We start from the raw sequence: 72,089 nt of genomic DNA, 5'->3' as shown, positions 1-72,089 counted from the left end.
ACCCCCTCTAGAGGGATTTTGGTTACTTAGTATTCTTTCCAGTTCAAATCCAAAAATCAAATTAGTTTGTATCAGTTCTTCCTTGTTTTCAACAAAGTATAGTCAAATTGTAACAAATATAGCCAGCAGAAGCAACAGAAACAAAGTTCTCTTTTTCCGTCTTGACAGCTAATTTGACAGCTGTCAAACTCTTCAATACCTTCAACAGGCTCTCTCGCGGATCACTCCCGGGTCCGGGGGGGTGGCACTTCAGCTCCCAAAATTAGCTCTTATCCTCCAGTAAGGTTTCTTCTAGTGCCAAATCGTGAAATTAATGTCTTTTGCCCAATAATAAAAGAAAAAATTCTCTCGAACTTAGTTAGCAGGTCCTTGCTTTAGGTTGTTTACAGGACGAGGAGGCGGACTTCCTGTTTGCGCCTTTCCTGTCCATTAAACTTTAATTAGTTTAATGTTAAGTGAACGTCCAGTGCGCTTCCAACGCCATAAATCATATCTCAGCAGAGAATTTCGTGCGGCGGTTTAAGAAGGCAGGAGAGTCAGTACCTTTCAATGGAGAATCCTGGAGCAAGCACTTTGGAACTCAGGAAAAAACTTTATTTACAAAAGAAAACCCTGGCGATAAAGCACACATGCTCTTATCTCTGGCATAAAGAAAACTTTACTCTAAACCTAACTCATATCAGCCCACCGGCCACAAACTGAGTGAACTGACTATTTATACAAACTAACTCACATTCTTGGATGCTTAATGACTTCCAGCTGCTCAGTGATTAGAGCGACTTGTTACCTCTTAACCCTTTAGTACCAACACCCCCTCTCGCTCGTAACACTGAGCTGTACCAACCTTAATTCAAATTTAAACCTGAACAGAAATATTTATGAGATTGTGGACTCAAAGCTTTTGTAAAACCGTCTGCGAGATTTTCTTTGCTTGGACAATACTTTAATTCAATTAAACCTTGTTTTACACTTTGGCATACATTTTGATAACGGATATCCAAGTGTTTTGTGAGTGCCTTGAATTGACCTGATTTAGCTAGTTTAATACAAGGTTGATTGTCTTCCCACACTCTGATAGGTAGGGAACATTCTCCAAACAATTCTTGTACCAGTTGCTTATAAAATTCCAGTTCTCTACATACATCTGATAATGCATTGAACTCAGATTCAGTTGAACTTAAAGCTATAAGTGATTGCTTTCTTGATCGCCAACCAATTAGTGCATTTCCAAATTTTATCGCCATTCCTGACACTGATTTTCTATCTGGTCCAGCATCTGCCCAACTGCTGTCGGCCCAACATTCAAGTTGTGTGCTGCCCTCTGCTGATAGTTTTAAGCGAAACCTTTTGGTAGTTTGGAGATACCTTAAAACTCTTTTTACTCCTTGCCAAGCATGCATTGATGGTTTTTCAGCTTGTCTACACAGCATGTTGACAGCATAAGTTATATCGGGCCGAGTCCACTGTGTAATGTGGAGTAGACTGCCTATTGCTGACTGGTAAACCCCGGGATTACTGAACTCTGCCTGTTGCTCGGCTTGAGCATCCTTTGTGTAACTTAATTCCATTGGGGTTTTAACACCAGCACAGTTGTCCATTTTAAACCTTTCCAGCAACTGCTGGATCTTAGCTTCTTGGCTGAGCCAATAGTTCCCATTTTCATCTTGCTGAATTTTAACTCCTAGATAAACAGATACAGTGCCTAATGATTTTATCTGAAACTTTTCTCCAAGCTTTGTGGCAAATTGTTGTGCAAGTTTATCGTCCTTTCCACTGAATAATAAATCATCAACAAATATCAAAACTGCTTCTTGTTCACATCCAGAGCCTTTTAGATAAAGACACGCATCTGCTGCGCTCTTTCTGAACCCCATGCTCTCTAGAGCATCGTTTAAACAGGAATTCCAATTACGGGCGGACTGTTTCAACCCATAAATGGATTTGTGTAGGCGCCAGACCTGGTTTGGCTTGTCTCCTTCAAAACCTGGTGGTGGTGTCATATAGACTTCCTCCTGTAAGTCTGCATTTAAATAAGCCACATTGACATCAAAATGAAACAGCTTATTTCCCTTCTTAGCTGAAGAGGTTAGAAGCATTCTTAATGACTCCGATCTTGAAGTAGGGGCATAGATTTGAGAATAGTGAACACCTTTGCGCTGCGAAAAACCTTTTGCAACTAGTCGGGCTTTATATTGCAACTCCTCAGTAGTTGTGGGCTTTAAACGATATACCCATCGACAACCTACAGCTTGTTGCCCTTTCGGAAGCTCTGTACTTGTAAACACACCGAGAGACTTCATTGAAGCCATCTCCTTTTCCATTGCTTCCTGCCACTTTACGGCTTCTGAGCTTGGAAGCTGTTGTACCTCTATATAGCTATCTGGCTCACACTGTGCCATATTTACGTATACACTTGTCACCTTAAACCGCTCTGGTGGTTTGCCCTTTGTGGCACGTTTTGATCTGCGCAATTGTTCCTCTTGTGCCCCCTCTGACCGTTGGCTGTCAGAATCTGTTTCAGACTTTATATCTGGGTGCGCCCCTAGGGATAAAGACCTCCGTTTAGATACCTCCCTTGGGCTTGGTGTTGCAGGCGACCTGCTTCGCTTTTGCTGTCTGCTAGGCCTACTGACTGGCGATGTTGGAACACTCCTAGATTCTGGCTTTTCTACCTTAGGAGAAGAACCTTGTGCCTGGTCAGAATCTGCATCTGAACCATGTGCACCATCCCCTTCTGGCTCACCACCCTCTGGACTTTCATTCTCAGCATAAATGCCTAAATCATCTCTCAAAATGTCAGGGTTAGCATGTAAGTGAGTCCATCCGGATTGCTCACAAAATTCAGCGCTCCTACTGATGACCACTCTTGTAGTATCCCCATCTGGGTTCATGAACCTCCAAGATTTGGCGTGTGGTTCGTACCCACAAAAGATGAGTTTCCTAGCCCTTGGACTTCCCTTTTTCCTTAACGCTTTTGGGATAAGTACATAGGCTTGAGATCCAAACACCCGAAAGTAATTAACTTTGGGCTTCTTCCCGTATAAAGCAAAATATGGCGTAGTATCAATTACCGAATTATATACTCGGTTCAGAATATGAGTAGCCGTCTGCCAGGCTTCCACCCAGTAACTTTGAGGGAGTTTAGAATCAAACAACATAGAGTTTGCCAACTCTTGCAGAACCCTGTTTTTACGTTCGGCCACGCCTCCTTCTTGGGGGGAATAAGGTGTAGACAGACGATGCTTAATTCCCTTTTTCTTAAAGAAATTCTGCAACACAGACCCGGTAAATTCTGACCCTCTGTCTGTCTGAAAAGCAAGTACTTTAGTACCGAATTCAAGTTCTACTGCATGAACCCAATTTTTAACTGTTTCTGCAGTATCTGCTTTTGTTTTGAGAGGAAAAAACCATGTGACTTTTGTTTTGTCATCCGAGAGACACAGTGCATACCTCGAACCTCCCATGCTAGCAACAGGCATTGGGCCACATAGGTCCATATGCACAAGTTGGAATACTTTGTCAGATTTCCTATCTGAACTGGGATAGCTGCATCTATGAACCTTCGCCCTTTTGCATGCAGTACAATCCAAATACTTAGTACATTTGTTCATTTTGCACCCTTCTGATAATTCAGGTTGCCTTTTAACATACTGAAAATTAATATGTCCCAAACGGCGGTGCCATAAATGAACACAAGAATTATGGGTAGGCAAGTTCACACAACCAGCATGAACCTGTTCAACTTCATCTGGACTTGTCTCAAAATAATATAACCCATTTCTGCATTCCACCTGCAAAAGAGATACGTTATTCTTTGAAATAGTGCAAACCCCATTTTCAAACACAGTTTTAAACCCATCTCTATCAAGTTCTGACACAGACAAAATACACCCCTTCATTCCCTTTAGCACGTAGGCATCAATTTCTGTATGCAAACAATTCAAGAACACTGTGCCTACGGTCTTTAAGGAATGTTTAGTTGAATCTGCCATTGTCACAACTTTAAGGGTTTGCAAATGCCTGCAATTCTGCAAACGGACACTAGATGGCGCCACCAGGTGGTGAGATGCACCACTGTCGATCAACCAGCGTAGATTGCTGCCTTGGCCATGCCCTTGCATCAACGCCATTGCTGAAGCCATGTGCTGTGTGCTGTGGGAGTAGCCACGACCTCCTCCTCTTCTTCGACGTCCCCTGGAATTCCTTGTCTGGTAACTAGAGGTAACGGCCTTGGTGCTGTCTTGACCAGGTTCACGTGTGCAGTTCCTGATTAAATGGGAAGAGGAACCACAGCAAAAACAGTGTCTAGCTGCAAAAGCATTTACTGTGTTCTCAAACTCAGCATCCCCACTCTTAGGCACAGCACAACTCCCCTTTGAAGACAAACCTCTTTCTCTTTGCCTTTTATCCTGTTCATCTGCAAGCCGAGAAGAAATGTATTCAAGGGTTAATTCAGCTGAAGGCATAGCTTCCAAAGTTAAAGCTAGAGTCTCATAGCTTTTATCAAGAGAAGACAACAATATGTATGACTGCTGCTCCATAGAGAAAGGAATGCCCAGCTGTCTTAGTTGATTAAAGGCAGACACCATTTTGGCAATATGTTCTTTCACACACGCTCCCGGTTGGAGACGTAAATCAAACAAACATCTTGTAGCATGGATCTTGGCCCCCACAGTGTTTCTGGAATTTAGCCGCTGCAGAACCGTCCAGACCTCATGCGTGTTCTTTAACTCAGAAACATAAGGCATTTGCTCTGGTCCCACTGCCAAAACTAATAGACCTTGGGCTTTCTTGTCACGTTTCTGTGAAGCTGCTGCTGCTGCTTTGTCTTCTGCAGACGCGTCTGCAGCTGCCTGCAAAGGCGGTGCTTCAGTACAACTCCACAACTCTTTTGCTTGCAACCAAACCCTTACTCTAGCCTTCCAATCTTGCCAATTTTTCCCATTGAGTCGCGTAAACGGGACAGCAAAACTTTCCTGGGACTCTGCCATCCTCCCTGGGGCTTAGGAACGATACTCACACACCTGTAGACCGTCTCCCAGCTGCTGAGGTGGTTCCTTGAGGAATAAGACGTCTTCCAGCGAGTACAAACTGCGCAGTGCCTGTTTAAAACTTTTTCTAGGCACGTTGCAGGACTCAAGCTGCTTTGAAGGCTTTCGTTGTCGGCAACCGGTTCTGTCTTCGCTCCAATCCTTTCATAAATCACTCTGAACTGCACTCCTTATCTCCTTCTTGACGTACAAACAACCATAACCTGTCCATTAAACTTTAATTAGTTTAATGTTAAGTGAACGTCCAGTGCGCTTCCAACGCCATAAATCATATCTCAGCAGAGAATTTCGTGCAGCGGTTTAAGAAGGCAGGAGAGTCAGTACCTTTCAATGAAGAATCCTGGAGCAAGCACTTTGGAACTCAGGAAAAAACTTTATTTACAAAAGAAAACCCTGGCGATAAAGCACACATGCTCTTATCTCCGGCATAAAGAAAACTTTACTCTAAACCTAACTCATATCAGCCCACCGGCCACAAACTGAGTGAGCTGACTATTTATACAAACTAACTCACATTCTTGGATGCTTAATGACTTCCAGCTGCTCAGTGATTAGAGCGACTTGTTACCTCTTAACCCTTTAGTACCAACATTTCCCGATCGTACCTAATTCACAAAAAAATTTTCTTTAAGAATCCAATTTCCGTACTACTCACGGGTTGTTATTTTGAAGTCCAAATCACAAGAAGAAGTCAGCGCTCTCCGGCCATGGCAGCGCGGCTACACTCCACAGGAGAAGCAGTCGACTCTCAGCACCGCGCCGCTCACCCCGTCCCCCGTTCTGAAGCCTTTAAAAAGGCTCCTTCGCAGGTCAGCGGGGCGCAAATGGTGCCCGCCGAGTCACCAGGTTCACAGGCTTCACCGCCTGTGATTTTTAGGGGTCCCCGCGTCGCTGCAGCGGTACGACCCTGATCCTGTGGAGCCGATTCCCTCCGGAGCTCGGAGGGAATCCTCCATTAGCCGCTGGCGCTAACCCGGAAGTCTCTAATCTATTAATATCTTATGCTTTATTCTTGGTCTTTTACCCTTCCACAAAAATTTAGAAATTTCTTTTTGCCACTTGTCAATACTGCTGGTCTTTCCTATAATTGGAATCGTTTGGAATAAAAAGAGTAGCTTTGGTAAGACTATCATTTTAATTACCGAAATACGGCCCAGGAATGATAAATTTAAGCTTGTCCATGTCTCCAACTGTCTTTTGATATCTTTCCAACAATTAATGTAATTATCTTCATACAAGTTAATATTCTTTGGTGTTATCCATAATCCTAAATACTTGATTTTGGGGTAGACTTTAATTTGTATTATTTTTTCTAATTCTGCTTTTTCATCTGGTGACAAATTTTTAAGTAATAGTTTTGTCTTCTTTAAATTCAGTTTGAACCCTGCAACTTTACCGTAGGCATATATTATTTCCAACACCTTTGTTAAACTCTGTTTTGGTTGCTCCGTAGTTATAATTAGATTGTCAGCAAATGCCCTCATTTTGTAACTTCTATTTCCCAGCATAATCCCTTTTATTTCTTTTTCCTCCCTAATTCGTTTACATAAAACTTCCAATGTTAATATGAAAATTAAGGGGGATAGTGGGCAACCTTGTCTGACCCCTTTACTGATTTCACACTCCTGTGATAAATTTCCATTTATTATGATTTTAGCTTTTTGTTTTGAACATATTGCTTCAATCCCTTTTATATACTGTATACCAAAATCCATATGGTGTAACAGACCTTTCATAAATTTCCAGGAGACCCTATCGAAAGCTTTTTCAGCATCTATGGCCATTAAGATTGCCTTCTTTTCTATTCTTAAGTCTAAATACTCTAATAAGTTTATAATGTTTCTAGTGTTGCTATAAATGTGCCTCCCAGGCAAAAAGCCAGCTTGGTCATTGTGTATAATCATCTGGAAGACTTTTTTTGATCTTTCGGCTAAAATATTTGCATATAATTTATAATCGTTATTTAGGAGTGTGATAGGCCTATAGTTGTTAATAAGTAGATTGTCCGTTCCCTGTTTTGGAATTAATGCAATCAGGCTGTCTTTCCATATAGTCCATTAAGGTCTCATGCAACTTTTTAAAGAATTCAGATTTCCCCTCATTCGGTGCATAAACTCCTACTTATCAAGAATTTCTCTCCTTGTATTTGAATTTCAATTGCCACAAATCTTCCTTGGTCATCTTTAAAAATAAATTTTGGTGATAGTCTCTCCTTTGCATAGATTACTACTCATCTTTTTTAACTTTGTCAGATGAGATAAACTCCTGTCCCAATCTTTTGTTAATCAATACTTTTCTATGTAGCCTTATTACATGTGTTTCCTGTAAGCAAATCAAGTCCAATTGTTCCTTTTTTAGTAAATGAAAAACATTTTTCCTTTTCTGGGGAGAATTGAGACCGTTACAATTCCAACTTAGTAGTTGCAGGGCCATAATGTAATTACTTTGCTTTTCCTCCAACTGCGCCAAGTGCTTGTTCTTGTTCTGTCGGTGGTGTCACTTTCTCTGAACCGTGCAATCCAAAAGATAGGTTTGCTATGTCTAGCACTCCTCTTTCCAGTGCTCTTGGCTCTTCTCCAGATTCCGCTTCTTTCTGTAAGTCTTCTCCGTGATCTTTCAAAAATCTATCTTTGTCGTCAGGTGATCTTATTTTTATCTTTCTTCCTTTGTATTTAAAAGACAGGCCTTGGGGGAATTCCCACCTAAAGATAATTCCGTTACTTCTCAGCAGGGCGACCAAGTCTCCGTAATTAGACCTGAGATCCAATAGGTGTTTCGGAATGTCCTTAAATATCTCCACACTTGGCTGATATATTTCCGAGGTCTTTCGGAAATGCAGATTCAAGATTTTGTCTCTCTCCTCTTTTGTTCGAAGGGTAATGAGGCAGTCTCTCACCTTGTTCTTCTTTCCTCCTCTTCCAAGCCTGAATGCACTCACTATCTTAAATTCTTCCTTCCCCAAGTCTAATTGCCAGAAGTCTGTAAATTCCTTCGTAAGAAAGTCAGTCAAGTTATCTTTCTCAAGTTCAGGTACAGCCCTGATCCTCAAATTCGTTTGTTTCTCCTTCAATTCAATCATAGAAAACATCAACCTGTGGTCGTCAAGTTGCCTGTGTATCGGTGGTATCTTCTCTTCAGTAGCAGTTGCTATTTCCTTTGCTTCTTTAGCTGTCTTTCACGTCAAAGTAGATTCCTGGAGCAATTTCTCAATAGTCTCTGTATTGGTGTTCACCTTCTGTACCAAATTGTTTATGCTTGTGGTGTTTTGGTCAATTTTAACTGATGCTTCAGCTACTTGTTTGTTTGTTTCAGCTACCTGTTTGTTTGTCTCAGCTACTTGTTTACTTAAATTTTCCAAAGATTCATTAATTCTCCCTAGTGCCAAAGCTAAAACATCTTCAGACAACATTCCTTTTAGCTTCGTTTGTACAGGTGCAGCCCCTGATAATCCAGATGGTCCGGAAGGACCAGATGTTGATGCTCTTCGCTGCAGCCCAGTATCTGTACGAAAAGATTTACCAGACCTCGTTGTTTTTTCTTGAAGCAACTCTGACTTTTCTTTTTTTTTTTAAAAAAAATTTATTAAGATTTTCCATTTTATACAAACAAAAAGAAGAGAAAAAAAGCACAAAGAAAAAAAAACAATATTAAAAACACATAGTTTTCAAAACCTAGTTTCCAAACCATCGTCCTTTGACTTCCTCGAACCTCCCCTTCTTGTTTTCTAGATCAAATTATTTATCCAGCAAATCATGATCTCCTAACTTCGCACTTAATTAACCTCTTATTCTCTATTCAGCTTCTTAAATAATTGTAACTTAAACCTTATTAAAACAAGAGAAAAAGAAAAAACATTTCTTCCATATTCTTTTACCATAACAGCTAGAAACCATTAATTTCAATCCAACACCCTTCAAAATTCAGTAATATTACAGTATTTCTTTAAGTAGTCCTTAAATTTCTTCCAATCTTCTTCTGCCGACTCTTCTCCCTGGTCGCGGATTCTGCCAGTCATTTCTGCCAATCCCATACAGTCAATCAGCTTCGTCTGCCATTCTTCCAGAGTGGGTAGATCTTGCGTCTTCCAGTGCTTTGCTATAAGTATTCTTGCTGCTGTTGTTGCATACATAAAAAAAGTTCTATCCTTCTTTGGCACCAATTGGCCGACTATGCCCAGGAGAAAGGCCTCTGGTTTCTTCAGGAAGGTATATTTAAATACCTTTTTCATTTCATTATAAATCATCTCCCAGAAGGCCTTAATCCTTGGGCACGTCCACCAAAGGTGAAAGAATGTACCTTCAGTTTCCTTACACTTCCAACATTTATTATCGGGCAAATGATAGATTTTTGCAAGCTTGACTGGTGTCATGTACCACCTGTATATCATTTTCATAATATTCTCTCTTAAGGCATTACATGCCGTAAATTTCATACCGGTGGTCCACAACTGTTTCCAGTCAGCAAACATAATGTTATGACCAATATCTTGTGCCCATTTAATCATTGCAGATTTAACCGTTTCATCCTGCGTATTCCACTGCAGCAGCAAGTTATACATTTTTGACAAAATCTTAGTTTTAGATTCTAGCACTTCTGTTTCTAATTTAGATTTTTCCACCTGGAAGCCAATTTTCTTGTCTAGATTGTACGCCTCCATTATCTGATAATAATGTAGCCAGTCCTGCACTTTATTTTTTAGCTTCTCAAAACTCTGTAATTTCAATCTGTCCCCTTCTTGCTCCAAAATTTCCCAATATTTTGGCCAATTGGCCTCCATATTGAGCTTTTTCTGAGCTTTCGCTTCCATTGGCGACAGCCACCTTGGGGTTTTGTTTTCCAATAAATCCTTATATCTAGTCCAGACATTAAACAGAGATCTCCTAACAATATGGTTTTTGAACGCTTTGTGTGCTTTAACCTTGTCATACCACAAATATGCATGCCACCCAAAAACATTGTTAAAACCTTCTAAGTCCAAAATGTCTGTGTTCTCAAGAAGCAACCACTCTCTCAGCCAGCAAAACGCTGCTGACTCATAATAAAGTTTAAAGTCTGGCAGGGCAAATCCACCCCTTTCTTTTGCATCAGTTAAAATCTTAAATTTTATCCTAGGCTTCTTGCCCTGCCAGACAAATTTAGAAATATCTTTCTGCCACTTCTTGAAACATTCCATCTTGTCCACAATTGGTTTTTTTTTTAAATTATGTTTATTGAAATTTTCAAAAAAGAGTATAAAAGAAAAACAGAAAAGAAAAAAAAGAAGAAAGAAAAAAGAAAAGAAGAAGAAAAAACAACAGTTAAAAAAGTTTACCTTAATTACATTCCATACCCAATTTCCTTGACTTCCCCACACCTGCCCTTCTTGTATTCCAATTCCAATTTTTAGCTCAGCAATTTTTATCCCTCCCACTTTACCTTATTTCCTCTAATTCAATTTACTTAATCAAATTTTAACTTCTAAACCTCAATCTTTATATTTCAAAACTTATTCTTAACCTACTTTTCCTAAATTCCTCCATCAATTTAATTAACCTATTTAAACTTAAAAATCTCAGTCTTTATGCACCAACACTTAAACTTGACAATTTTTAGCTAAGGTCGGCCCTAAATCTCTCCATCTTGTCCACAATTTGCAATGTTTGAAACAAAAACAACATTCTAGGCAATACATTCATCTTTATAGCTGCAATTCGACCCAACAAGGAAAGCTTCAGATTAGACCATATTTCTAGATCCTTTTTCACTTCCGACCAACATTTTTCATAATTATCTCTAAACAAATTCCCATTTTTTGATGTCATATTAATCCCCAGGTATTTCACTTTCTTCACAACTGTTAAGCCTGTTTCATTCTGGAACTTCTCTCTTTCAAACAATGTTAAGTTTTTCTCTAAAACCTTAGTTTTAGACTTATTCAGTTTAAATCCTGCCACCTGACCAAATTCTTGAATTAATTCTAGAACTCTTTTAGTACTAGATTCTGGCTCCTGTAATGTCAAAACTAAGTCATCTGCGAATGCTCTCAATTTATACTGTTTGGCTCCGACCTGAATACCTTTAACCAACCGGTCCCTTCTAATCATGTTCAGCAAAACCTCCAGGACCGATATAAAAAGTAAAGGGGAAATTGGGCATCCCTTGTCGTGTCCCTTTTTCTATCTTAAATTGTTCCGTGACCACATTATTTACAATTAATTTAGCCTTTTGTTCCAAATATATTGCACCTATACCATTTTCAAAACCTTGGCCTACCCCCATACCCTGTAGATTCTTTTTCATAAAACTCCAAGAGATGTTGTCAAAGGCTTTCTCCGCATCCACAAATATCAGGACAGCTTTAGTATTTATGTTCACTTCTAACTTTTCCAAAATGTCAATTACATTCCTCAAATTGTCAGAAAGATGTCTTCCCGGCAAAAAGCCTGCTTGATCCTTATGAATCTCTTCGATCAATACTCTTTTCAGTCTCTTAGCCAAAATATCAGCAAAAATTTTGTAATCCACATTTAATAAGGATATGGGACAGTAGTTCTTAAGTTGAGTCTTTTCAGTCTCTGTTTTTGGTATAAGTGTAATATAGGCCTCTTTCCACGTTTCTGGTGCCCTTTTCCCTTCCAAAATTTCATTGCAGACCTCCTTCAGAGGTTGAATTAACCAGTCCTTCAAAGATCTGTAATATCTGGAGGTCAGCCCATCTGGTCCCGGTGATTTGCCCAACTGCATATTTAGAATGGCACCTTCTATCTCTTGATCAGAAATTTTACAGTTCAACAATACTTTACTTTCTTGTGAAATTTTTTGTAATCCATTTGTTTTTAAAAATTCTTCAATACCCCTCTCATTCTGCGGCCCTTGTGCATATAATTGTTTAAAGTACTTCTGGAAACAGTTTCTAATCTCATTTGGATTATGTATATCTTTTCCTTTTACTTCCAAATTTGTGATGGTGTTTAGTTTTTGTCTTTTCTTCAATTGCCAAGCCAGTAATTTCCCACATTTATCCGCTGATTCAAATGTCTTCTGTCTCATCTGTTTAATTTTCCATTCTATTTCCTGATTCATGAGTTCCATATATTGAATTTGGTGGACTTTTATTTCTCTTAAGATCTCCTGTGACTTTGGCTTGGCTCTCAGTTTTTTCTCACCTTCTTTTATTTTCTCCAAAATTTTATCTTTTTTCTCATTTTGCCTTCTCTTTTTTAATGCATTCTGTTGTATCAAGAACCCTCTCATCACGGCTTTACTTGCGTCCCAGATTACTGTTTTTTCCACATTTGTTGCCAAGTTTATTTCAAAATAGTCTCTTAATGTCTTTTGGGCCTTATTATACACTTCTTCATCTCTAAATAAGGTGTCATTCATCCTCCATCTAAAGGTGCCGTTTGTTGTTTGTTTCATCTCCATCTTTACAGCATTATGGTCAGAGCAGGTTTTAGGGCAGATCTCCACTTTTTTTATCTTCGGTGCCATTCCTCTAGTAATCCAAATTTGGTCAATTCTGGTCCATGTCATCTTGGCTTCAGAGAAAAAAGTTCCCTCTCTCCCCAGGGGGTTATTAATTCTCCAAATATCAGTCAAATCCATGTTGTCAGTCATTTCAAAGAAAGTTTTTGGTAGTCTACCATCTTTAGTGACTACCTGTTTTTGCGCCTTGTCCATAAAGGTAGATACAACTCCATTCATGTCTCCCATCAAAATTATATTGTAATCCATAAAGTCCATAAGAGTCTCATGCAACTTCTTAAAGAATTCCGATTTCCCCTCATTCGGTGCATACACCCCTACTATCAAAAAATTTTCTCCTTGAGACTGAATTTCAATTGCCAAATATCTTCCTTGCTCGTTTTTAAAAATAAATTTCAGTAAAAGTTTCTCCTTAGCGTATATCACCACTCCTCTCTTTTTAACTTTGTCTGACGAAATAAACTCCTGTCCCAATCTTTTATTGGTAAGGATTTTCCTGTGTAGCCTCATTACATGTGTTTCCTGTAAGCAAATCAAATCCAATTGTTCTTTTTTCAATATGTGAAAGACAGCTTTTCTCTTTCTAGGGGAATTCAGTCCATTACAATTCCAACTTAAGAGTTGCAGAGACATGATTGGTTATTTAGGTTTCCCTCCTACAGCACCAAGTTGTTGTTCTTCTTCTGTCGGTGGCTTGTCTTTCCCTGAACCAGGGAATCCAAATGATAAGTTTGCTATGTCCAAAATTCCTTTTCCTAACACTGATGTGTCCTCTCCAGATTCCACTTCCTTCTGTAGGTCCTCTTCGTAGTCTTTCAAAAATTTGTCCTTGTCGTTTACTGTCCTTATTCTTATTTTTTTCCCTCTGAACTTAAAAGACAGACCCTGGGGAAATTCCCACCTGAAAAGTATTTTATTTCTCTTCAGCAAGTCAACCAAGTCTCTGTAGTAGGCCCTCACGTCCAGAATATGTTTGGGTATGTCCTTGAAAATTTCCACAAAAGCGTCCTCAATTTCTAAGGTCTTTTGGTAATGCAGGTTCAAGATTTTATCCCTTTCGTCCTTTGTTCTTAACGTAATCAAACAATCTCTTGCTTTATTCTTTCCTTGTCTTCTACCAAGTCTAAATGCACTCACTACCTTGAATTCTTCTTCACCTAGGCCTTGCTGCCAAAATTGTAACAGTTCCTTTGTGAGGAAGTCTGCCAAATTATCTTTTTCACTTTCTGGTACACCCCTCAGTCTTAAATTCCTCTCCTTCCTTTGTAACTCTATCATAGACAATGTCAGGTTGTGCTCTTCTAATTTCTTATATACCGGTGGTATCTTCTCTTGAGTCTCAGTTGCAATATTTTTAGCTTCCTCGGCTAACTTTCTAGTTGAGGCCGATTCCTCCAATAATTTATCAATGGACTGTGTATTAGAATTCACCTTTTTCCCCAATTCATTTATACTTGAAGTGTTCAAATCAATTTTTGCTGAGGCCTCAGCCACTTGTCTGTTTGTCTCTGCAACCTGGTTAGCTAATTTTTCCAAAGATGCATCTATCTTGCCCAGTGCTTGCGCCAATAACTCCTCAGATGACATAGCTTTTGTTTTTACCTGTGAGGCAGCAACTCCTGCTGTGCCCGCTACACCAGCTGTTGAGGCCCTTCTCTGATGTGTAGTATCAGTCTTGTATTGTCTACCAGATCTGATGGTTTTTTCCTGTGTCAGCTCTATCTTCCCTTTACCATCTGCCATAACACTCTCATTCAAAGCCCAAGGTCAGTCCCACGCCAAGGAAATTTGTTTTGAGAAGGAATTTTCCACTGTTTGGTTACTTGACTCAGATGTTATTGCAACATAGTACCTCTAGGGGACACATTCCAACTTCAAATTGCAACTTTGAAACAACTAAAGTCCTAATAGGTCCCCAATAGCAAAAGTCCAATTTTACCAAGTCTTAAAAAGTTACTTTCAATATAATTCTAAACAAAGTATCCTTTACAGAGTTGAGTCAAAACTTTTTTACTTTTAGTCTTGTAGTTTGACAGGTCTTCCCACCGATCGACCTCCCTGTCAGAGGCAGTCCGTTTCCAGGTTTTAAAGTCGGCAAATATACTTTTAATCCCTTTTTTTTGCAGGGCAAATGTCTCTTAAATCACTCCCTCCTGTCCCTGCAACCAGAGGGGGGAATTTCCTTTTAGGTGTTGAATTTTATCCTTTCAAAAAACGTCTTTCTCGGTTAAAGCTTTGAGGTCTCTTTGCTTTGCTCTTTTGACAGTCCGGGAAGGCTGACTTCCTGTTTTTTACCTTTCCCGTTTCGGTGCCAAATTCTTAATAAATTTATTCCAAATTAGCTCTCAAATCCTACTCACGGGTAGTTCTTTTTAATGTCCAATTTTCCAGCGAAGAAATCAGCGCTCTCCGACCCTGGCTGTGCGGCTTCGCTTCGCGGAGACGGTTGCAGCTCTCAGCCCCGCGCCTCTCTCCCCCGACCTGTTCAGGAGCCTTTAAAAAGACTCCTTCGCAATGAGGGGGGGCGCAAAAGGAGCCCGTCAAGCCTCCAGTTCACAGGCTTCCCCGCCTGTGACTTTTTCGGGTCCCCGCTTCGCCGTAGCGGTGGTTCCCAGCTCTGCAGAAGCCGATTGCCTCCGGAGCTCAGAGGCAATCCGCCATTTCGGTCGCTGGCGCTGACCGGAAGTCCGCAACTCTGACTTTTCTTTTCCATCTGCCATAACACTCTAGATTAAATCCAAGGTCAGTCCCACGGCTAGGATTTGTTTTGAAGTGGAAAATTCCCCTGGCCCAGTTGTTTTTGTAACAATATCCAACTTCCTCTAGGGGGACACAGTAACAGTCAATCTTGTAACTTTATAAAGAAAATAACTTTTTTAAATCCCCCAATTCACAGAAGAACGACAGTTTCAATTCCAGTTACTTTGAAACCAGGAGAAGTCAGCCAGAAACACAGTATCTCTTTTGCAAAGTTAGCTGTCAAAGTATTCTATTTACCAGTAGTGCCTTTCACAATACGGCATTCCCATTGTCTATAGGCAGTCCGTTCCCAGGGTCTAAGCGGTGGATTTTAGCTTCCTTTCCTCTCTTTTTTGCAGGAAAATACAGTTCAAACCTTTTCCCCTCCTCTCCTGCAATCCGGAGGGGAGATCGCTTGTTTGACGTTAGGATTTGAGTCCTTTTAAAGACGTCTTTCAAAGTTTTAGCTTACAGTCTCTTTGCTTTGATCTATATACAAGAAACGGAAGGCAGACTTCCTGTTTATACCTTCCCGTTTCGGTACCGAATTAAATCTTTTCCTTCTTTTAAATCCAATTTTATCCTACTCATGGGTAGTTGCTTTTGTAGCCAAATTGTCCCAGGAAAAAGTCAGCGCTCTCCGATAACGGCTGTGCGGCTTCACTCCGCGGAAGAAGCAGTCCACTCACAGCACCACGCCACTCTCCCCGCTTCGCTCCGGAGCCCAAAAATGGGTTCCTTCGCAGAGTCCCACGCTCACAGGCTTCACCCGCCTGTGATTTTTTAATGGGTCCCCGCTTCGCCGCAGTGGTCAGACCCGATCCCGCGGAGCTGGTCCCTCAGAGGCAGAGGGAATCCGCCATTACCGATGGCGCTAACCCGGAAGTCCCTGTCCTCAAATTTTTTATAATATATTGCTGGTAAGCCATCTGGCCCTGGTGACTTTCCTATCTTTGCTTCCTTAATTGCTCTTTGAATTTCGTACAATGTAATAGGGGCATTCAACAGTTCTTTTTGTTCTTTAGTAAGTTTCGGAAGACCGTTCTGTTCTAAATATTCTTTAACTTCTTCTGATGTTTCATTTCCTTCCTTATAGAGTTCTCTAAAGAATTCGACAAATCGTTTCTCTATTTCTTTAGGGTTGTTTATTATTTTGCCTTCACACTTAACTCTATTTATAAGCCTTTCTGCCTCTCTGTTCTTTAATTGCCATGCTAATAACCTTCCTGGTTTATTAGCATGTTCAAAGGTTTTTTGTTTCAATAATCTTAGTTTCCATTCCATTTCTGCATTTATTAGCATTAAATATTGAGATTGTAGGATCTTAATATTTCTTTTTAATTCTACACTATTTGGTTTTTTGTATAATTCCAGCTCGCTTTTCCTAATCTCCTCTAAGATTTCTTGTTGTTGTTTTTCCTTTTGTTTTCTTTGAATTACGTTTTGTTGAATAAAGAAACCTCTTAAGACAGCTTTACTAGCATCCCAGACTATCTTTAAATCGGTGCCCTTATTTAAATTCAGTTCAAAAAATTCCTTTAAGGTATTTTTTTGCTTTTTCTATTATTGTTTCATCTCTCAATAAAGTTTCATTTAATCTCCATCTTATAGAATTCCTCTTTTCCCAAGTCAGCGTTACTTGTACTGCATTATGATCAGCTATTGTCTTTGGTTGAATTTCAGATTTACATATTTTGACTGTCAAATCTTTTGTTAGCCAGATGGTATCAATTCTTCCTGCCGAGTCATTAGGGTAGGAAAAAAAGTGTATTCTTTCACTGTCGGATTTTGTATTCTCCATGCGTCCTCTAAACTTAACAAATCTACTAACTGAAAAAAGGTTTTGGGGAGTTTTATTTGCTGTTTTTAGTAGTCTTTTTGGATCTGTCTAAATCAGGATTTACCACGCCATTTTGGTCTCCTAAAAATATAATTTTATCTCCAATAAAATCCCCCATCTCATTCCAACTTTTGATAAAATTCACTTTTTTTTTCATTCGGCCCGTAAAAGCCGATAACTTTAATTCTTTCCCCCTGGAGTATTATTTCTATGACAACTGGGTTGAAATTTTCGGTGGCGCTGTGGGTAAAACCTCAGTGCCTAGGACTTGCTAATCGTAAGGTCAGCGGTTCAAATCCCCACGGTGGGGTGAGCTCCCGCCGTTCGGTCCCAGCTCCTGCCCACCTAGCAGTTCGAAAGCACCCCTAAGTGCAAGTAGATAAATAGGTACCGCTTTATAGCGGGAAGGTAAACGGCGTTTCCGTGTGCGGCGCTGGTGCTGGCTCGCCAGCTGCAGCTTCGTCACGCTGGCCACGTGACCTGGAAGTGTCTTCGGACGGCGCCGGCTCCCGGCCTATAGAGCGAGATGAGCGTGCAACCCTAGAGTCGGACACGACTGGCCCGGACGGGCAGGGGTACCTTTACCTTTACTATCTACTACAACCTCAAAGACTTGCTCCTCCTGGTCAATCACCACCAGTTTAGACCCCATGAGCATATGTATATGTGAAATTAAGATTATTTGTCCTGACTTGAAGCACTTTACACTTGTTTACCCTGAACTGCATTAGCCATTTCTGTGGGATAACCAACCTGCTTAAGTCTACTAAATGCATGAAGGGGTTAATACCATACTGCAAGCTGTCCCGCCAAGCTTAGCTCACATTGGGAGGAACTAGGTCAGGCAAAGGCAAACTTGGCCCTCCAGATGTTTTGGGACTACGACTCCCATCATCCCTAGCTAACAGGACCAGTGGTCAGGGATGATGGGAGTTGTAGTCCCAAAACATCTGGAGGGCTGAGTTTTCCTCTGCCTGAACTAGGTAGACAACCATTGTTCCCATTTTGTCTACCAGAGAAGCTCAATGTGTGAGAAAGTCTTAGCTGGCTGCTGCAGCTCAGATCACATGGCTCTTACAAGCCTCTGTTGAGCTCCTATACCAATTTAGGGACTTTCACCGCTTTGCAACTAAACTTTTACTGCCTGTGCAACCTTTTCTGAATGCTATATGGTAAAGCACATGAACCTGACCTTTGGAGAGTGTGTAAGTAAACCATTTTTAACTTGTTGTGTTCCAAAAGCAAGGAAGGATTGGACTCTTGATTAATAAAATACACACAAGGCTTCACCAGCAAGACTCTGGGAGGAAGTGCCAATAATCAACTGTCCACCCCTTGGCCCAGGTCGTTTTATTCACAAAAGAACTTTTTACACAGTGTTCGTAAGAACCAATCAGATTTCCTCTGAGCATTTCAAAAAACCCCATGTGGGACAAAGTCAGATCAGAAGAAATCCTTTTAACTACAAAGAAACTATTTCCTACTTGAGCATGCATACGTGGTTAAGCTAAATAAACAGGAACCAAGGAGGAATGCCTCTAGTACCCCCAGAGGTCATAAACCCATAGGAAAGAAAGACGCATTTACCATCTCCGTATAAACTCTGTTCCTGGCCCTTAAGATCTATCTAAAGATTAACAAAAACTACATCAAAAGCTATCTTCTATCTTTACGACCCAGGATGCCTGGTGAACAACTGGCCTGTGTTTAGAATGCTTATACGTGCCTGTCAGGCGTAGAGAAATGGGCAGTAGAGAAAATGGCAGAGATGCAAAGGCTTGTGGGATTTGATCAGAAATTATCAATCAATCAATCTTTATTACGGTCCAGAGACTCAACAAATCATTACAAATCAATACAGTGGTACCTCGCAAGACGAATGCCTCGCAAGACGGAAAACTCGCAAGAAGAAAGAGTTTTCCGTTTTTCGAGGTGCTTCGCCAGACGAATTTCCCTATGGGCTTGCTTCGCAAGATGAAAGCCCATAGGGAAATCTCCGGGGACAGCGGGGAAGCGCAGCGCGTCTTCCCCACTGTCCCCGGACCTCTTCCGAAGGCTGGCGGTGGGGAGGAGAGACCTCCTCCCCCCGCCAGCCTTCGGAAGGCTGCTCCAAAGGCTGGCGGTGGGGCGGAGAGACCTCCTCCCCCCGCCAGCCTTCGGAAGGCTGCTCCGAAGGCTGGCGGTGGGGCGGAGAGACCTCCTCCCCCTGCCAGCCTTCGGAAGGCTGTTCTGAAGGCTGGCGGTGGACCGCCAGCCTTCAGAACAGGTCCGGGGACAGAGGAGAAGCGCAGCGCACCTTCCCCTCTGTTCCCGGACCTGTCCTGAAGACTTGCGGTGGGAGGAGGGTTTTCCTCCCCACTGCCAACATTCAGAATGCTGTTCTGAATGTTGGCGGCGGGGAGGAAAAACCCTCCTCCCACCGCAAGCCCTGGGAACAGAGGAGAAGCGCTGTGCGCCTTCTCCTCTGTTCCCGGACCTGTTCTGAAGGCTTGCGGTGGGGAGAAAAGCCCTTCTCCGCACCACCAGCCCGGCAAGCGGTTTCCATAGGAACGCATTAATTGATTTTCAATGCATTCCTATGGGAAACCGTGCTTCGCAAGAAGAAAAAACTCGTGGAACGAATTAATTTCGTCTTGCGAGGTACCACTGTACACAATTCATACAGCCTACCTCCAGGTTAATCAAGCATTTTGTTTAGAATATAGGGCTCATTTGTTCTTGCAACCACCGATAAAAACTTTGCCACTAACGTTCTAGCATTTGTCCGGTCTTCCAGTAGGAACCTGACATAGTGAGCCTCTGATTTTCCCGGGAAAGGTACCAGCAAGGGTAGTATCAGTTCAGCCCTGGCCTGCTCATATTTTGCACAATGCAGCAAAATATGTTTTATGGAATCGATGTCTTGAGCACACGAGCAAAGTCTGTCCTGGTAGGGAACTCCTCTCAACCTGCCATCCAACACTGCAGAGGGAAAGACATTTAGTCTGGCTTTGGTGAAAAGCCTTCGGTAGCTTGGTACTGTCAGGTTTTTAATGTAAGACGTTAACTTAAAGACATACCCATATTGAACTCCTACTGCCAGCAGACTACGGACTGCGTGTGATTGAGATCGCAAGTCACTGTGTGCATTATCCCATAATCTTTGCTTTAAAATCTTTTGGGCGCCTTCATAACCCAGGTAATACAGTTGGGGGGGGGAGACAGACCAATAGAGGTGGCTTTTCAGAAATTATTGTCAATGACCCAAGCTCAGTCAACGCAATGCTTTCATTGCAGACACAATGGCTTGCTCCATATTTCATAATTCCTCATAGTAATCCCATGTGACCACCACATTAGCTTACCAAATGAGTGGCCTTTTTCTATGCTAGGGGAAGTGGGAAGCTTTGGAAGGAACTTGGAAGGGCTTATTTTAAAGGTCTTAACAGCCCATATCTCCATGGGGTTCTCTCATCAAAGAGTACTTGCCTCCGACTTAGATCTTGGTATCCAGGGAATTATGCTTTCTATATACCTATTTTTTAACTTGAACCAACAATTTTAACTGTCAATTTGCTCAATTTGGAGATATATTTTAGGAGATCTTTGTAATCCCTTATTAATGACCCTGAACAGCTCAATATCATAAGCAAACTTGGCTACCTCACTGTTCATCCCTAACTCTATATCATTTATGAACAAGTTAAAAAGCACAGGTCCTCTCCAGAAAAACAAAGACTCGTTCCAAAGGTTTCTACTAACTTGTGGACCACTTAATAAGAATGTGTTTTACAGATGTATACTGTTAAAAGTTGAGGTGCATGTATGAGAATACTGCTTTTCATAATGTATTTGGGTGGAGTATCCAGGGAAGTAAAAAGTAAAATAAAATAAGCACAGGTCCCTGTATCAATCCTTTTTTTTCCTCTTCAATTTTCTTAAGTGGAAAACGCAAGAACTACCAACTGTGGAAGAATGGCAGATGAAGATGATGGACTTTTCGGAGCTAGCCGACCTGACCGGAAGAGTCTGCGACCAAAATGAGGAGGAGTACCAGGAAGAATGGACAAAATTTAAAGACTATTTACCATATTTTTTGCTCTATAAGACGCACCAGACTACAAGACGCACCCAGTTTTTGGAGGAGGAAAACAAGGGGAAAAAAATTCTGAATCTCAGAAGCCAGAACAGCAAGAGGGATCGCTGCACATTGAAAGCAGCAATCCCGCTTGCTGTTCTGGCTTCTGGGATAGCTGTGCAGCCTGCATTCGCTCCATAAGTTGCACACACATTTCCCCTTACTTTTTAGGAGGGAAAAAGTGAGTCTTATAGAGCAAAAAATACGGTAGTTAAATATGTCAAGTTAACTTAATTGGAAAAGCTTGCAAATATCAGATAGGCTTAGGATTTAAATATGTAATGTTATGAATTAATATGTTTAATGCCAAATTAGAAAGAAAGAAAGAAAGAAAGAAAGAAAGAAAGAAAGAAAGAAAGAAAGAAAGATGTTAAGAGATTAAGTTAATTTTATTATAATGTTGGTTTTGGAAAACCGTTAAAATGATATACATTGAAATTCAACTAGGGGGATATGAGGAAGTCACTTAACAACGTTACTAAGATTGGTTTAAAAACGGCTGAGATTTGTTTGTTTGTTTAATTTTTTCTGGAAAATCAATAAAAAAATTGGGGGGGGGGGAGCTTCCATTGGTACAAAGAGCAGCTCACATTTCATGCAACCATTAGCTTCTGGCAGTTGATTTCCATTGGGACCATAGGCGTGTGTAGGGTTAAGTTTCCTCTCCAGGTCCTAAATCATGGGAAGGCAACCTAAGGCCCAGGGGCTGGATGCGGCGCAATTGCCTTCTAAATCTGGCCCACGGACTGTCCGGGATTCAGCATGTTTTTACATGAGTAGAATGTGTCCTTTTATTTAAAATGCATCTCTGGGTTATTTGTGGGGCATAGGAATTTGTTCTGTCCCCCCCCCAAAAAAATAGTCCAGCCTCCCACAAGGTCTGAGTGACAGTTTGTGCTGAAAAAGTTTGCTGACACCTGTCCTAAATGCTACAGGCATTAACTTGGTTGTGTGAATCATGTAACTCTGAGCAGCAGACAAATGTGGACATGCTCGAACATCCTTTCGTGCAGCACCCTTGCTATGTCCCCAACCTCCCTTGTGTGGAGCAAGAAAGGTCTGCAGGGCTTTTTTTAAAAACTTCTGTTTTCTTGAACATAGAATATCTCACACTGAGGATTCCGATATACCTTTCCCACTTAACACTGGGCACAGTGCACCTTGGGAGTGGGGCTGCCATGCAAACCCCTGCTTTTGTCCTTGGATACAGAGTTTGAGAGTTCAGGCAAATACCTGAACACTCCTTATCTCTATAGCAGGCTGTTCATATGTTGCAGCAAGGGCAATGGAAACACATAGCGTGACAGTGCTGATTTGCAAAATATGCTTTCAGTCTTTAGAGCCAACACAGGAACAATTTGCCATAGAAGTGTCATTTGTAATTATTTGTATTCTGCACTCTCATTCCCATTTCTGTTTATAAGATGTAGTTGTTTTCTACACACACATGCACACAATTAACAGCATTCCCCCACCCCAATTTTTTTATTGGTTTTCACAACATTATAAACAAACACATAAGACAAACAAACATAAATCATAACCTCATTGAAAATTACACTTATTAACATTGTTAAGTGACTTCCTCGCTTCCCCTTGGTTGAATTTCATTGCACATCCTTTTAACGGTTTTCCAAATCACAGTTCTTATAAAATTTAACTTAAACATTAGCATCCTTAGATCTTCACTTTATGAAATTAAACATATTAATTCATCACTTAACATAAATAAAATCCTAAGCCAGACAAATGTGGACATGCTCGAACATCCTTTCGTGCAGCACCCTTGCTGTGTCCCCTGTTGGGATACTGCCAGGGAGACAAAGGCCATCATGCCTCCACGTCGATTCCGGACGATCCATCGATCTCCCGTAGATACAGTATCAGTCAATTAGCGACAAAAGCCTCAGAAATAGCTTGCCACATTTCAGGGCTCGTGCACGCTCTTTCAGCAGAGTTCGTACAACGAAAGATGCACTCAGAAGAGCATTATTTACAACTTTATTCAGCGTTGGTCAGAACAAAGAAAAAACATGACTGCCTGCTTCGATGTCCAGGCACAGAGAGGAACAAAAGCTATATACAAAAACAGAAACATCCTGTGAACAGGAAATACGCAGGCTGTGACACAACAACCTGCTCCCTTCTTAAGGTGGAACGGAAATATCCTAACATCCTCCCCCTTTCCGTGTAACCTGTAGTACCTGTGGTTCAACCCAATTGCAACCTCTGTACATAAACCTTAAGTTGTTCTCTGTTTCCTCCAAAGTCAAGGGCCTCGACCACTCCAGTCTCCCCCTGGCCCAAAACCAGTTCCCAAAAGCCAGGACATCCCTGCATAGGGGGGTCTGATCAACTTGCCATCTCCAATCCCAAGAGGACTCCATCTCTCCAAGTCTGGCCCACTCCAGATTCAGTCATCAGAGGCAACAAGTTATGTTCCTGCAGGGCCACAGCTTTCTCGACTTGTATTACTTGAGGTTCATCAACAACCTCCTCCTTTGTCTTCTCCACAGCTTGCCCTGTCAGAGCATATTCTTGAGTCAGTCCCTGAACAGGTTCAGTATAAGTATTCACTGTTTGTCCAAAATTATCAATTGCTGTGGTCATCAAATCCATCTTCTCATGAAGCTGTTCCAGTAGGGCACTTGTTTTGCAAAAAGCAATCACTAAAACTTCCTCTGCCCACATTGTTATTCAAGGTCAAATGTCTGCTTCTCACGATCTTTAATTTCTACAGCTGTACAATTCCCCAGGTCCACTCCAGCAACAGTTCAAAAGCTCCCTCTAGAGGAAACAATTTCTATTTGTATCCATCCTTTTACAAGCAGATCCGGCAACAAAATTTCTTTCATTTTTCAAATATTTGTTCCTTTTTAGTACAAAAGGAAACATTGGAATCAAAATGTTTCTCTTATTTGACTATCTGTCAACATACATTCTATTCACAGTCAATGAACTTACCCAAAACATCCATCTTTGACAGCCCGTTCCCAGGTTCAAGACGATAGAAATTTGTCTTTCTTTACTCTCTCTCCTGCAGGCTTGAACAATTTAAAATCCCCCCCCCCCTTCTCCTGCTTCCAAGGGGGGTTTTACAGTTATAATTGATGGAAATTTAGCCCTTTACAAAAGACTTTCCAGACTTTAGCTTGCGATGTCTTTGCTTCAAACTATTTACAAAAGCGGAAGGTGGACTTCCTGTTTAGATCTTCCCGCTCCAATGCCAAATTATGACGTTTTATAATCCAATTTTCCGTTCTACTCACGGATACTTGTTTAGAGTCCAATTGTCCACAGGAAAAAGTCAGCACTCTCCGGCAACGGCTTTGCGGCTTCACTCCGTAAAAGTAGTGGTCGATTCAGAACACTGCGCCACTCACCCCACGTCGCTTCGGAACCCCGAAAAAGGGTTTCCCTGCGAGTAGGGGAGGCGCTCTTGGTGTCAGCCAAATCCCACGTTCCCAGGCTTCCTCCACCTGGGATTTTTCGCCGCGGCGGCAAGACCCGATTTTCGCGGAGCGGGTTCCTCTCAGTCAGAGGAACACCGCCATTGCCGATGGCGCTAACCCAGAAGTCCAGTCCCCATCATTCTCCGTCCTCAGCTTGCCAGAAGATCTCACACAGTACTTGTGAGCCTTTGTTTACATTGCTTGGCACAAAACCCACAAGAACATAAGAGCCTTGCTGGATCAGACCAGAGACCCATCTAGTCCAGCATCTTGTTCTCACAGTAGCCAGCTGAATGCCCCTGTGGAAAGAACACAACCAGGACCTAAGAGCAAAAGCATTCTCTCCAATTTTGATTTCCAGCAACTGGTATTTGGAGGAATACTGTCTCCAAGAGTAAAGGTAGAACATAGTTCTATCCTCCACAGGGTTGTCTAATACACTTTAAAGTCATCCGGGTACTTCCGGGGGTGGCGCGAACGGCAATGGCGGTCCCCTTTCGCTAGTGAAGGGGAAGCTCCGCAGAAACGGGTCGTCCGCTACGGCAAAGCGGAGACCCTCGTCGGAAACCCACAGGTGGAGATAGCCTGTGGTCGTGGGACTCGGCGGGCACCTGTAGCGCTCCCCTATTGCGTGAAGGGACCCCGTAAGGGGCTCTGGACCGTGTCGGGGGTGGCGCGGTGCTGTGAGTCGATCGCTCTTTTTGCGGAGTGAAGCCGCTAAGCTGCTGTCGGTGAGCGCTGACCCTTTTCCTGGGAACCATTCGGCTACAAAACTTCTACCCGTGAGTAGGGGACTGAATTAGGATTAAGAAGTAAAAATTCATGAATTTGGCATACAAGCGGGAGACGCAACCAGGAAGTCCGTCTCCCGGGCTTTGTTGTAAGATCAAAGCAAAGACTTTTAAAAGAACCGAAGCCCCGGACTTGGAGTTAACAAGATTCAAACTCTCACATTAAGTATAAGACCTTTCCTCAATTTATTTTGGGGTGGAGGAGGTGAAAATCAGCTTTTTCCTACCTATTCCTTGAACTTTTGGACTTGAAAAAATTGAACCTCTGGTTACTGAGCTGCCAGGGCTGGAATTAGAAGGCTGCTTTGGAACTGTCACTTCGTATCTCGCATCTTGCTGAGACAAGCTAATTTGTTAAAGAGTAACTCTGTGGAAATCTAAGGGATTTAAGAGGAGTCTGAAGGTCTTTTTGCAACTGGATATTGTTTAATTTGCAGAGGGCACTTTGTAACTTTTATAAACTGCGACACTTTTGAACATTCTTGAATACAGTGTCCCTCTAGTGGAATATCTTGGTTTGGCAACTTACTGGGGGAATTTTCCATCTGTGGATTTGGGGATTTCCATGAGAAAGACAGACTGTGAGACTGACCTTGACGCATAGATAAGAAGGGGTATGAGTGGAAGGACAAGATCAGCCAAAGCAAAAACAGTGCAAACTACTTTAACTTCTCAGCTACGCAGATCATCTGTTCCCACGATCCCTGTGGCACAAGCGGAAGATATAGAACAACCTAGGCCGGAAGGAATGGCCTCAGGAGGGGATTTTACTGCAGTGTTAAATAAAATTTTGGAAAAATTGGAAGGTTTAAGCAAACAAGTGACTGACCAGTCAGCTAAGATAGACCAAAATACTGCGAGTATCAACAATTTGACCCAACAAGTAAATTTAAATGCACAAACCATTGGAAAGCTTGTGGAAGATACTACTGCAAATCGTAAAATAGCTGAGGAGGCTAAGCAGAAAGTTGAAGAAGTTCAAGGAGAAATCAAACCTATGCGTAAACAGATAGGGGAACATCAGGCACTGCTGTCTATGATCGAGTTAAAAAATAAGGAAAATAATCTGAGAATCAGATCTGTTCCGGAAATTGACAAGGAAGATTTAATTGAGTACCTCACAAAAGAATTTACAGAATTTTGGTCTCTGGAAGAAGAAAAGGACTTTAAAATTGTAAGTGCATTCAGATTGGGAAAGGGAGGGAGGAAGATTAAGTCGAGAGACTGTCTGATCTCCCTTAGAACGAAGGAAGAAAGAGATAAGATTCTGAGTGCGCACTTTAAGACGCCTTTAGAGATCCAAGATTCAATTTTGGAAATTTATAAGGATATTCCGAAACATTTGTTGGAACTCAGAGCGAACTACGGAGATCTGGTGCAACTATTGAGGAGCAACAGGATTATCTTCAGATGGGAATTCCCCCAGGGGATATCCTTTACTTTTAGAGGGAAAAAAGTTAAAATTAAATCTGTGGAAGACAAGGACAAATTTTTGAAGGACTACGGAGAAGACCTTCAGAATGGGATTGAAGAACCAAGTGACTTAGGACCTGGATTATTAAGCTCAACACCCACACCTGGGGGATTGAAAGATTCTGAGAAAGAGACGCCACTTTTGGGAGCAACAGGAGGAAAATAGTACTACTTCGACATGTCTCTGCAATTATTAAGCTGGAATATTCATGGTTTGAATTCCCCTGAAAAGAGGAGGAAAGTTTTTCATTTATTAAAAAAGGAACAATTGGACATAATCTGCTTGCAGGAAACACATGTGATTAGGCTGCACAGAAAAGTGTTAATTAACAAAAAATTAGGCCAAGAATTTATTTCATCAGAAAAGGTGAAAAAGAGAGGAGTGGTAATTTATGCAAAAGAAAGCCTATCACCAAAATTTCTTTTTAAAGACGAACAGGGAAGAATCTTGGCAATTGAAATTCAAACACAAGGAGAGAAATTTTTGATTTTAGGAATCTATGCACCAAATGAGGGGAAATCGGAGTTTTACAAGAAACTGCATGAGACATTGATGGATTTTATGGACTATAACAACATTATTATGATGGGAGACATGAATGGAGTGGTATCTACAAAGCACAAAGACAGACTGTAACGAAAGAGGGCAGACTACCAAAAACTTTTTTTGAATTGACTGACAATATGGACTTGATTGATATTTGGAGGACCAAAAACCCCCTAGGTAGAGAAGGAACGTTCTTTTCTGAAGCCAAAATGACATGGACAAGGATTGATCAAATTTGGACAACTAGAGGTCTGGCACCTAAGATAAAAAAGGTGGAAACCTGCCCAAAAACCTGCTCCGACCATAACGCTGTAAAGATGGAAATGAAACTAACACTTATCGGTTCCTTCAGATGGAGGATGAATGACACCTTATTAAGAAACCAAGACATTGTAAGGAAGGCCCAAAAGACTTTGAAAGACTATTTTGAAATAAATATGAGAACCACGGTTGAAAAAAGAACAATCTGGGACGCAAGCAAAGCGGTTATGAGAGGGTTCTTGATTCAACAGAATGCAATAAAAAAGAGATCCCAAAATGAGAAAAAAGGGAAAATTCTGGAGAAAATAAAAGAAGGGGAGAAGAAGTTAAGAGCTAAACCAAATTCAAAAGAGATCCTAAGAGAAATTAAGTTATATCAGGTGCAATATATGAAACTGATTAATGAGGAAGTAGAATGGAAAATTAAACAAATGAGACAAAAGACTTTTGAGTCAGCCAATAAATGTGGGAAACTATTGGCGTGGCAGCTGAAAAAAAGACAGAAGTTAAATACGATTACAAATCTTGAGATTGATGGGAAAAATATTTGGAGGTCAATGACGTCCGGGGGTCCGGCACACTTCTCCTGCGCTCTGGTCTTCCCCCCTGGGACCATTGACTCAGCAGAGCTTGTAAACACAGCGGAACAGAAGCAGGAAACGTTCTTCGTGTGAAGGCAATAATTCAGGCTGAAACGCAGCAGTCTCCTTATCTTAAAGACTTTATTCCTTAGCAAAACACAACAGCAATAAATCTCCTGCCTGGCGACAGTTCGCACATGGCTGCTGCTCTCTCCTCGCAGCAAACACGCACACTGAAAGAACACAGTAAACCACTCCCTTCAGTGTTCTAAACCCGCCCTCAGAATGTGAGGCGTCATCACTCAGAACTCTTAACCCTGTAAGTTCTGAGCCTCTCCTAACACCCCCTCTCGAATCACGTTCTGAGAGGACCTCTGAGTGTTCAACACTTTTCCCATTGCCTTCCGCCCCTTCCTGGCATCGTTGTTAGGCACCTGTTGAACCTCACAAACCTCAGGTTCGCACTGTGCGAAACCACGCATTTGTGACCTGAAACCTCTCAGGTGGAATTCCCTTTGTAGCCCGCGAAGACCGCCTGGGCACAAACTGGGGTGCTCCTTTTGACCCACTGGGGCCAGCTTGTGCGTCTTCTTCATCAGAAGACTCCCCCTCTGACTTGACACGTCTGTGAGCTTTCTCCATTATGCGCACAGGAGATGAGGGCTCACTCTTGGACACTCCTTTAACAACCTGTGGAGACGCCCTACTCTGTTCAGGGATCTGGTCTCCACCAGCAGGTTCAGGCTCTGGCTCTCCTTCCTCCTCAGAGTCAGATAGACAATCTGAGTGAACGTCAGAGCGCGCTTTGCGCCTTGCCCAACCATCCTGCTCAAAGAACTCAGCCTGTTTACTGACCAGAAGCTTGGTCTGATCACCTTCTGGATATGCGAATCTCCACCCTTTTGTCGCAGGCTCATATCCACAGAAGATCATTTCCTGGTACCTTGGGCCACCCTCCTGCTGCAGAAACTTTGGTACAGGCACCATGGCTCTGCTACCAAAAGTGCGAAAGAAATGCACAAGCGGCTTCTGCCGATGAAGCAGGAAATACGGGGTGTCACCTACCACTGCATTGTAGCACCTGTTCATCGTGAAATTGGCTGTCTTTACCGCCTCCCCCCAAAAACTTTGAGGCAAACCAGAGTCATCCAGTAGAATCTCTGATGCTCGAACCAGAGCTTTACTCCTAAGCTCTGCCACGCCACTGTCCTGAGGAGAAGTCACCTTGTGACGTATCCCCTTCTGGCGAAAGAAACCCTTTAGAGCAGACCCAGTGACCTCTGAACCTCGGTCACATTTGAACCCCTGCACCTTGGTGGAGAACCTTAGTTCCACCTCAGCAACCCAATCTTTGATCAGTTGTGTTGTCTCCTCCTTAGTTTTCAGCGTGAAAGCCCATGCGTTCCGCGTATAATCAACTGTCAGCACCATCAGCCACTTGGCCTTGCCCAGACTTGGCTGTGGCATACCTAAAAGGTCTGCATGCACAAGCTCAAAAGGCTTTGTGGTTACTCTCTCCACCCTGGGATGATTAAATCCCTTGTTTCTGGCTTTCCTGCAAGCTTTGCAATTCAAAGGTCGACCACATTCTTTTACCCTGCAACCTTTGGTGCACTCTGATAACATCTGCACGTCCTCACAGGACCCATGTGACATTCTCTTGTGCCACACGCAAGCACACGACACATGAGTGTGATCAGTGGCTTTCCCAGTATTCCCCTCACCCTCCAGAGGTGTTTCCAGAACAAAGAGGTTGTTCTGATTTTTCTCAACACTTATGAGCCTCTTTCCATCTCTGGAAATTGTGCAAACATTTTTTTCAAAACTCACTGAATATCCCTCCTGTAAAAGGCACGGTACAGATAGCAGGCAATGTTTTATCTCAGGGAGAACATAGACCTTCAGTTCAGCCTGTAAAAAAGAGACAAACATGTTAACAACATGGGTTATACGTCCCTGTGAACCTGTAGCAAATTTAACTGTTTTCTCAGTTGAAACAGCCTTGCAGTTCCACATTTGTCCATCAGGTGGCGCTGTGACCAGATGGGCATTCGCAGCCGAGTCAACAACCCAACGTAGGACTCTCCCCCCTCCGGAGTTGTCCTTCTTTGTTGCCTTAGCAACTGACTTCCTGCTGCCCCCGACCTTGGGGCTCTCGCTGCAGGTGTTCTCCAAAACAGCCATCGAAGCAGTCAGCTGATAAGCGTTCCCACGCCTGCCCCCTCTGCAGGCCCAGTTGCCATGGAAACCCGGCTGGTTCCCATGGGAAGCGACCTTGGACACATCCTGCCCTGTCTCCCTTGCTTTCTGTGGGCAGTTGTGACGCAGGTGTTCAGCCGAGGCACAAACAAAACATCGCCTAGTGGAAAACTTTGCAAACTTGCCTTTGGTCTTCTCTGCCCCCCCAACCTTTCCAGCAGCACTGCTGTTGGGGAAATGGCTTTTGGCTTCTGCTGTGGTTTCTCTGCAAACCCCCTCCAGCTCCTGCCAAACAGCCTGGGCACTCTCAAGACTCTTGGAATGGCCTGCACCCCCATTCTCAGTTGCAAAGCTCTTCTCTTCTCTCAGCTGCTTTTCAGCACGCAGCTCATATGTAGGGGCATTCTGGCAGCCCTCCAACACAGTCCCAGCCCCCTCTGGGCTTCTTGGGCGTCCCTCAGCCCCTCTTGGGCTTCCAGCCCCCTCTGGGCTTGGTGCTTCCTCAGAGCAATTCTCAGCCCCCTCTGGCCTGGCTCCCACTGCTTTCTTCAGTGCCTGCCTTCTCCCGGCCCAGGGCTTGCTCTTATCAAAAGGGATTGACGACTTCTGGCTGTCTGCCATCTCTCCCCCGGGGCCCGGCCTACTTACAGGTACCTCCCGGTCCGGCAGATCCCAGCTCCTCCCGGCTGGCTCCAGCTACTCCTTAGCTGGCCTTTGGCTGCTCCTCAGCCTCTTTGCCTGCAGTCATCTCACACACGAACGTTGCTTATCTTTATTGCTGATCTCCCATAACCTTTGGAGGTCAATGACGTCCGGGGGTCCGGCACACTTCTCCTGCGCTCTGGTCTTCCCCCCTGGGACCATTGACTCAGCAGAGCTTGTAAACACAGCGGAACAGAAGCAGGAAACGTTCTTCGTGTGAAGGCAATAATTCAGGCTGAAACGCAGCAGTCTCCTTATCTTAAAGACTTTATTCCTTAGCAAAACACAACAGCAATAAATCTCCTGCCTGGCGACAGTTCGCACATGGCTGCTGCTCTCTCCTCGCAGCAAACACGCACACTGAAAGAACACAGTAAACCACTCCCTTCAGTGTTCTAAACCCGCCCTCAGAATGTGAGGCGTCATCACTCAGAACTCTTAACCCTGTAAGTTCTGAGCCTCTCCTAACAAAATATACAGAACCCGGAGGAGATTAGAAGGTGTTTCCAGAGATATTTCAAACAACTTTACACGCAAGGGCTGCAGAAAGAAACTGAGATAGACCAATTTTTAAGAATCAATGGATTACAAAAAATAGCTCCAGAAAATAAAATAATATTGAATCATCAAATTACAGAACAAGAAATTGAAGGTGCCATTCAGAACATGCAACTGGGCAAATCTCCAGGACCGGACGGACTAACCTCCAAATATTATAGGACTTTGAAAGACTTTTTAATTCAACCATTAAAGGAGGTGTGTAACGAGATTTTGGAAGGGAAAAAGGCGCCTGAATCGTGGAAAGAAGCATACATCACATTGATACCCAAGACAGAAGCTGAAAAGACACAACTAAAGAACTACCGTCCCATCTCCCTTTTGAATGTGGATTACAAAATTTTTGCAGACATTTTAGCTAATAGACTTAAAAAAGTGTTAGCGGAAGTAATACACAAGGACCAGGCAGGCTTTCTTCCAGGCAGACACTTATCTGATAACACAAGGAATATAATTGACATTTTGGAGTTGTTGCAAACGAATATTAATACGAAAGCTGTGTTAGTTTTTATTGATGCGGAGAAAGCCTTTGATAATATCTCTTGGAGCTTTATGAAGAAAAATCTGAAAGGGATGGGAGTGGGACAGGGGTTCGAAAATGGTATAGGAGCAATCTATTCAGAACAAAAAGCAAAATTGATTGTAAATAATGTAGGTGACTGAAGATTTTATGATAGAAAAAGGAACACGTCAGGGTTGCCCTATCTCTCCATTATTATTTATTTCGGTCCTGGAGGTGCTGCTGAACATGATCAGAGGGGACCGGTCTATTAAAGGAATACAGGTCGGAGCTAAACAATATAAATTGAAAGCCTTTGCAGATGATTTGGTTTTGACTGTACAGGAGCCGGAATCTAGTATGAAAAGAGCTTTGGAACTGATTAAAGAATTTGGTCATGTGGCAGGATTTAGATTAAATAAGTCAAAAACTAAAGTATTAGAGAAGAATTTAACACCAATTGAAAAGGATAGGTTTCAGAATGAAACAGGTTTAATTGTGGTTAAAAAAGTGAAATACCTAGGGATTAATATGACTGCGAAAAATTTGAACTTATTTAAAGATAATTATGAGAAATGCTGGTCAGAAGTAAAAAAAGATTTAGAAATTTGGTCTAATTTGAAGCTTTCCTTGTTGGGTCGAATTGCAGCTGTAAAGGTGAATGTTTTGCCAAAAATGTTATTTCTGTTTCAATCTTTGCAAATTTTGGACAAGATGGACTGTTTCAAGAAGTGGCAGAGAGGCATCTCTAGATTTGTCTGGCAGGGCAAGAAACCTAGAATAAAGTTTAAAATTTTAACTGATGTAAAAGAAAGAGGTGGATTTGCCCTGCCAGACTTCAAACTGTATTATGAATCAGCAGCATTTTGCTGGTTAAAAGACTGGCTGCTTCTTGAGAACACAGACATTTTGGATCTAGAAGGTTTCAACAATGTTTTTGGGTGGCATGCATATCTGTGGTACGACAAGGTCAAAGCACATAAGGCATTTAAAAACCATATTGTTAGGAAAGCTCTGTTTAATGTCTGGACAAGATATAAAGATTTGCTGGAAAGTAAAACCCCGAGGTGGTTGTCACCGATGGAAGCTAAGTCTCAGAAAAAGCTCAATATGAAGGCCAAATGGCCAAAATATTGGGAAATTTTGGAGCAAGAAGGTGACAGATTGAAACTGCAGAGTTTTGAGAAATTAAAAGACAAAGTGCGAGATTGGCTTCATTATTATCGAATAAGAGAGGCCTACAATTTGGATAAAAAAATTGGCTTCCAGGTGGAGAAATCAAAATTGGAAACAGAATTGTTAGAACCAAAAACTAAGATTTTGTCAAAGATGTATAACTTGCTGTTAAAATGGAACACACAGGATGAAACGGTTAAATCAGCGATGATTAAATGGGCGCAGGACATAGGTCATAACATTATGTTTGCTGACTGGGAGCAGTTGTGGACCACCGGTATGAAGTTTACGGCATGTATTGCCTTAAAGGAGAATATTATGAAAATGATTTACAGGTGGTACATGACCCCAGTCAAGTTTGCAAAAATTTATCACCTGCCTGACAACAAGTGCTGGAAATGCAAAGAAGCTGAGGGAACATTCTTTCACCTTTGGTGGACGTGCCCAAGAGTTAAGGCTTACTGGGAAACGATATATAATGAACTGAAGAAGGTATTTAAATTTACCTTTCCTAAGAAACCAGAGGCCTTCCTTTTGGGCATAGTTGGCCAACGGGTGCCAAAGAAAGATAGAACATTTTTTATGTATGCAACAACAGCAGCAAGAATACTCCTTGCCAAGTATTGGAAGACACAAGATCTACCCACCGTGGAGGAATGGCAGATGCAAGTGATTGACTACATGGAGATGGCTGAAATGACTGGCAGAATCCGTGACCAGGGAGAAGAACTGATGGAACAGGACTGGAAAAAGTTTAAGGACTATTTACAAAAACACTGCAAAATGTTTGAGTGTTAATATGATGTGGGAAGTGAAGGTAACAGGGTTTGTGTGATTTGGTTAAATGTGAATGAAAAGAAGAATGTTAAAAAGGAGAAGGGGTTATGAACAGAATAATATTATGTCATAGTATATAAGATGAGGAATGGGCTAAAACAATGAAAAATTGGGACATAATAATTAGAAGAATATAAAATTAAGCATGGTTTAAATAAGGGTTTGAATTTGCTGAATTTGATTGGAATAAAGAGGAACACAAAAAAGGGGGATGTGAGGAGGTCAAGACAGAGGGGTATGGAATTTTGTAAATGTAAGAAAGTGGATTTTTCTTTTTTCTTTTTCTCTGTTTTTCCTTTTTTTGCTATATATCTTTGTTTTTCTGTTGTTTCTGTTTTTTACGTGAGCTTTATTCATGGTAATGTTATATTTGAAATGAGGAATTTTTTGATTTGTAAAACCTTAATAAACATTTATTTTTTAAAAAAATAAAGTCATCCGGGTACTCACCTTGTTGCATAATTTTCACTCATGACTGTTTTTTAAGAGGTGTAGTACCATTGGCGACTTTTGCTCTCAGATGCTCCCCATCAGATAAAGCACCTCCCACAAACTGCTGAATCATTTGGGAAATGCAGTTAAAAGGTCAAGAGCTACGTTGAAAAGCTCATTTGGCACAACATCATATTCTGCATTGGGAACAATATTTTTGTGAGCCATTAACACCATTTTAAAACTCTGGTGAACCCTCAATCCTATTTTGGTACCTAATTGTGACTACAGAGCTAACCTGGGTCATTTTTGAAAAGCTAATTGCAGCTGCTCAACATGCTCACCCTTTCAAGATTTCTGCATGTCAGAGTTTCAGGTCTGATCGCCATGGCGTTTGGCTGCTTTCTCAGAGCACCGGACCCCAATCATGCATTTATTCAGGGATGATATGGGGGTAATTATCCCTGCCAACCCCCCCAGGGTTGTCCGATAACTGCCGCTCACTACAGAATGCGGGGGCAGAGACACTGGGTGCTGAGCATTGCACAAATTGGAAACTCTCCAGAGCCATCGCCATGAGCAGGAGGATCCCTGTTCTTTAAAAATATTTGAATTCAGACTCTGAAACAGGCATGTTCTGGAAAGAAGGAGACAAAAAAAAGACCTGCTAAATAATTCAGTTGCTGAGTGCCAAGGCTTTGATCGGAGAAGGACTTTTGTCGTTTTGCTACAGTTTATGTGAGGTGAGCGACTGTTTCTTTCCTATACTTGCTAATTCATGATTTGAATTGATTAGAACTGGCAAAAACAAGATTGATGTGCTTCCAGTTTGGGACAATAAAATGGCAAACTGTGACACAGTTGAAAAAGAAAGGAGCCTAAGGGGCGGAAGACAGCTGGTAGATTACAAGTGGGGTATATTTCACACAAAAACTGCATCTGCTTGTATGGATTTGTGTCGTATATGGATGAAGGTGAATCTATAAAGTGAAGGTGAATCTCTGGTCCTTGCGAGCTTCCCCTAGGGAGGGCAAGCTTGGATTTTAGAGGAACCAAATAATTATTAACTCTGGAATATACTCGATGGCATTGCCTTCTACAGAAGATTCTTATCTGGATCCGGGAAACATCTGCTCATTAAGAGACTTGAAAGACTACTTTGAATTTTATTAAAGGAAAGCTGGAAGACAGCCCAGAGTTTTAGAGATAAAAGCATGAAACGGTAACGAGAATACAATTCCTCTTGCAAGCCAACATATATATGGATTTGTTAAACACGATTGAAAGTCGCATACCAGTGATTGTGATGACGATAAAGGATTAAGATCGGAATTATGATCTTGGGAATAAACAACAGAGAAAAATGCAGGAACAAGAATAAAAGATTCTCTCCTTCCGGCCAGAACATGGGAAGTCCTTTTTAAATTATTTAATTTGGAATGTAGAATTGGCTTTATTATTTGTGCTATGATGTGGTATGAGTTGACATGTTATTAATTGGAATGTTATTAAAGGAAAATTAATAAAAATTGTTTTTTAAAAAAAAGAGCTTCAGGTTTTCTCCCTTCTGTCACCTGCCTTTTGGAAGTGGCATCTCTGATCCCACAGGACTGCTCCTCATTTCCAAAACCACCATCATTTGCTGAAACGCTGTGCCTCTGCTTTTCCAGTCAACATAGCAGCTGCTGGAATTCCAGTGTCAATACAATATTGGCACAGAACTGGAAGCTTTTAATATTAACATGCCTGTTGTGAAAACTTTAGAAAAACCTGTGTTTTCATGAACAAATAGTGCTTAAGTGTTCAGCAGAAGTGAATGCACATTATATAAAGTTATTTCCTTCCTTAGATCTAGGAGTATAGGGCAGGTTGTGCTATCATTTTTATCAAGCAAAATGCCCCCAAAAGAGAGTCTGTTGAAGGCTTCAATTAATCTGCTTGTCTTTTCTTTTCTCTGCACAGCTACAGCTGTCGCTTATTTTACCCCCAAAACAGTATACACTTCAACACATTATATTGTGGTAGAGAATACCACACTGTTATCACTGTGTTTATCAAGTGAGTTTTTTGTATATCTCATGTTCTTCACCAAACCCTCCACTCAACTTGATCATTTTCCATCTTGCTCATCCCCCTCTCTTGAGCAGGTGGGCCTAGAGGCTTCTGGCTATTTTGGCATTTCTCTTGGGCTCTGCTTTAGTTTTATTTATTCATTTTGTGAAATGCAGAAATATTACTTTTCACAGCCTTTACTTGCCAGTGTTTTTCAAAATCAAAAGACATGATTTCGTGCTTTCTTTCCAGATTAGTTCCTGTTCTGGTTTTGGTAACCCAAAGCTCAACTTTAACTTTGGAGCTCAGGATGAGGTTGCTTCTGTTCTGACCCAAATATGACATCAGCAAATACTTTTAATAAATCCATGCTGAATACTATTTGCTCTATCCAAATCCATTGTTGAAGGTTCAAGAGTGGGGTAGGATTGATATGTGGAAAGTAATTGTGACATAAGTTTCCCCCTCCTTGGCTTGGACATCATCAGCCTCCCTGTTGGAAAGGGACTACTGGAAGCAGAAAAACTTGCAAGGTGGTGGTATTTAGGAGCTAGATAACCCTAAATATTGGTGGGGAGGAGGGGAGAACTCAACATGGGGATACCATTTTGACATGCATAATATATAGTTCAGAACCTAAACACTATGACGAAAGGGTTCTTCTCTGATGCTCACATAGAAAATCCCCCATTTGCTTTTCAGTCTTTTAAATTACGGAGTATGTGTTTCTTACCATTGTCTTTTTTTGTCACATTTACCGTATTTTTCGCTCTATAACACGCACCAGACCATAACACACACGTAGTTTTTAGAGGAGGAAAACAAGAAAAAAAAATATTTGAAACGAAATAGTGGATATATGATTTTTGTGGTTCATGCTGTGGCCACAGACATGTGATCTGACAGTGAGTTTGGAGTAGCCCAATGCAAAAATCCTGAGGATCCATGTGGATCCATGCTTTGTAACCACGGAGGAGGGAAGGAAGGGGAACCATGGATCCTCTGCTCACGACTGCAGCAGATCCCCCCGCCACCCGCAGGCATTCGCTCCATAACACGCACAGACATTTCCCCTTACTTTCTAGGAGGAAAAAAGTGAGTGTTATGGTGCAAAAAATACGGTACTTCCCTACACCCCCCTGACAGGTCACATTAGGAAAAGTGTTAAAAGTCATAGTGATAATGCAGAGCCTCTTCATTTACCGAACAATTGTCAAGAGGTATCATGAAAATGTATACACGGACGATGGCAAGGTAAGTGTCTCTTCCATATTTCCCTTTGCTATGGATGTTTATATGGAACTTGGTGCTCAGACATTTACAGAAGAGCAAGTCTCTACAACTGATGCAACTCTGGCCCAAGAAGCTGTCCTAATGTTATTTATGTAAAGCATCCCACTTTTAATTTTAGATAACTTCTCTCCTGATTTACTACATCCTCAGCCCTTAGACCAGGTGTGAGGATCCTTGGCACCCCAGATGTTGCTGGATGGCAAGTATCACAATCCTTGGCCATTACCCATGCTTGCTAAAGCTGATGGGAGTTATCATTAAGCAGCTTCTGAATGGCCAAAGGTTCTCCACACTTGCCTTAGGCCCATGTTGCATCATTATTAGTATCTACTATTGCTGGGGCACATCAGTTGTCCAGGCTTTGGATCCCCCCCCCCCCGAGCCACCAGGAAATTGTACACAAATTTTCCATTCAAGAAGGAAAAGCCTCTTTTTGGTGAGAAATCGGGGGTTTGTCCCAAGTTGGTTTAATCTGATGGCAGCCACAGCATTCTGAATGGCAGCTATTAAAGAAGTGCAACCTGCTTCCATGAGTGATCTGCTTCATGGGGGGGGGGGGGAATCACCTGGCTTGAACCTTGAATTTCTCTTGACTGCATGCACTCCATATGGCTTTCTGTGGCGCTTTAGAGGATGTTAATGGGACCTGAAAGCCTTCAAGTTGGTTTCTTTCTCTCTTCAGAGTGGAATGGGCTCTTGCTGTCAGAGAAGTTCCCTCACTGAAAAAGGTAGATCAAGCAGGTACAGAGGCAGAGGGAAGAGAATGCCTCAGAGAGGAGGGAGAAGTGGGGAGTAGCAGGAATTTGACCTCTGTACAGAGAGGCACAGCGAACTGGAATGCAACTGACAGGCTCCAGTGAAGACAAAACAGAAGGAGAGGGGGAGATAGGAGGGGTGGAATCGCCCAGAAGCAGGAGACTTTTGAAGCTAGCCGAGAAGAGGGGGGCTGGAAGGAGGAAAAGGTGGGGGATTTCCTGCTGGGACAGGAAAGGGAGGAATCACCATGTTTCGGCAGCTGGATCATCATCAGAGGACTTACCAGAGCTCCTTGTAATGTAAGCACATCAAAGTACAAGTAGATAAATAGGTACCGCTCCGGCAGGAAGGTAAACAGCATTTCTGTGCGCTGCTCTGGTTCTCCAGAAGCAGCTTAGTCATGCTGGCCATATGACCCAGAAAAACTGTCTGCGGACAAATGCCGGCTCCCTCGGCCTATAGAGCGCACATCCCGAAAGTCGTAACGGTCAGGGGTCCCTTTACCTTTACCGTTAGGCACTCTTGTCTCTCACATTCTTCCCCCGCCCCTCTGGATCTCTCTCTCTCCTTATTACAAAACCCATTAAAAACATAAGGTTCATAATAACCAGAGAAGCACTTGCGCTTCGAGGCCCAAGCCCTTCCCCTGAAAATAACTTCACACTGACACGTAATTTTAGTTTAAGTTATTGGGCAAAATTTAGGCCACAATGTTATTGATTACAGCAAAGTGAGCGGTGTTGGCTTAGGCATTGGCAACAGACTATAACTGACTCCTGCCTCTCTGGCTGGAAGTCTGAAAGGGTAAACACCAAACGAGGGAACAACATTGATGAAGACCAACCAAAGCTCACCCCAGGGTTCCTGTGGTCCTGGCATGGCCCTAGCCCCTCAAGCGGACTTCGGACGAGATCCAGGACCCCCAGATTCCTTTACCGGAATACCCTTATTCATGGAGGGGCAGATGATGGCTGCACCTCCCCTCCCACCCACTTCAATAAGCCAATGCCTAACTCCCACACGAGCCTAGCGCTCGCCGCCAACACCCTTACTTCGCAAACAGTCCTTCAAGCCATCTGGGATCTTGGCCAACCACACATTGTTACCTTTGTCAGATAAATGCACTCCATCTGCCCTAGACAGGGCTGCATTAGAGAAGGTAATACCAGGGTGGTATTACGAGTCTCAGATATGTTTAGAGACCCATGCACGCTCTATCAGCAGAGTGTGTAAATCTTCTGACAGCAGAAGAGGTGGACAGAGAAACGTGTAAGCATTATATTACAGCATTTTATTCAGCAGCAGGAACAAAGGAAAAAATATGTCTGCTTCCCTTTGTCTGCAGCAAAAAAAAGCAGTAACACAAAAGCTATATACAAAAGCTATATAGAAAGTGCTGGAAGTAAACAGGCATGTGACACACAAATATCATGCCTGTACCCTTTTAAGGTGGAATGGAACTACATCCTCCCCCTTTCCATGTAACCTGTCGGACTTGTGGCTCAACCCAATTGCAACCTCTGTACATAAACCTTAAGTTGTTCTCTGTTAACAACCTTAGACAACAGATCTGTAGGAATTTCGTTTCCTGGCATGTAGGACACCAGAATGAGTCCTTTCTGAATACACTCTCTTGCACAATGTAGCTTTATCTGCAAATATTTGGTTCTTTGCTTGCAACTCTCTGAGGCCAACAAAGCCAAACAGGATCTGTTATCATGATACACCTGTATAGGACATGTCACTTTGACTCTGATGTCCTGAAACAGTTACATCAACCATTCACAACCCATGAGTGAAGATGACAGGGCATTGAGTTCTGCCTCACAGGAACTTAGGCTTACTGTCGTCTGCTTTTTGCACAACCAGTCAAACAGACAGTGGTTGTACATGTAGCATACTCCAGAAGTGCTTGTACCATTCGTGGTGTCACTTCCAAAACTAGCATCTGCAAAGATTTCAAGACCTCCAGTTTTCTGACTGGTGAACCTCAGCCTGTAGTGCAAAGTCCCCTTCAAATAGCGGGCTATGCGCTTCAGAGCTTTCCAATCCTGAACAGTAGGATTGTTGGCATGTCTGCTAAGCAGATTAGTGCTTACAGCTATGTCAGGTCTTGAGCATCTAGCAATGAAATTCAACTTGCCTAGAATGCATCTGTACAGCGTAGTGTCAGAAAACGCTTCAGCAGTACTATCTACCTGGTAACCTGTCACCATCAGTGTGTCTGCTGGATTTGCATCAACCAAATTCAACCTGGTTAATACATCAGCAATTTTCTGTGTTTGGTGTACCAGAAAATTACCTGCTTGGTCCCTCTCCACCTGCAGAGAAAGATAGTTGGATACCTCACCAAGATCCTTCATGTCAAAGTGTTCCTTCAGCTGAGTGAGGGTGCTTTGGTACAAAGCCTGATTCTTCCAAAACATCAAAAGATCATCAACAAAACATAAACAATACAGTTTGTTTTGCCCCTCCTCCTTGACAAACACACATGGATCAGCTTTGCCCTGGTGAAAACCTAGAGAAAGCAATGTCTCAGTGAGTTTTGTGTTCCAACACCTGGCACTCTGCTTGAGACCATATAAGGGCTTCCGCAGTTTACAGACCATTCCCTTCTGTATCTGCATCCCGTCAGGCGGAAGCATATACAGCTCCTCCCCCAAAACCCCGTACAAAAAAGCTGTATTAATGTCGTGATGAGAAACGTGCAGTTTCTCCTCTGCAGCAATCTTGAGCATTAGCCGAATGCTCTCATACTTGACGGTGGGAGAGTAGGTCTCGTGGTAATCCTGTCCTGGTACCTGTGAAAATCCTCTGGCAACCAATCTGGCTTTGTGCCTGACAACCTTGCCATTCTGGTCTGTCTTGGCCTTGAAGACCCATTTGCTGCCAACCAGTCTCATTCCTGGGACTACTGGGACTAGCTCCCAAGTCAGGTTCCTATCCAAGGAATCAACTTCAGCCTTCATGGCATTCAGCCATGGCTCAGCATCTTCAGAGGTTAACTCCTGAACCTCTTTGAAGCTTGAAGGTTCCCACACCTTCTCTGAGCTACTAAGAACAGCAGTTGCCGTCTTAGCAAACTCATCAGCAAATCTCTTTGGAGGTTTGCCTTTGGTGGCCCTTTCAGATCTGTGTACTATACGCAAGTCTTCTTCACTCATCTCCTCCTTCTTAGGAGAAAAGTGACCAATGGTGAACAGTGGTTCTTCCAGTTCATTGTCAGATGCATCAGATGGTCTGACTGAGGCCTTTGCGCTCTTGTAGTCTGCTGTGTCATCACTGTCGCTGACATCAGCAGCAGCGCTGCCCACTGAGCTGGAATCCGAACTCTGATCATCATCATCCTCAGCTTCCTCAGCTTCCTCTTCTACCTCAACATCAGCTGCTTTTTTCACATCATCTTCATCTTCCTCTGGGTAACTCTGGAAAATTCCCACGTGCTGGGCCCATAACCTGTTGTTGGGATACTGCCAGGGAGACAAAGGCCATCATGCCTCCGCGTCGATTCCGGACGATCCATCGATCTCCCATAGATACAGCATCAGTCAATTAGCGACACAAGCCTCAGAAATAGCTTGCCACATTCCAGGGCTCGTGCACGCTCTTTCAGCAGAGTTCGTACAACGAAAGATGCACTTAGGAGAGCATTATTTACAACTTTACTCAGCGTTGGTCAGAACAAAGAAAAAACATGACTGCCTGCTTCGATGTCCAGGCACAGAGAGGAATAAAAGCTATAAACAAAAACAGAAACATCCTGTGAACAGGAAATACGCAGGCTGTGACACAATAACCTGCTCCCTTCTTAAGGTGGAACGGAAATATCCTAACATCCCCAACCTCCCTTGTGTGGAACAAGAAAGGTCTGCAGGGCTTTTTAAAAAACTTCTGTTTTCTTGAACATAGAATATCTCACATTGAGGACTCCGATATACCTTTCCCACTTAACACTGGGCACAGTGCACCTTGGAAGTGGGGCTGCCATGCAAACTCCTGCTTTTGTCCTTGGATACAGAGTTTGAGAGTTCAGGCAAATACCTGAACACTCCTTATCTCTATAGCAGGCTGTTCATATGTTGCAACAGGGGCAATGGAAACACATAGCGTGACAGTGCTGATTTGCAAAATATGCTTTCAGTCTTTAGAGCCAACACAGGAACAATTTGCCATAGAAGTGTCATTTGTAATTATTTGTATTCTGCACTCTCATTCCCATTTCTGTTTATAAGGTGTAGTTGTTTTCTACACACACATGCACACAATTAACAGCATTCCCCCACCCCAATTTTTTTATTGGTTTTCACAACATTATAAACAAACACATAAGACAAACAAACATAAATCATAACCTCATTGAAAATTTCACTTATTAACATTGTTAAGTGACTTCCTCGCTTCCCCTTGGTTGAATTTCATTGCACATCCTTTTAACGGTTTTCCAAATCACAGTTCTTATAAAATTTAACTTAAACATTAGCATCCTTAGATCTTCACTTTATGAAATTAAACATATTAATTCATCACTTAACATAAATAAAATCCTAAAACAATTAAGTATCTGCAAGCTGTTTTCAGTTAATTTAACTTAACATATTTAACTAAGTAATCATTAAATTTAATCCACTCTTCCTGATACTCCTCCTCCTTCTGGTCGCGGACTCTTCCGGTTAGGTCGGCTAGCTCCGAAAAATCCGTCATCTTCATCTGCCATTCTTCTATCGTTGGTAATTCTTGGGTTTTCCATTTTTTAGCTAACAAAATACGAGCAGCAGTTGTGGCATACAAAAATAATTTAACATCTTTCTTGGGCAATTCCAAACCTGTTATTCCAAGAAGAAAGGCCTCTGGTTTCTTTATGAATGTATATTCCAACATTTTTTTCAATTCATTATAAATCTTTTCCCAGAAGTCTTTCACCTTGTATCAATCCTTGGTGGGCTCCATTTTCTACATCCTGCCATCATCATCATTTGCTCCTATGCTCTACTTTCTGTTACTTAACCAGTTCCTGATCAATACCTCACCTCTCATTTCATGATTGTTAAGTTTACTCAGTTTTTGGTAAGGTACTTCGCTGAAAGCTTTTTAGAAGTCCAACACACTGCATCAACCACATTACCTCTATCCGTATGCTTGTTGACACTCTCTATAGGACTTCCCCTAGCAGAAGCCATGCTTGTTCTGCTTCAACAAGGTTTCTTCTTCCTTACACAGTGCTATTTTATCTTTAACAACACTGTCCATCAACAAAATACATTAACTAACCTATAATTTCCAGAATTCCTCCTGGATCCCTTTTTCAAAAATTGGTATTACATTGGCTACTTTCTAGTCCTCAGGTATGAAAGCTGATACTAGGGATAAGTTACATATTCTTTTTGAAAGACCAGTAATTTCACCTTTGAGTTGTTTGGGAACTCTCAGGTGGATACCATCCAGACCTGGCAATTTGTTGGTTTTTATTTTGCCTATTAGGTGTAGAACTTATTACTTACCACCACTGTTTGCCTCGGTTCCTCAAACTGCCTTTCTGCAAAAGTTACTTCAGGCAGAAAGGTTTGTCTTATATCTTCCTCTCAGAAGACAGATGCAAGAAGACAGATTCAGCTTCTCTGCTATAAGTTCCAGGACCCCCCAAATGACATGCATATTGTCTTCTACAAGGGCTGTTAAATTTAGAAACCTTTATTATGGCAGAACATGAACTTTTAATAACTAACACAGGCTTTCAGACAGATGTTTATGTTTTATTTTGATGCTGACTTAAATTTCAGTGAGTTATGCAGGCGTGCAGTTGCGGCATTTTGGAAAGCATAAGGAAGGTGATCATGTTTAAAAAAGACTGAGGTTTTGAACCAAACATCTGGATTGATCTGCTTAGAAGAGTGAAGAAGTTGTGGCTCTCCAAGTGTTGCTGAACTCCCAGTTCCCACCCCACCCCCAGCAAGCATGGCCCATGGCCAGGAATGATGCAGGATGCAATCTAGCAACATGAAGAGTCACATCCCAGGCCTAGTATCTAATGACATGTACACATTAGCAGTGTAAAGGGAATTGGGGGTTGCTTGTGCGTAAAGGGTGCTGCAGCTCTAGACAGCGTTGCCTGGATAAACCTTTCCCTGGCTGGACAGCCCTTTCTCCATGACTGTCTCAGTCACTGGCAGAATCCGTTAGTGGGCGTTTTCTGAACTTCTTCCAACATAAAAATTCCTTCACTCCAAGTCTCCGCCTAGCCTCTCTGCGCGGAAGTCTCCTGCGCAGAGTGGGCGTGCCCAACGGAGGTCCTGGGCTCTCCCTGCTGCTCTCTGTGGAAGAGTCTCGGAGCCCTCCCTCCGCAGCCTCCTCTTTCTTCCTGGTGTCCCTCCTATTTCCTTCCTCCAAGGAAGCTCTCTCTCTCTCCCTGCTGGTTCCTTCTCCTGCATCGTCAGGGAGCCTTACCTCCACCCTAGGCTCCGATGGCAGTTCCCTGACATCCACCTCCCCTCCAGGACCCCCCTCACCTCCGTTCCGTTTCTTTAGCCTAAATTCCTCCCTTTCCCCTGACGGTGATGCGGGAAATCCCCGGAAGGAGCTCTCTTCCTCTTCCGAAGATTCAAACATTTCTCTCCACCTGCTACTATCTCTTCGCACCGGGTACTCTTCCCCATCCGATTCCTCTCCCTCGGATACCTCTCCTCCCTCCTCTTCGGAGGCCGGAAACCCCATAAAATCTTCTTCCTCATCCGTGGTGCCAAATTGCTCCTCCCAGAACCTCGATGTGGGTTTGGGCTTCCTAGGGAACCTGCCGTGAAACTCTCCCCAAAGATATTCATCCCTGATGTTTTCCGCAGGAACCCACGTGTTTTCTGATTCTGGTTCCCCCTCCCAAGCCACCAAATATTCCACTTGCCCCCCTCGCCATCTTGAATCGAGTATTTCCATGACCTGACTACTAAATTCCCTCTCCTCCACGTGTGGGTGAATGGGAACCCCTCTCTCTTGCCCCGGCAATTCCAGTCCCTCCCTGTACGGAGAGAGTAGGGATCTATGGAACACCGGGTATAGTTTCATGCTGGTCGGCAACTTGAGTCTAAAGGCCACGGGATTAACCTGCTGTGTCACCTCGAAAGGTCCCAGCCGCCTTGGCCGCAACTTCTTGCAACCTCCCTTGAACGGTAACCCCTGAGTCGACAACCACACCCGGTCCCCTACCCGTATGGTTTCTCCTTCCCTACGGTGTTTGTCGGCCTGCCTCTTATACACTTCCTTGGCCCGTTCCAAGTTCATCTTCAGTTGCTGGTGTAAGGCCTCCATTTCTTGCACAAACTGCTCCACTGCCGGAACACTCCACCTCTCCTCCCCTCCCCCTGGGAAGGCCCTGGGGTGACACCCATGATTGGCCATGAACGGGCTCATCCCTGTGGACACATGTTCCGCGTTATTGTACGCAAATTCGGCCAACACTAGTTTCTCTACCCAATCGTTCTGTCTCTCGCTCACATAGCAGCGTAGGTATTGTTGGAGTATACTGTTCGCTCTTTCCGCTTGCCCGTTGGTCTCCGGGTGTCTGGCCGTGGAGAAGCTTACCTCGACTTCCAGCAAGCTCACGAGCTTCCTCCAGAACCTGGAAGTAAATTGCTTCCCTCGGTCTGATAAAACCCTTAAGGGGGCGCCGTGCAGCCTGAAGATGTGCTCCACAAACAGCCTAGCCATTTCCTCTGCTGTCACCGCATGTGAGCAAGCGATAAAGTGGCACATTTTTGTTAACAGGTCGACAACTACCATGACGGCTGTTTTCCCCCTCGACTTGGGCAAATCGGTCATAAAATCTATGGAAACCACCTCCCATGGTCTTCCCGGTGTGGGTAAGGGTTCTAGTAACCCCGCTGGCGCCGCCCTCTCCCCCTTTGCTCGCTGGCAGCAGTCACACCCTCGTACGTACTCCCGTACATCTTCCCTCACCCTTGGCCACCAGAACTGCCTGGTGACCAGCAACATGGTTTTGTGTTGACCAAAATGCCCTGCCGTCGGGTTATCATGGAGCTGTTTGAGCACCCTTCTCCTCAAGTCATCCCCTGGTACGTACAGTTCTCCCCTGTAATACAGTACCCCTTCTTTCTCCTCAAAACCCCCATGGTTTTCCCCCGTCCTCCTGAGTTCCCTGATCTTGGTTTGTGCGAACTCGTCGTCCTTCGTCAGCCCGGCTAGTTCTCGTCTCTCTACTAATACCCCCACACACACCCATCGGTTCTCAGGGATCACATGTCGGGCTTCTGGTGGTCCTTCCCCTTCCATATACTCCGGCTTCCGGGAGAGGGTGTCTGCTCTGACGTTTTCCTCTCCCGGTACGTACCGAATCTCGAAGAAAAACTTGGAGAACTCCTGGGCCCATCGCACCTGCCGCTGGTTGAGTACTCGTGCAGTCCTCCAGTATTCCAGGTTCTTATGGTCCGTGCACACCTGGATCTTATGCTGCGCCCCTATTAACAAATGTCTCCATCGTCGAAAGGCTTCATAAATTGCAAGCAGTTCCCGGTCATAGACCGTGTAGTTTTGCTCCGACTTGCTCAGCTTCCTCGAGAAGAACGCGCACGGTCTCCAGCTGGACTGGTCTCCCGGCTGGAGTAGCACCGCCCCTACCGCTCGGTCTGACGCGTCTGTCTCCAGCCTCATTGGCTTCTGCAGATCCACATGCAAGAGCTGCTCTTCTGAAGCGAAGGCCTTCTTCAGCCTTTCAAAGGCCTGCTGTGCATCTTCCGTCCAGACAAATTTCTTTTGCTACTGAGACAATCTGTGCTGGGCGCTGTCAAGTGGGCGAAATTCTTGATGAACTTCCGGTAGAAGTTCCCAAACCCCAGGAACCTCTGTACGTCCTTCCGGGTCTTGGGGGTCTTCCATTCCAGCACCGCCTGCACCTTTCCTGGGTCCATAGCTAGGCCCTTGTCCGACAGCCTGTATCCCAGGAACTCGACCTCTCGGGCGTGGAACTGGCACTTTTCCAGTTTGACCCACAACTGATGTTCCTGTAGCCTCTTTAGCACTTCCCGGACGTCTCTGACATGCTGCTCCTCGTTGTCCGAATAGATTAACACGTCATCTAAAAAGGCCACGCAATTCTTGTACAGCAGGGATCCCAACACGTGGTGCATGAAAGATTGAAAGCATGCAGAGCCCGACTGTAATCCAAATGGCATAACTAAGTACTCAAAGGCCCCCAGGGGGCTGAACATGGTGGTTTTCCATTCGTCCCCCTCCCTCATCCTAATCAAATTGTATGCACCCCGAAGGTCCAGCTTAGTAAAAATTTTCCCCTTCCTCACCTTGGTTAAAATATCGTCAATCCTGGGCATTGGAAAGGTCACTGGTTCCGACACCAGGTTCAAGGACCTAAAGTCTACGACCAATCTGGGCTGTTTAGTGTTTTTTTTGTCCACAAAGAACACCGGACTGCCTCCCACCGCCCTTGATTCTCTTATGAAACCTCTTTTCAGGTTCTTGTCAATAAACTCCCGCAACTCCTGCATCTCCCTGTCCGACATGGCATACAGTTTACCCACTGGCAGCTGAGCCCCTGGGAATAGGTTGATTTGACAGTCGAAGGGTCTATGGGGGGGTAGTTTGTCTGCTTCCTTCTCGCTGAAGACATCCTTCAGGTCAGCGTATTGTGGCGGTACCTTCCCCTTCTCCCCTACCGCCGTCCCTGCCACCCTGGCTACAGCCATCCTCGGGGTTTCCCCCCCGTGACAGTGTTCCAAGCAGTGAGCTGACCCAAAAGAAACTGTCCGCTGGTGCCATGCCACTACTGGATCATGTAGTGCCAACCAGCTCATTCCCAGTATGATGGGTGGTCCTGCCAGTGTGGCTACGTGAAAGGCAATAGTCTCTGTGTGTCGGGAAACCCTCATTCTCATGGGGGGAGTCTGGTGCGTCACCTCCCCTCCCAAGAGTTCTCTCCCATCAATGGTCGTTACTTGCAAGGGACAGTCTAGAGGCAGGAGGTACAGCTGGTGCTCCAGGGCGAAATCCTTGCTGAAAAAATTACAGGAGCTACCTGAATCCAGCAGTGCCTTAACCTTGATTGGGTGCCCATTTGGGAGTTCTAGCACCACCTCTAAGGCTAAGGCGGCTTGGGGGGGGTCTGGCTTGGGCACTTTTACTGGTTGCTGGCCTGGCTGCTCTGCCTGGTGATTGGCAGCCAGGCGTTGGCTTTTCCCTGCTCCTCCTCGCCTCCCTCCTCACAGCCAGCAGCCCCCACCATTCCTTGCCATGCTTTCCTTTGAGGGCAGACCCTGGCAAAATGTCCTGGCTGTAGGCAGAGGAAACACTTCTTGGCTGTTTTCCCCTCCCTTCCCTCCTTCTTTCGAACTTCACTGGAGTTAGAAGCCCCGCGCGCGCATGCTTCCCCAATCTCCATTGGTTCCACTGGCTGGGAAGGTTGGTCCGGTATTTCAGGAATGCGGTTGTCATGCCAACGTTCTCCTCTCCCCTCCCGCTTCTCTAAAGCGCAGGCTTCTTGGCGCGCTCCAATCGCAAGTACAGCCTTGGTCAGCTGATCCATCGATTGAGGGCGAGGCGCCCGGGAGAGTTCGTCCTTCACTGAGGGGCATAAGCCTTCCTCAAATAACATTCGCACTGGTTCCGGGCCCAGTTCCCACCCAAGTCTATGGATAAGCATAGCAAAACGCGACCAGTACTCTCTAACTGACCGGCTCCCTTGCTTGCAACTCATCAGTTGCCGGCGAACCACACTCTCCTCCACCCCACTTGAGAACATGGCGTCCATGGCGCCAAAAAACTTCCTAATATCCTTTAGGGCAGCATTCTGGGTTGCCATTAAGGGCCGGATCCATTCCCTGGCAGCGTCTTGAAGATGCCCGATGACATAAGCGACCCTCTCCCCATCATCCGCAAAGGAGTCAAACTGCAGTTCCAGCGCGTACTGTACCTCAGTCCTGAATGCATTATAATCCCTGGGGTCTCCCCCAAACTTGTGCACCAGTCCCGGTACCTTCCTTCCGATGGGGGTGTGCTTCTCCTGGGCATCCTGAGTCCTCCTTTCATCTAGCCGCGCCGCTAACAGAGCCACCTGCCATTCCAAATCCTGGTTTCTCTCCTCCAGATTTGGCGCTTGCGCTCCCGCCTCTCTGGCACCCGCTCCTCCAGTTTGACTCATGATGCTGCCTGTCTTGTCTTTGTGCACAAGCAACGTCAGGGACTAACGGATTGCTGTAAAGGGAATTGGGGGTTGCTTGTGCGTAAAGGGTGCTGCAGCTCTAGACAGCGTTGCCTGGATAAACCTTTCCCTGGCTGGACAGCCCTTTCTCCATGACTGTCTCAGTCACTGGCAGAATCCGTTAGTGGGCGTTTTCTGAACTTCTTCCAACATAAAAATTCCTTCACTCCAAGTCTCCGCCTAGCCTCTCTGCGCGGAAGTCTCCTGCGCAGAGTGGGCGTGCCCAACGGAGGTCCTGGGCTCTCCCTGCTGCTCTCTGTGGAAGAGTCTCGGAGCCCTCCCTCCGCAGCCTCCTCTTTCTTCCTGGTGTCCCTCCTATTTCCTTCCTCCAAGGAAGCTCTCTCTCTCTCCCTGCTGGTTCCTTCTCCTGCATCGTCAGGGAGCCTTACCTCCACCCTAGGCTCCGATGGCAATTCCCTGACAAGCAGCTTAAAATACAGGAAGGTAATTTCCCACACACATACACATACTGTGTTTCAAGCTGCATTTTATGTTGCTGTACACACCATTACCTGCTCCCCCCCCCCACAGATATTACCTGATTTGTTATCCCAAACCTCCAAACTCCTATTCAATGAAGCTGTCAACTGCATATGCACCGCCATTTGTGCATGTATAATGGCTTTTTGAAATGTATCAAACAGCAATATTTCTTAAGAAGCTAGAGGATGCAGATGGATTGTGGCAAACATCATGTGCGCTTGGTTTCAGAAACCAGTTGTGGGAGCCAGAGTAAACGGCAATGTGTACATAGCCTAAGAGTGCTGCAGCATCTCAAGCCTGTGCGGATGACGCTGTTTCTCAACTGGAAACCCGCCTCTTCTCAAACCTCCTGATTTGGAAGGAGGTGGAACTGTGGTTACAAAATGGAGAGGGAAATGCATTTTGCAAACACTCAGAAGTAGGATTTCCCTCCCTCATTTTTTCCTCTATTTCTACTGTGGCCAAGCCTTTAAAAAATATTATAGGGCTGTGTCCCCCCCCCCCCCAGTTCAGCTCAAGACCAGGTCAAGCACAGATTATGAGCCCCTCTCCACTGGGGACAGATACACTGGGCAACAATTTTTTACTTTTTGAATGTTATCTAGATTTCTACAATTGATTTCGGGTATTTTTGCACTGCTGAATCAGGAAATGGCATCCGTTTCTCTCCATCAGGTCAGGTTTTTGTGCTATGTTGATTTGAAAAAAAATCAGATCTTGTGACAAAACCGATTACATTTTTGTGGCATTATCAGCTGATTTTTGTCAACACATTGTTACGATATGAGTGCAACGCAGCTGCAAACTGGCAGCTCAGTAAAAACATCACATGATGTGGCTAGCTGTGGGAAAGAATCTTCCCGGAAGTTCACAGGCTTCACAAGCCTTTGTTCTGTGTGTAATATGAGACCTTCCTGTTGCGTATGTAAAGGAAGCTTGAGTCGCTTGCTGAACACTGAACTGTTCGGACATGTTTTTTTGTAGAGTTGCACAGTCAGAAATAAACAAGATGTAAAAGACTTTCTGACTATCTTCTTTCCCTTGCTGGGATGCAAGGAGGGAAGGGTGTGTGCATTTTCCACGCTGGGAAATGTCGCCTATCTAGATCTCCTGGACTGCGGGGATTGCAGCCGGGGCAGATCACCGGTAAACAAGCCCGGGAGCCTGGGAGAGTTGCCAGCCTCTCCCGAGGGGGCTTGTTTTCCAACATGTGGTAGCAGATGTCCCTGGATCGAAACCATCCTCTGGAAGCGAAAAGTAGTAGCACGCGGATGGTGGCTACAAAGTAACGGCTAAGGACGGCTGGTGGAGATGTTTTTGCTGATTTATTTATTTATTTATTTTATAAGATATTTATCAACCTTTTTTTAAAAAAGAAAGACATAAGTTCACAAAATATAAAAAATAAGAACAAAGAGTTACAAAGATAACAAAAGAACATAGAAAATAAAAAAATAAAAAGAGAAATACAAGTATTATCAAAAAGAAAAATATATAGAAAATACATACAAAATACAAAAAACAAAATAGCTAAGAAAAAACGTTTAAAAACAAATCCAGTTTTCAATATCTATAAACTCATTTGCTTATTTTCTTGACTTCCTCACACCTCCCTTTTTTTGTATTCCCATTTATATAATCGATTTAGCAAATCCTTACCCTCTTTCCTTAATTTTAGCTTTAGATCTTAACCTATTATAACAATATATTTTCATCCATTTATCAATCCGTATTTACATATTCTTATTAATCTTATTACCAATGCCACTTATTTTCAGTCCAACATCATTTTAACATTCATTAATTTTACAGTATTTCCGCAAGTATTCTTTAAATTTCTTCCAATCTTCTTCCACCGACTCTTCTCCCAGGTCCCGGATTCTGCCAGTCATTTCTGCCAATTCCATGTAGTCTATCACCTTCGTCTGCCACTCTTCCAGTGTGGGTAATTCTTGTGTCTTCCAATACTTTGTAATCAGTATCCTTGCTGCTGTTGTTGCGTACATAAAAAAAGTTCTATCCTTCTTTGGCACCAATTGGCCGACCATGCCCAGGAGAAAGGCCTCTGGTTTCTTCAGGAAGGTATATTTAAATACCTTTTTCATTTCATTATAGATCATCTCCCAGAAAGCCTTGATCTTTGGGCACGTCCACCAAAGGTGAAAGAATGTACCTTCAGTTTCCTTACACTTCCAACAATTATTATCGGGCAAGTGATAGATTTTTGCAAGCTTGACTGGTGTCATGTACCACCTGTATATCATTTTCATAATATTCTCTCTTAAGGCATTGCATGCCGTGAATTTCATACCTGTGATCCACAACTGTTCCCAGTCAGCAAACATAATGTTATATCCAAAATCTTGTGCCCATTTAATCATAGCAGATTTAACCGTTTCATCGTGAGTGTTCCATTTTAACAGCAAGTTATACATTCTTGAAAGTATCTTAGTTTTGGGTTCTAACGGTTCTGTTTCCAACTTTGATTTTTCCACCTGGAAGCCAATTTTTTTGTCCAAATTATATACCTCTCTTATTTGATAATAATGAAGCCAGTCTCGCACTTTATCTTTCAATTTCTCAAAACTCTGCAATTTCAATTTGTCTCCTTCTTGCTCCAAAATTTCCCAATATTTCTTTCTTTATTTGTAATTGAAAATGTCTCATCCACCAAAGAAAGGTGGGGATGGGGGGACTCCGGCAGAAAGAAAGGGGTCTAAGCAAGAATCAGATTTCAGATCGGAAATTCTAAAAATGTTTGCAGAAATTAGACAAAGTGAGAAGAATTTAGAAACAAAAATAGAACAGGTGGATTTAAAGATAGGGAAAATGGATAAAAAAATAGATGAAACTGTAAATGAATTGAAAGGCCAAATTAAAGAGGTATCCAAAAGAACCCATGCGTTAGAGGAGGGAATGAAAAAGACGAAATTGGAAATGAAAGAACTGAAACGTGAAGATGACAAACTTAGGGTAGGTCTCTTGGAAACTAATAAATCACAAGAAGAAATGTGGGATGCGATTTCCATGAATGAACTTCGGCAACGGGAAGTCAACCTAAGGCTGAGGGGGGTCCCAGAAAACCAAGGTGAAAATATTAGACAAAAATTAGTAACAGAATTGGCACAATGGTTGGAACTCCAAGTGGAGGAGGTGGCAGGTACAGTACAGAATGCTTTCAGAATGAAAGTGAGAACGACCAAGGCAAGGAAATTTCCAGGGGACTGTTTGGTAACCTTTAAGGATAGAGATATGAGGAATTTAGTACTTCAGAAAAACAGAGAAAAAAGACTATCCATAGAAGGTAATTACATAATCATTTTTAAAGACATTCCAATTAGATTGCTAAAACGAAGAGACCCCTACAAGCCACAGGTGCAAATTCTCAAAAAGAATAATATAGAATTTAAATGGGAGTTCCCGGAGGGGATCTCCTTTACCTACAAAAATAAGAGACACAGACTGACCAGCCCAGAAGAGATAGGCAAATTTCAGAGGAAATATAAAGAACTGCTAACAGAGGAAGAAGAAGAACTTAAAGGAGCAACAGGAGGAGTGGACGTCAAAGGAGTGAAGGATTTGGGGGAGAGGAAGAAAATTGGAGAAGAGCTTGACGGAGAAGAAGAAGGAGAGGGGGAAGAAGAGGAAGAAGAGGAAGAAGAAGAAAGATTATAAAGAATAATTCAGAGGGAAAATTTTTTTTTCTTTTTTCTTTCTTTTGTAATTCGGAAACAAAATGGCGTTAAAACTATGGAATTGGAACATTAATGGACTGAATGATAAAAAAAACGGAATAAGGTGGAACAATTTTTAAAGAAAAAAAACTTAGATATAATTTGTCTGCAGGAGACACACGTGGCGAAAAGACACAGGAAAATTCTGGTTAACAAAAGACTTGGAAACGAATTCATATCATCAGACAAAGAAAAAAAAAGAGGAGTGATTTTGTATATAAAAAGTAAAATTGAAGCCCAGCAGATCTTTAAGGCTGAAGAGGGAAGAATTATTGCTGTCCAAATCAATTGGCAAGGTGAAAAATTAATAATTGTCGGGATCTATGCACCTAATGGAAATAAAACTGATTTTTATAAAAACTTGGAAGAAAAATTGTTGGAATATGTGGATCAAAAGATAATCTTGATGGGAGATATGAATGGGGTAGTGTCAACAGAAATGGACAGATTGAGAGACAGTAGAACAAAAGAAGGTAAACTACCCAAAACATTTTTCGAAATGGTAAAAGACTGTAATTTAATTGACATTTGGAGGCTAAGACACCCATTGGAAAAACAATTTACGTTTTATTCAGAATCAAACCAGTCGATGTCTAGAATTGATCAAATTTGGATTTCGAGTGAATTAATTCCAAGAATCACTCAAGTGGAAATTGAACCAAGAGTAATTTCAGACCATAGTCCAATTAAATTAGAACTTAAAGGCTTTGAAGAAAGAACATTCAGATGGAGAATGAATGAAGGACTATTTGATGATCAAAAATTTGTTCAAGAGGCTCAGAAGAAAGTGAATGATTACTTTGTGGATAACTGCAATAAAGGAACGAAGATGAGTATAGTATGGGATGCAAGCAAGGCAGTGATGAGAGGGTTTCTTATACAACAAAATTCAATCAAAAGGAAGAATAGAGAGAAAGAAAAGAAAGAGATCTTAAAACAAATTATGGAAAGTGAACAAAAGTTAATCAAAAAACCAAATAATATAAGAATTAGACAGAGTATCAAAGCTCTGCAAACCCAATTTGCAATGATAATAAACAAAGAGGTGGAATGGAATATTAAAAGATTAAGACAAAAGAACTTTGAATTTGCAAACAAATCAGGAAAATGGCTTGCTTGGCAGATCAAGAAAAGGAAAGAACAAAGTACAATAAATAAAATTAATGTGGAAGGAGAAGAGATAGTTAGTCCTAAAGGTATTAGAAAAGGATTTTTGGACTTTTATAGACAACTGTACAGGAATAAAGAAAAGAACAGCATGAGGAAAATAGAAAGATATTTAAAAGAGAAAGAGGTGCAAAGGATCCCGACAGAAGCAACAGAAAGGCTGAACACCCCGATCGATATCGAGGAGATCAAGGAGGTAATAACAGAATTGAAAAATGGGAAATCCCCAGGACCAGATGGGTTTACAGCAAGGTATTATAAAGAGTTGAGAACAGCTCTGACGACACCATTAAAAGAAGTAATGAATAACATCTTAAAAGAGAGAGAGATTCCTGAGACATGGAAAGATGCATTTATAACTTTTATTCCAAAAGAGGATGCGGATCAAACACAAGTAAAGAATTACAGACCGATTTCCCTATTAAATACGGACTACAAAATCTTTGCAGGAATATTGACAAAGAGATTAAAAAATGTTTTACAAGTAATTATTAATGAGGATCAAGCGGGTTTCCTTCCTGGCAGACAGATGAGAGATAATGTGAGGAATATAATAAATATTTTGGAATATCTGACAGCCAAGAATGAGAGACAAGCAATGTTAATGTTTGTAGATGCCGAAAAGGCATTTGACAATGTATCATGGGACTTTATGTTGAAAAATATAGAACATATGGAAATGGGGAATGATTTCTTTAATGGAATCAAGGCAATATATACTGAACAAAAGGGGAAACTGATAGTAAATAACGTGATAACAGAAGAAATTAAAATATCAAAAGGCACTAGACAGGGCTGTCCGCTCTCACCTTTGCTGTTTATAATGGTCCTGGAGGTCTTTCTGAGTTCAATCAGGAAAAATGAAAGGATAAAGGGGGTGACAGTAGGCCAAAACGAATACAAAGTTAAAGCCTTTGCCGATGATTTGGTTATAATGGTGGAAGACCCGATGAATAGTGCAACTGAAGTGTTAGAGGAGATCGAAAAGTATGGTGATGTGGCAGGCTTTAAGTTAAATAGGAAAAAAACTAAAATTATAATTAAAAATATGGATCAAACAACAACTGAAGTGCTGCAAGAACAAATGGGTATTGAAATTGTTAAAAAGGTTAAATATTTGGGAATATGGTTAACTCCAAAAAATATTGACTTGTTTCAAAATAATTATGTTCCGGTGTGGAATGGAATCAAGAAAGATCTGGAGGGATGGGGGAGGTTAAAGCTATCCTTTTGGGGTAGAATTTCAATGGTCAAGATGAACGTGCTCCCAAAGATGTTATTTTTATTTCAGATGATCCCAATATTAAAAGGAGTAATGATTTTTAAGGAATGGCAAAGAATGATCTCAAGATATATCTGGCAGGGCAAAAAGCCGAGAATTAAATATAAATTACTGACAGATGCAAAAGAAAGAGGAGGCTTTGCCCTGCCAGATTTAAAGTTATACTATGAGGCATCATGTCTTTGCTGGATAAAAGAATGGATAAAACTTAAAAATACTAAATTACTGGATTTAGAGGGTTTTGACATCAGATTTGGGTGGCATGCGCACTTATGGCAAGAGAAGAAAAAGGGTTACAAATCGTTCGAAAACCACATCTTCCGGAAATCGTTAATGGAAGTGTGGGACAGATATAAGAATATATTAGAAATGGGGGTCCCACATTGGTTATCCCCATTAGAGGTTATGGGAGTCAAGAAAATTAATATGAGGAGTAATTGGATTACTTATGGAGACTTGGTGGTAAAAGAAGATGGGAAATGGAGATTGAAACCATATGAGCAAGTAAAAGAACATGTATATGATTGGCTGCACTATTATCAGATAAGTGATATGTTTAAAAAGGATGTGAAAGAAAGAGGATATAAAGAAAAAGATTCGAAATTTCAAATAGAAATTGTTAACAATGATTGTAAGATAATCTCAAAAATGTATAAAATCTTATTGGAATGGCACACGATGGATGAGGAAGTTAAAGCAGTAATGATCCATTGGGCCAGAGATTTAGGGTATAGTATAGATTTGGAAGATTGGCAAAAAATATGGAATGAAAACTTGAAGTTTACAGCATGTACCACGTTGAAAGAGAACGTCATGAAGATGGTATATAGATGGTATATAACGCCAGTTAAATTAGCAAAAATGTACAAAATTTGTAACAAATGCTGGAAATGTGGGGAGAAGGAGGGTACATTTATTCATATGTGGTGGGAGTGCAAGAAGGTGAAGAGTTTCTGGGAAATGGTATACAACGAGTTAAAGAAAATGCTGAAATATAGCTTTGTGAAGAAACCAGAGACCTTCCTATTGGGAATAACTAAAAATGATATAAATAAGAGGGACTGTAAACTCTTTCAGTACGCAATAACAGCAGCGAGAACATTGATGGCTCAAAGGTGGAAGCAGAAAGAACTACCAAATCTGGAAGAATGGAGAGCAAAATTAACAGATTTTGCAGAACTTGACAAATTAACTGGGAAAATCAGACTTCAAAGAGACCATAAGTTTTTAGAGGACTGGGGAAAATTCAGAGATTATTTGAAAACTGCATGTGAGGAAAATACAACGCTAGTGTGTTTTAAAGAAGCTTTGTGAAAAAATAAGGAATATTGCAAAAATGTAAAAGAGGATAGAAAAATGCATTAAAAGGCGATATTATAATTAAGGAATGTGAAGATAGGAATTCAATTATGGATGATTGTCAGAGGGGTTGAGGGAGGTCCAATAATTTAAATTATGTGATGTTAAAATTGTATGATTGGAGATATTATGGAAAATTTAATAAAAAAATTATATAAAAAAAACACACAAAATTTCCCAATATTTCGGCCATTTGGCCTCCATATTGAGTTTTTTCAGAGCCTTAGCCTCCATCGGTGACAACCACCTTGGGGTTTTATTTTCAAGTAAGTCTTTGTATCTTATCCAGACATTAAACAATGCTTTCCTGACAATATGGCTTTTAAATGCCTTATGTGCTTTAACCTTGTCGTACCACAAATATGCATGCCACCCAAACACATTATTAAAACCTTCTAAATCCAAAATGTCTGTGTTCTCCAGAAGCAGCCACTCTTTCAACCAGCAAAATGCTGCTGATTCATAATAAAGTTTAAGGTCTGGCAGGGCAAATCCACCTCTTTCCTTTGCATCAGTTAGTATTTTAAATTTTATTCTGGGCTTCTTGCCCTGCCAGACAAATCTAGAAATATCTCTCTGCCACTTCTTGAAACAGTCCATTTTGTCCAAAATTTGTAATGATTGAAACAAAAACAACATTCTTGGCAATACATTCATCTTTATCGCAGCAATTCGGCCCAGCAAGGAAAGCTTCAAATTTGACCATATTTCTAAGTCCTTTTTCACTTCTGACCAACATTTTTCATAATTGTCTTTAAATAAATTCCCATTTTTAGCTGTCATGTTAATTCCCAGATATTTCACTTTCTTAACCACTGTTAAACCTGTCTCATTCTGAAACTTCTCTTTCTCGATCGGTGTTAAATTTTTCTCAACGACTTTAGTTTTTAACTTATTCAACTTAAATCCTGCCACATGACCAAATTCTTGAATCAGTTCTAATACTCTTTTAGTACTAGATTCTGGCTCCTCTAAAGTCAATACTAGGTCATCTGCAAAAGCTTTCAATTTATATTGTTTAGCTCCGACCTTTATACCTTTAATCAGATGGTCCCTTCTAATCATATTTAACAAAACCTCCAGGACCGAAATAAAAAGCAATGGGGAAATTGGGCAGCCTTGTCGTGTCCCTTTCTCTATCTTAAATTCCTCTGTCACCACATTATTAACTATTAATTTCGCCTTTTGTTCTGAGTAAATTGCACTTATACCATTTTCAAACCCTTGACCAACCCCCATCCCCTGAAGATTTTTCTTCATAAAACTCCAAGAAATATTATCAAAGGCTTTCTCCGCTTCCACAAAAATTAAAACTGCTTTAGTGTTAATATCCACTTGGAACTTCTCCAAGATATTAATTATATTCCTCGTATTGTCAGACAAGTGTCTGCCTGGGAGAAAGCCAGCTTGGTCCTTGTGTATCTCTTCCACTAATACTTTCTTTAATCTTTTAGCCAAAATGTCAGCAAATATTTTGTAATCCACATTAAGCAGGGATATGGGTCGGTAATTCTTGAGTTGTGTCTTTTCAGACTCAGTTTTCGGTATAAGTGTAATATATGCTTCTTTCCACGACTCTGGCGCTTTTTTCCCCTCCAAAATTTCATTGCAAACCTCCTTTAGTGGTTGAATTATCCCTTCCTTCAAAGTTCTATAATATTTTGAGGTTAAACCATCCGGCCCTGGAGATTTGCCCAACTGCATATTATGAATGGCACCTTCTACCTCCTGTTCTGTAATTTTATAGTTCAACATTATCTTATTTTCTTGAGAGATTTTTTGTAATCCATTTGATGTCAAAAATTGGTCTATGTCAAATTCTCTGGAAGCATTTTCTAATTTCCACTGGATTCTGAATGTTCTTTCCTTCCACTTCCAAATTAGTAATGGTGTTAAGCTTTTGTCTTTTTTTCATCTGCCAAGCTAACAATTTCCCACATTTACTAGCCGATTCAAAAGTCCTTTGTCTCATTTGTTTAACTTTCCATTCAATTTCCTGATTCATCATCTTCATATATTGCACTTGATATAACTTTATTTCTCTCAGAATCTCTTGTGAATTTGGTTTCACTCTCAATTTCTTCTCGCCCTCTTTTATTTTTTCCAAAAAAAATTCTTTTTTCTCATTTTGGGCTCTCTTCTTTATTGAATTCTGTTGGATCAAAAAACCCCTCATAACTGCTTTACTTGCGTCCCAGATTACTCTTTTTTCAACGGTAGTGTTCAAATTTATCTCAAAATAGTCTCTCAAGGTTTTTTGGGCCTTCTTAATAACCTCTTGATCTCTAAACAAGGTGTCATTCATCCTCCATCTGAAGGAACCAGTTGGTGTTAGTTTCATCTCCATTTTCACGGCATTATGGTCGGAGCACGTTTTTGGGCAGATCTCTACTTTTCGAATCTTAGGTGCCAGTCCTCTAGTTATCCAGATTTGGTCAATTCTTGTCCATGTCATTTTAGCTTCAGAAAAGAAGGTTCCCTCTCTTCCCAAGGGATTCCTAGTTCTCCAAGTGTCAATCAAATCCATATTGTCAGTCAATTCAAAAAATGTTTTTGGTAGTCTGCCATCTTTAGTGACTACCTGTCTCTGCGACTTGTCCATGTTTGTAGATACCACTCCATTCATATCTCCCATCAAGATAATGTTGTAGTCCATATAGTCAAACAAAGTCTCATGCAACTTCTTAAAAAATTCAGATTTCCCATCGTTCGGTGCATATACTCCTACTATCAGAATTTTTTCTCCTTGTGTTTGAATTTCAATTGCTACAAATCTTCCTTGATCATCTTTAAAAACAAATTTGGGTGTTAGGTTCTCTTTTGTGTAAATAACTACTCCTCTCTTTTTAACCTTGTCTGATGAAATAATTTCCTGGCCCAATCTTTTATTAACCAATATTTTCCTGTGTAACCTTGTCACATGTGTTTCCTGTAGACAAATCAAGTCCAATTGTTCTTTTTTCAATAAATGAAACACTTTGTTCCTTTTGTCCGGGGAATTAAGTCCATGAATATTCCAGCTTAATAGTTGCAGAGACATGATGTATTTAACTTACTGTTCCTCCAACTGCTCCGAATAAGTTCTCTTGTTCTGACGGTGGTATCACTTTCTCTCACTTGTCCAATCCCGCAGGTGGTGATACTTTGTCTGGTATTCCTGGTTTTAGGGCTCTTGGTTCTTCCTCGACTCCTTTTTGCAAGTCTTCTTCATGGTCTCTCAGAAATTTTTCTTTATCCTCCACTGATCTTATTTTGAACTTTTTACCTTTAAAGGTAAAAGATAGGCCTTGGGGAAATTCCCACCTAAAGATAGTTCTGTTTCCTTTCAACAGGGCCACCAAGTCTCCGTAATTAGACCTAAGGTCCAAGAGATATTTCGGAATATCCTTAAATATCTCCACTCTTGAATCGTTTATTTCCAAAGTATTCTGGTAGTGCAGACTCAGTATTTTATCTCTCTCCTCCTTTGAGCGAAGGGTAATCAAACAGTCTCTCACTCTGTTTTTTCTCCCTCCTCTTCCAAGTCTAAAAGCACTTACTATCTTGAAGTCTTGTTTATCATCCAATTTCCAAAAGTCTGCAAATTCCTGTGTTAGAAATTCACTTAAGCTGTCTTTCTCAAGTTCAGGTACCGCCCTAATCCGGAGGTTGGTCTGCTTTTCCTTCAATTCGATCATAGACAGAATTGACTGGTGGGCCCCAAGCTGTGACTGGTGGTCCCCAAGCTGTTTACATATCGGTGTTATTTTTTCCTCTACAGCCTCTGCTTTTTCTTTTGCTTCTTGAGCAATCTTTTGGTTTGATGTAGATTCTTGCAGCAGCTTTTCAATAGATTCTGTATTTGAGTTCACCTTCTGCCCCAAATTGTTAATACTTGTAGTATTTTGGTCAATTTTATTTGTTGCTTCAGTAACTTGTTTGCTTAAATTGTCCAAAGACTCATAAATTTTATTTAAGACTGAAGTAAATCCTTCTTCCGATATCGTACCTTTTGCCCCAGTTTGTACTGGGTCTTCCCCTTGTGGTGCAGGAGGGCCGGATGCAGATGCTCTGCACTGCTGCAATGCTGCACTGGTCTGTTGGAGTCTAACCTTGCCCGATCTTGTTATTTTTTCTTCCATAGCACTTTATCTGTAAGTGAAGGTCACTCAGCTGTTTTGCAGTGGAAATTCCCAGACTAGAAAAAGATGGAAAATTCCCCAGCCAGTTGTAACAATTTCAGTGAACCTCTAGGGGGACACAGTAGCAGTCCATAATAATGCAATGTAGTATCTTCCCAACTCTCAAAAGTCCCCCTTCAGCAAATAAGTAACAGTTTCAAGTCCAAAATGTCTCACTTGCAGAGTTAATTGTCAGAAAGTTACAATGTCCATAAGTAGTGCGACTCTCAATACAACAGTTTTGTTTAATCTTGGCAATCCGTTTCCCAGGATTGAGTGGTGGTCTTATATCCCTTTTCCTTCTTTCTTTCTCCTTTTTATTTTTACATGCAGAGAATACTTTCCCTTCTTCCCTCCCTCTCCTTCAATTCAGGGAGGGAATTCTTTTAATTTGACGTTTGGATCTGAATCCTTTTTAACGCACCTCTCCCGGTCTTGGCTTATACAGCCTTTGCTTTGAACTATATACAAAACGGAAGGTGGACTTCCTGTTTACACCTTCCCGCATTCAGTGCCAAATTTAGCCTTCTTCTCTTTAGCTTTCAGTCTTAAAGCTTGACTTACTCACGGGTTGTTGCTTCAATAGCCGAATTGTCTCAGGAAAAAAGGTCAGCGCTCTCCGGCAACAGCTGCGCGGCTTCACTCCACGGAAGTAGCGATCGACTCTCAGCACCGTGCCAGACCCCCGTCTCGCTCCGGAGCCCTTCGCAGGGTTCCCTTGCAATTTTTTTGGGGGGGGCGCTATAGGTGCCCGAGTCCCACGGTCACAGGCTTCCCCCGCCTGTGATTTTTGAAAGGGTCCCCGCTTCACCGTAGCGGCAAGACCCGATTTCCGCGGAGCTATTCTCTCCGAGTTAGAGAGAACCCGCCATTGCCGATGGCGCCGCCTCCGGAAGTCCGTTTTTGCTGATTTACGACATTCCACGGACCTCTGAGTGAAGGATTGCTGACTGCATTGTGAACGCGGATTGAACGGTTTCTCTGGTTCACTGAGAAAGGCTTCTGTTTTTGGATTAAAACAGAGTCAGAGAACGCCACATTCCACGCATTCCAGGGGAGCTGATAAGAACTGCCGTTGCCTGCTGACAAGACGTGAGTACATTCTGGGGCTGATTTATGAGCTCGTTAGCTTCAAAAGCAAAGGGAAGCAAGCCAGAGCAGTAAAAAGGCTCAGAGGCTGCAAAGGACTGTTGGAAGGGACTTTCCAAGTGGAGCTAGCTGCAGGTGCTTGCAGCTTGTAAACAGCTCATAGACTTTTGGATTTTTTTCAGCTCGTAGCTGAAAGCTGAAGCTTGGAATCAAGATGGATGCCAAGAAAGGGGCAGGTTTACCTTACCCACCTCCCCTGACTAATGACAATTATTCTTCATGGTCTGTGAAAATGAAAGCCCTGCTTCAGAGTCAGAGGGTGTTTGGAGTGATTGAAAATCCTATCCCAGCTGCACCCATAGCAGCTTGGAATTACCAGAATGTGAAAGCCAGGTCGGCTATTATTCTGTGTGTCTCTGATGAGCAGCTCGTGCATATAGAAGATTTGCAATTCGCGCGCGAGGTTTGGGAAACGCTGCAGAGAATCCATCAAAGGGATGCCGCAGGTACTGCGCTGCTGCACTTTGAAAAGCTGACAAACATGCGTCTGGCGCCTGAGGGAGATGTACAGGTGCATTTGACAGAGATGAAATTCTTACGCCAGCAGATAGCGCAACGCAATTTCCCTCTTCAGGGAGAGATATTTTGCTTTATGATAATTAACAGCCTTAATCGGACTTATAAGACTGTTGCAAGTCAACTTGGTTCTCTACCTGCCAGGGATCTTACGGTGGAGAGGATTTGTTCTGTTGTTCTTAATGAGAGAGACAGACTTGCTGCAATAGCTGTTGCTAATGGGGGGAGTGAAGCTCGGAGTTCAAGCACCCCCACTGCTATAGCCAGAGAATAATAATAATAATAATAAATTTTATTTATATCCCGCCCTCCCCAGCCGAAGCTGGGCTCAGGGCGGCTAACAACAATAAAACAATACAAAAGTACAACACAAACAACACTATAAAATCATTCATTATAAAATTAATTAAATTCAAGCCACTGGCCACCATTGGGCCAGAGCTCTGCGAAGATTGCCGAGGGAGGGAGTCAGGCTGTGCCCTGGCCAAAGGCCTAGCGGAACAGCTCTGTCTTGCAGGCCCTGCGGAAAGATGTCAAGTCCCGCAGGGCCCTAGTCTCTTGTGACAGAGTGTTCCACCAGGTCGGAGCCATAGCCGAAAAAGCCCTGGCTCTAGTTGAGGCCAGCCTAACTTCTCTGTGGCCTGGGACCTTCAAGATGTTTTTATTTGAAGACCGTAAGTTTCTCTGTGGGGCATACCAGGAGAGGCGGTCCCGTAGGTACGAGGGTCCTAGGCCGTATAGGGCTTTAAAGGTTAAAACCAGCACCTTAAACCTGATCCTGTACTCCACCGGGAGCCAGTGCAGTTGATATAGCACCGGATGAATGTGATCTCGCAGCGAAGACCCCGTAAGGAGTCTCGCTGCAGCATTCTGCACCCGCTGGAGTTTCTGGGTCAGTCTTAAGGGCAGCCCCACGTAGAGCGAGTTACAATAATCCAGTCTGGAGGTGACCGTCGCGTGGATCACAGTGGCTAGGTCAGGGCGAGAGAGGTAAGGAGCCAACTGCTTAGCTTGGCGGAGATGGAAAAATGCCGCCTTTGTTACAGCTGCAATCTGTGCCTCCATGGAAAGGGAGGTGTCGAAGATTACACCCAAACTCTTAACGGACGGTGCTGGCACTAACTGCGCCCCCGCAAGAGATGGGAGTTGCCCCCCCCCAATCCCATATCGTCCCGTCCCAGCCACAGGACCTCTGTCTTCAAAGGATTTAGCTTCAACTGGCTCCCACGTAACCATCCAGCCACAGCTTCCAGACATCTGGTCAGTGTGTCTGGGGCCGAGTCAGGATGGCCATCCATCAACAGATAGAGTTGGGTGTCATCGGCATACTGATGGCAACCCAGCCCAAAACTCCGGACAAGCTGGGCGAGGGGGCGCATAAAGATGTTGAAAAGCATTGGGGAGAGTATCGCACCCTGAGGTACTCCACACACCAAGGAGTGGCGCGATGACAATTCCCCCCCAAGCGCCACCCTCTGTCCCCGACCAGAGAGAAACGAGCGCAGCCATTGAAGGACTGTGCCCTGGATCCCCACGTCGGCAAGGCGGTGGTCCAGAAGTTCGTGATAGACCATGTCGAAAGCTGCTGACAGATCTAGAAGAATCAGCAGCCCCGACCCGCCTCGATCCAGCTGTCTACGAAGATCATCTGTTAGGGCAACCAGAGCTGTCTCGGTCCCATGACCAGCGCGGAAGCCAGACTGGAATGGATCCAGAGCCAATGTTTCATCCAGAAACCCACCAAGCTGTTCAGCAACCGCTCTCTCAATCACCTTACCCAGGAACGGAAGATTCGAAACCGGGCGGTAATTGGATAGATCTAAAGGATCTAATGATGTTTTCTTTAAGAGCGGGCGCACCACTGCCTCCTTCAGTTCCCCTGGGAATGTCCCCGTGCCAAGGGACAAATTGATGATATCCCCCAGGAGGGCCCGCACCTCGTCTGGACACGCTCTAATCAGCCAAGACGGGCACGGGTCGAGAGGACAGGTGGTGGGCTTTCCAGCTCGGAGAAGTCTGTCCACATCGGCTGGGGATATCCGGTCAAAGTGGTTCAATACTGGACCCGAGGACAGTCGAGGGGCCTCCAGTTCCTTTATTGTATCCAAATTGGCAGGGAGGTCATGGCGGAGCAACAAGACCTTCTCCACAAAAAAGCTCGCAAATGCCTCACAGCCGTGTGTCAAATTGTTATTTAAATTTGGCTGTCCTTCAAGGGACGTTAAAGACCTGATTATACTAAATAATTGCGCCGGGCGAGAGCTAGCGGATGCAATGGAGGCCGAGAAGTAAGACTTCTTAGCAGCCTTCACCGCCATCTCGTAGGTTGTCATAAAAGCCCTATAAGATGTTCTTGAGGCTCCGTCACGGGCACCCCGCCATACTCGCTCTAGCCGTCTGAGGTCCCGCTTCATTTTCCGGAGCTCCTCGGTAAACCAGGGAGCCCGGTTTCTGCGGGGTCGGCAGAGGGCGCTTCGGTGCAATCTCATCGATGGCTGCCAGGAGCTGGATATTCCAGCCCTCAACAAGCTCAGTCAATGAGTCGCCAGGGGGAGCAAGGTCCCGCAAGGCTTGGCGGAATCTATCAGGGTCCATCAGCCTCTGCGGGCGAGCCCAAATCGGCTCGGCACCTAAGCAGGGTGGGGGTGGAAAGTCAATCCTGGCTTTCAGAGCGTAGTGATCAGACCATGGCACCTTCATCGAAGGAGACATGATCACATCTATACCTACACCAAAGATCAAATCCAGCGTGTGGCCTGCTTGATGTGTGGGGCCCGAAACAAACTGGGAGAGCCCTAGTGTCGCCATGGAAGACACCAGGTCCAGAGCCTGTGAGGAGGGAGTGGCATCAGCATGGATATTGAAGTCCCCCAATACCAATAGGTTAGGGAACTCCAAGGCCCAGCCGGCCACCGCCTCCAATAGGCCTGACAGGGTGGCTGCTGGTGCGCTAGGTGGCCGGTACACCAGCCAGACAGCCAAGCTCTCCTCGGAGCCCCACACTAGGCCAACACATTCAATGCCGGGGATCGATGGCGATGGTCGAGCCCTGAAAGGACAATCTTCCCGGATTAATAATGCCACCCCTCCCCCCCGGCCCACAGTCCGTGACTGGTGGAGGACGGAGAAACCCGGGGGCGCCATCTCTCGTAAGGTAACTGTTGCCCCTTCGCACACCCAGGTCTCCGTCACACAAGCCAGGTCGACCCCCTGCGAGATAAAGAAATCTCGCAGGGTGGCGGTTTTGTTGCCTATAGACCTGGCATTGCACAGCACCAGTGACGGAGGTGAGTAATCCTTGCTCGCCCTACCCTCGTCCCTCGGGATGAGGCGCAGATTGGAAGGGGTACGAGCATATCCATATCTCGATCCCCTTCGCCTATAACATCTGCCCCCACCGCCATACCTCCCTCGCCCCTCCACGGTAGCAATCCCAAGCCTCATAGTAGCGTCCATTGATGGCAATTAATGTTATTCTTTCGCAGCCTAAAACAATAAAACCTTAAAACAATAAAAACAAAAACAAAACAACCCAGAAAACAATAAAACAATACAAATAAAAACTGCAAAAATTACAAATTCATCAAAATCTAACAAATTCCCAAGCCCACCCAAACATCCATCCCACCCCCATATATAAAAATCTAAAGGGAAAGGAACATTTTAAAACATGTTAAAAAGAACTCTGCACCCCTCCGGGTCCTCCTGGGCAGTAGCAGCATCAGTGGCAACAACCGTCCCTGTGAGGCCCCACCTGGGCCAGATAGTGGCAGGAGCAGTCCTTGTGAGGCCTGTCAGGCCCCGCCCTGGGCCAGGTGGAAGTGGCAAGAGCAGGGCCCTCAGACACTCACAGGGGAGTCCTCCTGGGCAGCAGAGCAGTCCTTTTGAGGCTTCAGGCCCTGCCCCAGGCCAGATGGTAAGTGGCAAGAGCAGGGCCCTCAGACACTCACAGGGGAGTCCTCCTGAAGAGCAAGCTGTAGCTCTGAATGCTGTTCGTTGTTACAATTGTGGCCAGACTGGGCATATTCAGAGGAACTGTAAGAAGCCACGTCAACAGAAAGGAGCTAGAGGGAGCTCTGCAAAGCCTGAGGTTTCAGGCAAAGGTTGTGCCAAGTCGCAGGCAAGAACAGCTAAGGCTTTGCTGTCGCCAAAAGCCACATCATAGGTGGAAAACGCGTTTGTTTTGGACACGGGAGCGACCCAGCACATGGCATCACGCCAGGAATTGTTTTCTACATTTGAGAAGCAACGCTTCACTGTGAAACAGGCCAATGGCCAGGAGATGGAAGTGACCAGGATCGGGACTGTGTATTTGGAAAGCCTGAACTTGACTATAAATAATGTTTATTTTGTTCCTGATCTAAAGTTCAATTTGCTGAGTGTTTCTCAGATAACTAAGAAGGGACTGGTGTTGTCCTATGATAAGCAGAGTTGCAAAATCTTTAAAGATGGAGAGCTGTATCTTTCTGCCAGAGAGAAAGACGGACTGTATCTGTTGCCTTTTGATGGGAATGATTACAAAATGTGCACAGCATGTGAGTCTAAAATGCTTTCTCTTGCAGGTATATCGGACGGAGCCAAGGATAAAAAGGCACCTAAGATTAACAGTGTTTTTCAGCGAGTGTATGCTGATGTAATTGGTCCTCTCGCACCATCTAGAGGCAATGCAAAATACTATCTTGTATTTGTTGATCACTACTCTCAATATGTATGGATTTATGTATTGGGATCACCCAGAGAAACCTTAGCAAGGTTTAAAGAGTTTTGTGATAAGGTCAAGAATGTTCATGACGCTAATATTGATTATCTTTTCACAGATGAAAAGCCAATTTTCCTTTCACAGGATTTTCAAGATTTCCTTGAGAAACAAGGGATAGAACATAAGATTGCTATTTCAGAAGCTTCATGGAACAAAAGTATGTGCGTAAAGGTGAACAAAGACTTCTGGAGGCGGTGCCAACGGCAATGGCGGTCTCCTTCTAACTACGAGGGAGAAGCTCCGCAGAAATCGGGTCTATCCGCTACGGCGCAGCGGAGACCCTTTAAAAAACCGCAGGCAGGGGAAGCCTGCGGCCGTGGGACTCGGCGGGTGCCAAAAGCGCCCCCCCAAGTGGCAAAGGGACCCTGCGGGGGGCCCCGGAGCGGAACAGGGGTGGTGCGGCACTGAGAGTCAATCGCTACTTCTGTGGAGTGAAGCCGCTGCAGCTGTTGCCGGAGAGCGCTGTCCTTTCTTCTATGAAATTCGGCTTTTAAACTACAACCCGTGAGTAAGATCTTCTAAAGTTGGCAAGATCAAAGGATTTGTTCCTTTGATCGGAATAAAGAACTTGAATTTGGCTCTGAAGCGGGGAAGACGTAAAAAGGAAGTCCGTCTTCCGGTTTTATAGACAGTATTAAAGCAAAGACTATTGGAACTAAGAACTGTGAAAGTTGAACTAAAAAGATTTAATTTTAATGCCAGATTTAAGAACCCCCTTCAGAGTGGGGGGGGGGGGGAGAAAGTACTTTTGAAGGGAAAAGTGGAAGGAAAGAAGAGACCACCACTTAATCCCTGATTTTGGTCTGCCAGGAAAGTGGAAAGTATTGCACAGTTTAGTGACATTGTAACTATATGTGTTCAACCTGCATTTGAACTGAATTTGAAGGACCCCCTTTTGCAACTGTTGCCATTCTATGGGAGAATTGGAAAGTAAGAGATACTGCTGCCTTTAGACAAAAGTTGCTTTGAAAAGAATACTGTTGCCATTGTGCTCCCCTAGAGGAGGACTGGGATATAACTGGGGAATTTCCACTGCAGCTGGCTTGGAGACTTTCTCATAACAAAACAAGTTAAGTTGTGAGAACGACCTTGGGACCTTAAGATAGAGTTATGGATCAAGATAAACCCCAGGAAAAATCTACAAGGATAAAAACTAGGCAGCAGCAACGAAGACAGTCGATAGTAGTTCCATCTCTCCCAGAAAAAGAGGATACTGGGCAGACAGGAATAAAGGGAGTAGGCCCTGATGAGACATTAAATGCATCACTTGACAAAATATTTGGAGCCTTGGAAAAATTGTCAGCTAAAATTGATTTAAACACTACAACCATCAGCTCCAATACACAGGCTATTGACCGGCTGCTTCAGGAATCTAAAGAGACAAGGAAAATTGCTGAAGAAGCGAAAGAGAAGGTGACGGAGATAGAGGGAAAGATATCTCCGATTAATAAGCAATTGGAAGACCACAAGGCCCAACTATCTCTAATTGAACTTAGAGACAAACAGAACAATTTAAGAATTAGGGCAGTACCGGACGTGGAAGGTGGCAACTTGTGTGATTTTCTCACACAGGAGTTTGAGGAACTTTGGGACCTTGAGTCAGATAAAGATTTCAAGATAGTGAGTGCCTTCAGAATTGGCAAAGGGGGAAGAAAGAACAAAGTGAGAGATTGCTTGATTTCACTTAGATCCAAAGAAGAGAGAGACAAAATATTGAGCCTCCATTACAAGAATCCATTGGAGATACAAGATTTGAGAATTGAAATCTTCAAAGACATTCCAAAGTATTTACTGGATTTGAGAGCTAACTACGGTGACCTAGTCCAACTGTTAAGAAGAAACAACATCATTTTCAGGTGGGAGTTCCCCCAGGGTCTGTCCTTTAATTACAAAGGGAAAAAAGTGAAGATAAGATCAGAGGAGGACAAAGTGAGATTCTTGAACCATCACGAGGAAGATCTACAGAAAGAGACGGAAAAAGAGCTGAAGACATTAAGACCAGGAGACCTGGACATTGGGAACTTAACATCAGGCTTGGAAAAAACAGAGAAAGCATTACCACCCACTGATCAAGAACAACTGACGGGAGCAGTTGGAGGGACTACAGAATAATAACACAATGTCTCTGCAAGCACTAAGTTGGAACACCCGGGGTCTGAATTCCCCTGACAAGAGGAAAACAATATTTCATTTGTTGAAAAAAGAAAATTTGGACTTGATTTGCCTGCAAGAAACCCACGTGATTAGAACACATAGGAAAGTATTGATTAACAAAAGACTGGGCCAAGAATTTATTTCATCAGACAAAGTTAAGAAGAGAGGAGTGGTGATCTATGCGAAAGAAAGTTTATCCCCAAAATTTGTCCTTAAAGATGAACAAGGAAGATTTGTGGCAATTGAAATACAGGCCCAAGGAGAGAAATTTTTGATAGTAGGTGTTTATGCACCAAATGAGGGGAAATCAGAATTCTTTAAGAAACTGCATGAGACGTTGTTGGACTTTATGGATTATAACATCATTATGCTTGGAGATATGAATGGAGTGGTATCGACAAACATGGACAAGTCAGACAGACAAATAATAACAAAAGATGGAAGACTACCGAAATTTTTTTTTTTTTGAAATGACAGACAATATGGATCTAATTGATACTTGGAGAACTAAGAACCCCCTAAGTAAAGAAGGAACTTTCTTTTCTGACGCCAAGAAGACCTGGACAAGAATTGACCAAATCTGGATAACCAGAGGAATGGCTCCAAAGATTCGAAAGGTGGAAATCTGCCCCAAAACCTGCTCTGACCATAACCCTGTGAAACTGGAAATGAAACTAACAATGACTGGCTCCTTCAGATGGAGGATGAATGACACCTTGTTTAGAGATCCAGAAATTACTAGGAAGGCCCAAAAAATGGTGAAAGACTATTTTGAGATAAATTTGAAGACATCAGTGGAAAAAAGGGTAATCTGGGACGCAAGTAAAGCTGTTATGAGAGGATTCTTGATTCAGCAGAATGCAATAAAAAATAGATATCAAGACCAGGGGTTGCTGAAAAAAAGTTTAAAACAGGGATGCAGAAAAGGGAGGCATGGGGAAGTCGTTGAAATTGGGTATACGAAAAAGTTTATGAAATTATACATGTTTATATGTTTGTTTGTCAGTGTTTGTTGTTTGTATTGTCCTATATTATATGTTGAAAAACTAATAAAAATTTTATATATATAAAAAAATAGATATCAAGAAGAGAAAAAGGGAAAGATCTTGGAAAAAATAAAAGAAGGAGAGAAGAAGCTTAGAGTTAAACCAAAGTAGCAGGAAATTTTGAGAGAGATCAAATTTTACCAAGCACAATATATGAAAATGACAAATCAGGAGATAGAATAGAAAATTAAACAGATGAGATAGAAGACTTTTGAATCTGCTAACAAATGTGGGAAATTGCTAGC

This window comes from Podarcis raffonei, chromosome W, assembly GCF_027172205.1.
Source record: "Podarcis raffonei isolate rPodRaf1 chromosome W, rPodRaf1.pri, whole genome shotgun sequence".
In the NCBI taxonomy this organism is placed as follows: Eukaryota; Metazoa; Chordata; class Lepidosauria; order Squamata; family Lacertidae; genus Podarcis; species Podarcis raffonei.
The sequence above is the reverse complement of the archived record's forward strand: the minus strand, read 5'-3'. Positions refer to the sequence as shown.